This window comes from Poromitra crassiceps (assembly GCF_964638095.1).
Source record: "Poromitra crassiceps genome assembly, chromosome: 3".
In the NCBI taxonomy this organism is placed as follows: Eukaryota; Metazoa; Chordata; class Actinopteri; order Beryciformes; family Melamphaidae; genus Poromitra; species Poromitra crassiceps.
The window spans coordinates 14,808,106-14,880,194 of NC_139625.1; the positions used below are offsets into that span (position 1 = coordinate 14,808,106).

General features: G+C 46.4%; 1 protein-coding gene across 1 annotated transcript; it reads right to left on the minus strand.

Moving 5' to 3' along the window:
- Nucleotides 1-23,197: 23,197 nt before the first annotated feature.
- On the minus strand, nucleotides 23,198-58,475 carry raph1b (Ras association (RalGDS/AF-6) and pleckstrin homology domains 1b; the record flags this gene model as incomplete). The annotated part of the gene is made up of 17 exons (XM_083632934.1): nucleotides 23,198-26,236; nucleotides 26,613-26,749; nucleotides 26,905-27,025; nucleotides 27,158-27,256; nucleotides 29,023-29,133; nucleotides 30,735-30,878; nucleotides 31,027-31,092; nucleotides 32,252-32,373; nucleotides 34,181-34,340; nucleotides 38,565-38,642; nucleotides 46,579-46,653; nucleotides 47,993-48,079; nucleotides 52,470-52,628; nucleotides 54,085-54,383; nucleotides 54,530-54,724; nucleotides 56,616-56,727; nucleotides 58,356-58,475. The coding sequence occupies 17 exons, from the start codon at nucleotides 58,473-58,475 to the stop codon at nucleotides 23,198-23,200; spliced, it is 5,124 nt and encodes a 1,707-aa protein (XP_083489060.1).
- Between the last annotated feature and the right edge of the window lie 13,614 nt (nucleotides 58,476-72,089).

The window sequence follows — 72,089 nt, forward strand, 5'->3', positions numbered from 1 at the left end:
GACCAATTCAATTAAGACCAAGATGACACTGGTCACTGAGTTGTTTATTCTTGTAAACGGGCAATGATGAGATGTGATGAGCTTCCACCTCACATGCCTTTTTTTAATAAATGAAGAGTAACCAACTGCATAAGGCAAAGAGAACTCTGTACCATGCATAAGTATTATTGCTTTGACTAAAACCAACCACACACATCATTCATTATTATTACTATTATCATTATTGTTACGTTAATAATAATTGTTATAACAATAATAATCATAACAAATAATGATGCCAATCATAATAAATCAATGGCCCCAAAACTGGTTGATCATTCTAGTCAAAGCTGAAATGAGAGTTGAATAAAGGACAGTATGCTAGCTTTACCATCTACAATTGTAAGTTTTTGATGATCCAGAGAGAAAGGTTGGTGACCGTTCATGTTGGTTTATTCATGTCAATATAGAGATGCATTTTATTAGTTCATCATGTTCATGTGTGGAGTTTGCATGTTCTCTCCGTGTTCGTGACGTGTGGGTTTTCTCCGGGTGCTCCGGTTTCCTCTCACCGCCTAAAGACATGTATGTTAGGGTTAACATTCCTGTCAATGATCAAGGCAATGGCAAAAGAACTGGAGTTGGTCCCCGGGCGCTGCACGACGGCTGCTCACTGCTCCTAGTTCTAGGAAGGTTCCTAGTAGAGGATGGGTCAAATGCAGAGGATGCATTTCCCCATGGGGATAAATAAAGGATAACTTAACGTCAACTGCGGTAGAATTTCAAAGGATGGGGTCACACTCCTGTCTGTGATTGAGGCTCCCTGAAATTTCCTCCACAGAGCGCAGAAGGTACATTTCAGTGAGCCTTGACCCCATTGACCTTGTATTGGTTTGTGGCTCACTATCTGGAGCTGAGGAATAGCATGGATTGTGCTGAAAAAGGACTACCAATCATCATTGGTCAGTAGCAAATACAACTACGAGGTGGTTCGGGCACCTGGTAAGGATGTCACCTTGGCACCTCCCTAGGGAGGTGTTCCAGGCACGTCCAGCTGGGAGGAGACCACGGGACAGACCGAGGGCTAGGTGGAGAGGTATCTCCACGCTGGCCTGGGAACGCCTCGGGATCACCCAGTCAGAGCTGGCTAATGTGGCCAGGCAAAGGGAAGTTTGGGGTCCCCTGCTGGAACTGCTACCTCCGCGACCTGATCCCGGATAAGTGGTTGAAGATGGATGGACTCACTGTCAATCAACTATGATTGACTAACATTTGGTATTCCTCCCTGCACATATCATGTCAATCAAATATACTGTTATATGACATGATACAGTTATACTGTAAGCCAGTGTGTTTACCACTGCTGAGTTTGAACAATAACATTTCCCTCCCATCATCAGGGACTGAACCAGGCTATATCCAGCTAGGAATCAGCTGCTACAGGGCAGCAGATGTGGTGGAGAGGAGAAAGCCAGAGCAGTCAGGTTAAAGACATTGCATTTGAGCCAGAACACTCACCCCTGATCGGGGATTGAACCAATACTCAGACTGTCAGGTAATGGAGGACAAACCAGATTCTGCTGAGCCACTTCTGACTTGACCTTCATCATCTTATTTCTACAAGTGTTCACACTGCTGAAAACGAATGAGAGGGCTGAGAGTCAAACCAACAAGCTTCTACATGACGAGCAGTAGCAAACATCCCGTAGAGGACAATGATTTTCAGTTATATGAAAAGGTACACTGCCTTCAAGTGGCCACCAGGAGGCAGGTCTGGATAAGACGACAATACAAAGACATAAAGTATGACTCCACACACATCAAACTGTCAAATGGTAGTAATTGAGGTTGTCAATTGTATCGATAACGATAAGTATTGATACTACAAATTTGAAACAGACACAATACTCATTTGCAAGAGTATCGATACCAGCAGTGCTTTCTCTTAATGAAAATATTTAACATCAGATTTTTCCCTCCTTATTGTGCATCTGCTGGTCCATCTGTCTTTGTTTATTCTTATGCCTCTTGATGTGTTGTGGCTATCCAAGTTAGAAATGCGACTATCGGGACAACCCTTACCCTAGTAGTAATCAGTATAATTGTGGTTTAAATGCAATGGCCAGTGCACTCACCCGATGCCATATATGGATAATCCGGCCCAGGTTAGGGTTTATGGAGGGTGGGCGGGGGGCGGGGGGCGGGGGTGTGTTAGGACAAAGGTTGGACATATTTAGAAGGGGGGAGCTGAATGAAGAGCTAAGGTTCAGTTTGGTGCTAGATGAAGTGGAGCATCCTTCTCTTGGCCTTGCTGCAGGCTCTGGGCTGCTCAGGTGAGTTCCTCTATCCATCGCCTCATGAGGAGGGAAGTCACCCTATCCTGACTTTTTGACCTTTGACCAATTGGCGGCTATACTAGAAGAAATCTTAAAATTAAGATAGTTTTAATGTGTTTAAATTTGTTGGGTCACTGCATAATTCCATTTGTGTTATTTCCAGTGTTGGGCAAGTTACTTTCAAAATATAATATGCTACATATTACTAGTTACTTTCATTTGAAAGTAATAAGTTACTTTACAATATTACTGTCTGTGTAGAGTAACTTGTTACTTACACTACTTTTGCATTACTTTCACCAAAATAACAGCAGTAGCAGAATGACATCGCCGCTCTGGAGCCATCCCGAAAAATAATTTCAACCGGGAAGTCAGTGTATACCCGCCCAAAATTCGAAATGTTATCCTTTTCATTAGTTATTGTCATCTGTATTGGTTATTAGCATAAAAACACACCATTTGATTGGAAGATTATTTAAATATGTGCTTTAAAAAAAGGTAACTCAATTTGTAACTTGTGTTACTTGACAAAGTAACTGGTAGCCTATATAATATTACTGAAATCCTATTCATAAGAAGTTATATTACTGAGTTACTGCCAAAAGTAATATATTACATGTAATATGTTACTTTCATAATGCGTTACCCCAACACTGAGCTATACAGACACAGCAGAGCTAGAAATATGCTTTTTATCCACATTTTCTAGGGTGACAGTTTGCTAGTTTGCATCACTGAGGAAGCTACAATCAGCATTACTGTACAGGCGACAACAACTATAATAATAATAATAATAATACTTATTATTATTATAAGAATAAGAATACTTATTATTATTATTATTATTATAAGAATAAGATAGAAATATGCACAGACATGATATCAGAGACATTACAAACAGCACCGTCTGCTAAGTGCTACTGTTACTTCAGACAGACTGCATAACAGCTAACGTTATATCAGAGCTAGAACTGCATGTTTTTGAATGGAGTTTGGCTACATGTTAAGTTAATTCAGACTGATGCACGTTATTTCACAATCACGGACACGGGGCCAGACAGTAACACGGGTTGACATGACTTCATGCTTTAGCTGAGGTTAGTTTGAAATGGCATCAAAGCATTAAGGGGAGCTGGCGTAGCATAACGTTAGCTTATGCTAACGCTAGCTAACGTGTACGCTGTACAGCAATCAATGCCACAAAACAAAACATTACGACAGAGTGAGATATCGCGATATCATGGCTCGCTCTCTTTCGCGGTCTTTCAAAGCAGTGTCTTGACGGAGAGGCTAAAGGGGGCGGGGCAGGTTTGAACTTTGAGAGATCAGAGACAGACGCGTCCTTCATATCTTCAAGCCTTCAACATGAAGAAGATGTCCGGATTTAGTCGAGCCATGTTTTTTTCCAAACGAGCACAGACCACTAAGGAGGATACAGCGACAGGTGAGCTTGAAAAATCTTTATTGGGACAAAATGCACTCAAATAAGCTGGCTAACGAGAGGTACGCGCACTGGCGCTAGAAACAAATATGGCGCTAGCTGTTTTAGCCTGTTTTAGCTAGCAAGTTGAAACAGCAATCAGCTAGCTTTAACTGTGTCCGTGAGTAACTGCTTCAATCAGCACAGGTGTTCTACATCCCAACCGAGAATTGCGAAGTTTCCATTCCCACCATATTTTGGTACTGTTTTAACTTAAAACGGCTGGTTGCACCTGCCGAGATTCCCCTCCCCCCCCGGCCTCCATGAGCTAGTCATATACCTAATGTTAAACTTGATTGGAATCGATGTGTGGATGCCGCTATTTGCTTGAAAACACGACGAACGATCTGTCTAAACACGTATATTAGCAAACGTGAAGTGAAACAACAAAATTGAGACACTAAAAATGGCGCTAGCTGTTAAACCGTTAGGTTAACCAAACGTTATTCTTGCTGTAATTATTACTGTATCAGGGACAGTGCCGTGTGCATCCTCCCTCCCTCTCTCTCTCTCTCTCTCTCTCTGTGCTGCTGCGCGGTATCTATCGTTAACGTCACTTGGTCAACTCATTTAACCCTTGTGTGGTGTTCATGTTTTTGTTACTCAGCCAATGTTTGCGGGTCTGGTGGACCCGCCGCATTATTGGGTTTTTAAATCAATACAGCCATAACAATTTATGTAAAGATACTTACCAGATGTTTAATTTATCCCAATTACTAGCAATGAAGAGAGCATATGGTTAATATTGATCATTTACCTCTGTTAGATCACATTTATCAAAGTGCTATCCGTTTTTTATGATAAAATGGGAAAAAAGGAAAAAAGCTTCTCTCTCTTCAAAAATGATCTCTAAGGCCCTCTGAGCAGAGAATCTTTCCGCCATCTTGAGATGCAGAGCCACACAAAGCAATGAAGGCAGCGCAAGAAAATACAGAATGGTTAATTCATACATATAAGATGTCCGGGTCCAGTGGACCCGGACATCTTATATGTAATAGAAATGTGTAGGGGGGGTGTATGGTGTGTGGTCATTAAATATGTATTCTGATATATGTTCTTCACAGAAAATGAGCCAAAGTCAGTGAGTCTCAGTTTGAAAAATTAATTAATTGTATCATTTTTCTTTTAATAAAAAATGAAAACGGGTCCCACAGACCCGAACACCACACAAGGGTTAAACGATCAATATAATCCGGTGTAGTGAAGGGTAAACAACGCAAGTAAATGCAGTTTAGCCACCCAAGTGCGGCCTCCATGAGCTAGTAGATAGACGTAACGTTAAACTTGAAAGTGAATGTGAAGTGAAACAAAAAATATAGACAGGGAAGTGCAGTTTTCGACTGCCTCACTCAACACATCAGGTAACGTTAGGTTAACCAAACGTTATTCTCGCTGGAATCATTACTGGACAGTGCCGTGTGCATCCTCCCTCCCTCTCTCGATCTCTCTGTGCTGCGCGCTATATATCGTTAAAGTGTATTACTTTCAGGTGAATGTCAGACTCAAAGTATGTCTTCTGTCTACTGTTGTTGATGGCAACTGTTTTGTCACAGCCAGAGGAAATGACTAAAGGACATTTACTGCCACCTGCAGGGCAGTTGGCAGTTGATCTGTACGCAATCATATTCTCCATGTCTGCATTCACACAACAGAGCAGTGACCTACAAATTAATACATTTGTTAGTGCAAAATCACATGGCAAATAGCCTGTGTTTACAAATACCGTATTAAATCTTCTGATTATAAAGCAGGCCAGTGACTCAAAAGGTGTTGGATGTTTTGGCATTATGTCAATAAAGGTCTATAAGCTCTTTGAAAAAATGTGATCCAAACAATACGCCAACATGTCTATTGCCTTTACTTCTCTGGTTTTCTTTCATTTATTATCCAAATGTTTTATGAATCATCTCCACACCTGTAGGCTATCTCTATGTGTATTAACTTGATAATGGTCTTGTTTGTATTGCCAATATCAATTTATTTAGAAGACCTGCACTAGTGGTGGATATATCAGTGGTGTATAAAGCAGTGGTTCTCAAATGGGGGTCCTTGAGGGGGTTCCAGGGTGTCCCCAGCCAAAAGGGGTAATTTATTTTTGCTCTAATTTCATTCATAAGTAGGTAACACAATTACTATTTTGGTCGTGGGTTTTATACACGTTCTGTAATAAAACATCTAAAAGCATCAAGCTTATTATCATATGGGGGCCCGTGGTACAAAATCCTATCAAATGGGGGTCTGTGGTCTAATTTTTGTCAGTTTAGGGGTCTTTCATGTGAAAGAATTGGAGAACCACTGGTATAAAGTGCTCGAAAGCCATATTTGAGTAAAAGTACAGATATATTCACAGAAAAAGACTTTGGTAAAAGTCAAAGTTACTCATTAGAATATTACTTGAGTAAAAGTCTTAAAGTAGCTGATAATTTCTGTAGGTTACTTAAGTATCAAAAGGCATTTTCTGATATTAAATGTACTTAAGTATTGAAAGTAAAAGTACAAGTAAATGTAGTGGAGTAAAAGTGAAAGTTGACAGAACTATAGGCTAAATACTCAAGTAAAGTACAGATACTCAGAGAAAAAATACTTAAGTACTGTACTCAAGTATTAGTACTTTGTTACATTACACCACTGGCGGATATTAATTCATTCCAAGTGTCATGATGTGAGGAATCAGTTTGGTCTTACCCATAACTGTTGTAGTAGACGTTTTATATAGTCTCAGACCTCCACAACACTGCCCATGACCCAATTCCTGTAAATATCACAATTGTTCCACATGTACAAAGTCAATGTTAAACATGGCCCATGCTGCTAGTTCAGTGGGGGGGATGATTTGTGCCTGCAGTGAGGCAAATGTTATGGTGTTATTACATATTATATGTAGGGACAAACATTGCAAATTAGCTTAGCCTATAGATGTTATGTGACATCAGACTGTTTCTTGTTTACATGTTCTACAGCAGTGGTTCTCAAATGGGGGTCCGGGGACCTCCAGGGGTCCATGGCACTTTGCCAGGGGGTCCGTGAAAAGTTTTCAGGAAAAAAAAACTTTTTTGTGTGCAAAAGCTTCATAGTTCAACAAAAATATGCTATGCTCTAAATCTAAAATGGTTCATGGATTACATTCTAATCTGACAAACCTATCAATTTAAATGTCAAGCACGTTACCGTGGAAACAAGCTGAGCCCAAAATCAGAATGAGGGCGTCCCCGGTAGTTTCTATCTTATAAGGGGTCCTTGGCTGAAAAACATTTGAGAACCTCTGTTCTACAGTACCATTCTAACTGTCCGGCTGGTAGCAAAACAAGGCAGCCAGCACCGGACTGGAGCCCGAGCAAAGCATACACAGCTGGAGGAGGATGATCGGGTCTATTCAGGGCTGCAAAGTCCCGACTGACGCCCCGAGTAGAGCGCGGTGTTGTCCTTAAGGATGAAAGCAAACCACAACCAGTCCACCGTCTTGTCAATCCCCACTGTTTGTGCTGAATGGAAACACAGACCACTTCCCTGGAGTCCTGCAAGCTTAGTAGTACATGGTGGTGTTTGTCAGCATGCTCCTGCACCACCACCATCATCATCATCATCATCATGGACATTTCAACAACACAATGTTCAGCAGAGAGAAAACAAATTCATCCTCCTCAAACTGACACAATGTTGAAGTGTAGATTGTGGTGGGGGTTCGTTGTTCCAAGGAGCAGCCTCTAACAGAGACAATTTGGCAGGCACAAATCTGACTTCATAATCTGGGTGTTGTTTACGTGACCTTGTTGGCAAGATCATGGTGTGTAGGTGTCTGTGATTTGGATGTTATGGCTCAGGTTTTTGTCAAGGTATTTCTTTGATAGAAAGGTGTTGGAGTGGTCCACTCTTTTTTCTTTTTCTTTCTTTTGAATCACTTCTTATTAAGGTGGTTTAGACTTAAGAGTTCAATCTATTCTGGTAGCATGGAGCTTCCCGGGCCATTTGGCAGGCAAAAGAATAATAGCTTCCAGTGTAAAACTAAATACCACATACAGTAAATACCTACTCCTCCAGACAAATGATACAGTATGTAAATGACAGAATGCATCCTGTTGGCCTGGAAAAAGTACTAATAAACCACGTGTGTGTTACAGATATGTCAGGGCGGCCAGTAGAGCCCAGAGAGGTTTTGAAGACGATGGGCGGAGTCCCAAAGTTGTACAGGTAAGAGGGGCAGATGATTGTACATCATCACACACTGCTCAACTAAATGTTATCTTACTCCAGGCAGTAACTACATACCATTGATTTCTTTCTGTCCAGCTTGACGAATTCTTCCACCAAGATGGTCAGTAGATGCAACTACCTGGACACCAGCACCCCCGGCCCTGACCCGCCTAAGAAGCGCCCTACCGCCCCGCAGCGGAGGGGGAAGGAAAATGTCATGCCTGCTGTCCTGAAGAGACCGAGGTACAGTCCCATATTCACTTTCCCTCGTGATCTCTGTGCCACCTTGTGTCCACATTTAAAACACCAGGCATGGGTGTCTGCAAGGGGCTTGCATGCTGCCCTCAGGTGGTTGAAGAAAGTACTAAAATGTTTTCCTTTTTTCTGTGTTTTCCCCAGCAACTCCAGCCTGTCAGACGCTCCACCACCGAAGAATAAGGTGACCAGACATCCCCGATTTTCGGGGACAGTCCCCGGTTTTAGGAACCTGTCCCCGGTTTTAGGAACCTGTCCCCGGCTGGAGCTGTCCCCGAAAATGTTTCTACTGGCGTCTGCAGCCGAAATAACTCTAGCTCTAGCGGGCTCATTCTTAAATCTAGTGAAGATACTTATGGCCAACCACTCAAGCAAAAAGGTTGTGGGAGGCTTACGGGCGGGTTAAAAGCATATCAAAGCATCACATGTCTATGCAGCCTATTGATCCAGGCATCCAACAAGTGTTTACATGCTGCTTCCTGCTGGTCCAGGACATCTTGAACAATGAAAAAGCACTTATGACGACACTGAAAAGACTTTTTGAGATCTGAGGCTATTCATAAAACATTCAGCGATGTAGGTTTGGACGGCCAGGCCTAATGCTGCTGGAGAACACCTTGGCATTTGCACAAAGGGGCACAGTGAATTAAGTTTGTGTGTGTGTGTGTGTGTGTGTGTGTGTGTGTGTGTGTGTGTGTGTGAGTGAGTGAAACTGGAATCCCTTTTTTTTTTCTTCATAACATAGACATTACCATTATTACAGACCTCTGCCTCCTCTCCTTTGTCACAAGTTTGCAATTCCAGAGTATTACGATGTTTATTCTGAATGAATCTCAATACTCAATTTGAAAGAGATTACTAACGAACTCTGATTTGTCTGTTTTTAGCGTGTTGTCCTTAAAAATGCTGAGGCTTGGGGGAGGCTGAAAAGGACGAGGCCAGAGTCCGCCTCCGCTCCGCCGGCCATTGTTCCACGGGTAAGGAAGATGATTGGGCTCATTATGCCTTTTGAATTTCTCTAAATATTACAAATTGATCAATCAATTTAGGGAAAATTAAGGTCCCTTAAAAAGTATTAAAAAATCTTAATTGCCATGTGAGAGGTATTACTTACTAATGAACTCTGATTTGTCTGTTTTTAGGATGTTGTCCTTAAAAATGCTGACGGTTGTGCGAGGCTGATTCCGTATTATAAAAGCAGTAAGAAGCCAGAGTCTGTCTCCTCCTCCTCATCCTCGTCTCACCCCCGGCCGTCACACCCCTCCTTGTCCCGTCCCACCTGCACCCCTCCGCCCGCCGCCTCCTCTTCCTCCAAGGCGAGCAAGGCCAGTGCTAGGCCAGTGAAAAGGACCAGGCCAGAGTCCGCTTCTGCTCCGCCGGCCGTTGCGTCACCACCGGAGAAACGAATGCGGGTAAGGAAGATGATTTGGGCTCATTATGCCTTTTGAATATCTCTAAATAAACTTTTTTTCTATTAGTTGACAGAGACAAAAAAGCAAGGAACAAAGAAAACAAATCGTACACAGTTATAAATGGGGCCGGCCGATAATTATTCAATATTATCATTTCTCATCTTTCAGTGGAATTATATGGTGAAGAAAGATATGCTCATTTGGGGAGATTGTAACAACATTTGACTGTCTCTAACTTGACAGGGTATCCGCGGCGTCTTGAAAAGTATTACAAGTTGATCAATCAATTTATGGTAAATGGTAAATGGTCTGCATTTATATAGCGCTTTTATCCAAAGCGCTTTACAATGAGTAGATAGTCTACATTCACCCATTCATACACCGATGGCGGCAGGCTGCCACGCAGGGTGCCTACACACCATTGGGAGCAAGGAGGGTTAAGTGTCTTGCCCAAGGACACAGCGACAGCAGCTGGGAGGGAGCGGGGATCGAACCGCCAACCCTTGCGTCATTGGCCGACCCGCTCTACCTCCTGAGCTAAAGCCGCCAGAATTTAGGAAAAATTAAGGTCCCTTAAAAAGTATTGAAAAGTCTTAATTGCCATGTCAGAGGTATTACATTTTGTAGCTATTGGGCTAAATGAGCATAATGACACCGTCCCATATCGATCGCAGACACCTGAATTGAATCGATATCGTATGGTGGCAGACTTTGTGATATCAGCAAATATCGTATTGTTGTCCAAATAATCAATAATATTGTATCATGATGTAACTTGTGATTTACACGCCTGATCGCTGATGTGACGAAAGTGGCGTTGAGGTCTTGAAAAAGTCTTAAAAGTCCTATTTCTAAACACATGTGCAAAGTGCAAGTATACAGAAATATACAATCAGATACTAAAACCTGAGTTTGGGATCTACATACAGCTAAAATGTAAGATCTACATAGAAGACTTACTCAACAGATATGAGAAAAGAAAAGAAATACAAAGAACACACATATCCATACAGTATAAGCGTACTGTTCTATACCCTTAGTGATGTGTACAGAGTTGAGTGGACTTCAGCCATCTCTTCATTTGACCTTTAAACATGCCTAAGTAGGCTATTAATGCAATGATGGCTCTCTTCCTATTTTCCAGGACAGCCATAAATCTACTGTAACGAGAGAGAGAAATGGAAAACAATATGACAAATGAAACATTACCAATTACCATTACCAACGTACCAAACAAATGACATGAGTGTTGCATGAGACTTGATCATTTTTTAATTGCTTTGTGTAAATGCAAATTAAGCTTATTGTTGTAAATATGTCTCTCTGTGCAGGTGGTTGAGGCGGTGCCCATTTCCAGCTATTTCCCATGCCTGAGCGACACAGAGGACGAGGACAGCAGCAGCAGCAGCAGCAGCAGCAGCAGCAGCAGCAGCAGCAGCAGCAGCAGCAGCAGTAGCTCTGACAGCAGCAGCAGCAGCGACTCCGAATCAGGTTAGCTGCTCTCCTCAGCACTCTGCCCTAGAGGTGTCACGATACCCTCAGTTCACGATACGATACGATACACGATATTGGGTTCACGATACGATACGATACACGATATTGGGTTCACGATAACGATACGATATTTATTAATTATTTACAAAACTTGAATAACGAAATTATATGACTGGAAAAATAGTCTTATTTGAAATACACAAAATGCAAAACAAATGCTGTTGTTGGAAATTGTTATAATAACTAGAAAACAACACTGTCACACTGTCACAAACTAAACGTTTGTTGCATGGTAGGCCTAAAAGAAAAATAAACTATACAATCTATATCTTAAAGAACTTATGCAGGCAACGAGCTGTGTATTGTGTAGGCTACTATCTTCATATTTAATTGTCATCCTCTTAAGAGGATGATTCCTCTTCAATTAATTCTCTGACTGCACTGTATGTTGAGCGCTGCGGAGCGTTAATTGACGATTGAAACGTATAAAGTTGAAGTTACTCGTACAATTAGACATGGCAATCGTAACGTACAATTAGAAATTGTTTCGGGAGTACAGAGCTGCATCCCCTAATGACAGATAGCCTATTATGCCCACATTAAACGCATTCAGAGCGAGATTAATTTGTAGGCTATACTATTAATTGCTTACCCGACATGTTGTGCCCGTGGAAACAATGGCACAAACTAGTTCATTTCAGACTACTGTAGGTCTAGTCTTTATATATAGTTATATAGTTTTTCATCTCCACGATATCGTCACGTTTTGATATCGCGCAATTTCGTGGGACTTTGATATCGCGAAATTTCGTGGGATGAAATATCGTGACATCCCTACTCTGCCCTCACCTACCTCCACTCTTAAAATAAGACAGAGATAAGCTATCTAGCTAAAATTCACCTGGACCAAATTCACCTTATGTTCCAACGCAGGGGTCAGCCTATTACTTCCTGTTGTTTTTGTTGTTGTTTTTTATACTCTTTATTTTCCTTTTTTCCACACACATACATAACAATTCACACAACAGACAAATATAACAACAAAAACATATTTCGAAAACCTAACAGTGTTGAACATTAAAGGACAGACATGAAACAAACAAATAAACAAGAGCGCACTAGGGGGGGGGGGGATCTCTGTTAACTCTCCTCTTCTTCGACCTACTTAGATGGTTCAATTAGGGCCTTCAGTCATTTTGTGTCCAGTAAACTACCCACTTCAACCAACGGTAGTCGTGGGTTCTAGCCTTCGTTCTCAGGCGACAAGTCAGTTCTTCCATGGAGTGGATCTCCTCCACAATGTTCTTCCATATCTCTACCCCCGGGGGGTCTTCCTTTAACCAGCTTCTTCCTGTTGTGTTTACACTTCCTGTGACAGCACAGTACTTATTGTTTTCATTGTGTTACCTGAGGCCAACACTGCTGAGGGGCTATAAGGTGTGTGCAGACCCTAGTCTCACGTGGTCAGACCCGACGGCGAGACTATGCAGACCCCCAAGAGCCAGAGTCAGACTAGGTTTGAAACAGACGGCGTTTTGAACAGGAAGTCGTAACACAACTGGGTCAAGTGGGCGGGGTTACATAAGGTTACATAAGGTTACATAAGGTTACTTGGTTATTAAACTTTTTTTTATTTTTTTATTTAGCCTTTATTTAAACAGGTAAATCACATTGAGCAGCAGGTACAACAGTTACAATTGACAGACATGAGCCACTTCTTAACATGCAGTGGAATCCGTATTATAACCTGCACCTAGCCGGTTGGCCTGCATGTTAAACAACAATTAGCCAGCCTACGCGCACTCCCGCGACTCCGTATCTTATCTACCTCGACCGCCGGTATAAGATCCGCTTCCACGCAAGCGCTGGTCATGTTAAACAGTGGAACGATATGATCCGCATATGTCTGAGTGGGCGGGTGTGGCTCTTCGTGACTCACTTCACGTTCGCTAGTTTATTAATTAATGAATCGTTCGGGCAATCGCTTATATCAACGAGCAAACTCACGGTTTCCTCAAGTGCTGCAAAAAGGGCTTGATTTGTTAAGTGGGGGCTAGAATGACCGTGCTTTCCGAGGTGAGGGCTGGCTTGACTGCAATTGCAGGCAGCCAGGTCCAGTGCATCAGGAGGGACGCTGCCTACTAGCATATTGCTGGAGATTCAAGTTGTCGCACTTATTACTTTTAGCTAACGCTACGTTGTTTTTTCATCAAGGCAATGTCCAGAAGATATGGGTTCATGAGTTTCTGCAAATGCAGATAGATAGGCTACAGTAGGAGCATGCATGCATGTTGTCTGTTTCAATAACGAAAGCGTCCTTTACCGAGAACGACGTGCCGACCAATTAAATATTCTTGCTGCGAAATCGGCCTCTTAATGACAACACTGGAATAAATAAGATCGACTACGACTATAGAGGCTATAAAGAATGGACTATAGAGAAATAAATGGATTCAAAACGTTTATTTAGGAAACATAGGCTATCAAACTTTTGTGGGGAGAAATACATTTAAAACTAGTCAGATATGACTAGTTGCCACTTGTAAAATAAATCACCCACAGTGATTGACGACGGTGCGACCACTATTTTGACTGCCTCATAGCTAAAGCTGTTTCCTTTTAAAAACAAACAAAAAACAAGGTTTGTTAACGTGTATTTCAGGGTTGTTTAACGTTAACATGACAGCTTTCCCTCTTTGTGTAACAGATGAAGCCATGGCGCCGTCAACACAGCTAGGCTACGTGGGGCGCCTGAGCGACACCAGCAGCTCTGATGAGGATGACAGCGATTCAGGAACAGGTTAGCTGCTCTCCTCAGTGTGTGTGTGTGTGTGTGTGTGTGTGTGTGTGTGTGTGTGTGTGTGTGTGTGTGCGACTGTGCATGTGGTTTATAAATATTTTGACAATCTACATTTATCTGTAACTGTTTTACCGATGTACTCCTCACATACCGGTATTGTGTTAAAGGTAATTTACTTTACTTTATTTCTTCAACAGACTGGTCTGCGCTTCTAGCGCCCCTGACCGCTCCGTGGCCTGCGCCTGCCCTGACAGCGCCTTCAATGGACCGCTTGACCAACAGCCTTGAGGTACTTCTGATCACACAGCAACACTTTTAGACCACTGTTGTCTGTGACATTCAAATGTGAATGACACCATTAAATTGGACAAATTGGGGACTGAAAGTATTAGACAGAAGCATCACTAGGGTCATTTTCTCATCTAGAATTTTAATTGGTCTGAATCAAAAGTGAAGTTGTGGCAGTTCTTCATTAGTGTCTCTTTACAAATGCTAAAATATTTAGAGGCATGTATTGCGAGAGTCTCGTCCCTCAAGTTTATCATTTGCTCACAAACACTTTAAAAAGTGTCCTTCGCGCGGCCGGCGGGTTGGGATCTGGCCCGGTGTCTTTCTCCCCAGCTTTCCTGTCTGCCTGCTTCCTGTCTGCCTGCTTCCTGTCTGCCTGCTTCCTGTCTAAATAAAGACAAATGTGAATACCCTGCTGCCCATTTAGTCATGCAGCCTCTCCTCTCTCCCCCCAGAGGGTTGTCATAGTCCACTTCACTGGCCCATTCAAACTCTGCGTACCTGTTTGCTGCTCCAGAGTTCACTGGCTGATTCAAACTCTGCTCACCTGCTCCACTCTGGAGCTCTCCGTGGTGCTGAACATGTGCTGAACACTAGTATTTTTTTTCTCTCCTTTCAGCCACTGTTGCTGTCGTTCGAGGCGTTCACACGCAGCCCTCCGCCCGCCGCCTCCTCTGCCTCTTCCTGCACCAAGAGGCCGCCGTCCGCCTCCGCGCCGCCGTTAGCGCGGAAACGCAGACGGGTAAGGAAGATGAATTTCTCTAAATCCATTTTTTTCCATTAGTTTTCTCATCGTCTTCTAATTTAATTGTTTTACGTTTGAAAAGTTCAAATGAGGCTTAGTGATGTAAAATGTGTAAATATGTCGCTCTGTGCAGGTAGTGGTATGCGACGAGGAGGAGGCCGTCTTCGTAAGGAAACCATGCCATCCGAAGATGGTCTACTCAGGTCCAAGGAGAGCATTGCAGTACAATCAGGTAACACACACACACACACACACACACACACACACACACACACACACACACACACACACACACACACACACACACACACACACACACACACACACACACACACACACACACACACAGACACACACACACACACACACACACACACACACACACACACACACAGTCACACACACACACACACACACACACACACACACCTCAAAGCTTCCACACAGGCTACTTGAGAGAATAAAGCAGCGTCTTGGTTTGTTATGCTGGATCAGCTCCAAATGACGGCAGGTTTTTCTGTGTTGAGTTCCATCTGAAGTGTTTTCCCAGAGGTCAAATGATGACCTCATTTACCCCCCAGCATCAAATAACACAACTAAATGAAAGTGTCTGTTGTTCTCTGCATCACAGCTGGCTCCCATGGACAGCAGCTCCTCCATCAAACCTGCTCAGAGCTCCTCCCAGCCCCGCCCCACAGCACCCACAAGATACACACGCAAGCCACAGGGGGGCAAAAGTAAGTGTTGGGAGTCTGTGTGTGTGTGTGTGTGTGTGTGTGTGTGTGTGTGTGTGTGTGTGTGTGTGTGTGTGTGTGTGTGTGTGTGTGTGTGTGTGTGTGTGTGTGTGTGTGTGTGTGTGTGTGTGTGTGTGTGTGTGTGTGTGTGTGTGTGTGTGTGTGTGTGTGTGTGTGTGTGTGTGTGTGTGTGTGTGTGTGTGTGTGTCGTATACTAGAGGTTTTCAAAGTGGCAACACAGGGAACACTCTTGGTACATTGGTACAGTCCACTTATGGCTCAAAATGCTCATAAACAGCTTAGATTTGGGAACAGGGAGAAATCAGCTTGGTCAGTCCCTGCCTCTGCCAATGCTCATGTACACTTTCACATTGATACATCAAGCCATTGAGGAGAAGAATGTGTGCAGGGAGTTGTCCTTCTTTTAAAGTAGGAGAACATCAACCCAAATGTTTTGTCAATGATAACCAGAGATGGGGACTTGGACTTGACTTGACTTGACTCACACATTTGACTTGGGACTTCTCCTCAAAGACTTGAGACTTGACTTGGACTTGAGATTTGAGACTTTACACCCTTTATTTGTGTGTGTATTAACATTAAGGAAAGGTCTACTAATAATAATCTACTAATAATCAAATCAAGTCAACTAATCAATGCTGATGCTGTATGCTAATAGAGTGAGGATAATACAGTAGCCTACATGCTTTGAATCTCTTAGTTTTAGATCTGCACTGTTCTAAGCAAACTGGATGGCATCCAGCAGATGATAGAACGCTCATCCGTAAGAGACTTGAGACTTGACTTGGACTCTAGCTCAAAGACTTGAGACTTGACAAAGACTTGAGACTTGACTTGGACTCTAGTTCAAAGACTTGAGACTTGACTTGGACTATACAGTAGCTCAAAGACTTTTGAATGCAGTGTTAGAAAACATTCACATAAGTTTCTATTTGTTATTGATGAGTAACATTACAAGCAGACATTAGAACAGAGTGAAAAGGTCATCGCCAGGTGACGTTCCCCTGGATTCTGGAAACACATGTAACAAATGCTCTGAATTGTGTTTTGAGACTGTCTGTTTGACTGTTTCCTTCCAGTCATCTCTTTAATCATCTCTCTCTCTCTCTCTCTCTCGCTCTCTCTCTCTCTCTCTCTCTCTCTCTCTCTCTCTCTCTCTCTCTCACTCTCTCTCAGAAATCAGCCCCCTGATGGCCAAATGTATCAGGGACTTCAAAAAACAACACTGACCAATACAGGCTGGCTAGGGACATGTTTGGCAGGGCAGTAAAGGAGGCCAAACAACTGTTGCCGGAACACCACCAGAGAGGTCTCCACCAACGACTCTGCCTCTGTCTGGCAGGGCTTGAGCACAGACTACAAAGCCAGAACCCAGAGCCGGTCGGCTCTGTACGCACAAAACAAAGAACATCTCAACAAGACTCATCTCCAAAGAGGGCATCAAGGAGGAGACTGTTCCACTGAGGAAGGACTGAGCAGGGAAAGACTTATTCCCTCCCTGGTTTCCTCCTCCCATACAGTACGTCTTCCCATTTCCCCCATCGCTTCTGCCCCCTATACATCAAGCCTCAGAATAGTGTTGACCTTAGGCTTCTGCCCCCTATACATCAAGCCTCAGAATAGTGTTGATCTGAGGCTTCTGCCCCCTATACATCAAGCCTCAGAATAGTGTTGATCTGAGGCTTCTGCCCCCTATACTGTACATCAAGCTGCCCCCTATACATCAAGCTGCCCCCTATCCACCTTATTTTTGGCGGCCATTTTTGCCTGATCTGGATGATGGGTGCTTCTTCCGGTGTAATAGACTATTTTAACTTGACAAAAAACGTCTATGAGGATTTTACAGCCGTTTGGGTGCTGGGATAATGTAATGCATTATGGGTAGTCGGCTAGTGTAGCTAATGCTAGCGGCTAGCGTTAGTTACTTTACATGGCAGTAAAACGCAACTGAATGACCAAATTGATTTAACTTTTAACCATTTCGAGTAACACTGTTTCCATACGGACCCCCAGCGTCGGTTAGTTGTTTATAACGTGACTATATTTATAACTTTTATAACGTGCTCCAGCTTCCGGTTTATAATTCGGTATTGCAGCATAGGTCTGCAGCCGAGTATAACAAAGGAAATGGCAAGCTGCAACAATAAGTCACGTTAAACCAGACCTTGTACCCACAATTATTTTTTACAGTAGGGCATTCAAAAATAAGGTGGATACATCAAGCCTCAGAATAGTGTTGATCTGAGGCTAGTTTTCTGGTGAAGACAGGTTTTCATTTGCTTTGTGATTCTTTTCTTTATGTATTCATTCACAAGTGTGATGGCAAGTTTACTCTCAGCTGTCAGGTGACCATGAACAATGTCTTGCCTCCTGAGAGAACACAAATATTTTATTGTAGAAAAATGTTGATCTATTGAGTTATTTGTTCTTTTTTATGCATTTTAAGTATTTTAAGTACTTCTGCATTTTAAGTACTTCTCTCCTTATGTTTTTTATTCAGTTTATCCTATATTTCTTATGTCTTATATATCTCATGTACAGCACTTCCATGTTCCATGTTTTATACAAACTAAAAAAAATGTAAATATTTTTGTATATATTTATGTCATTAAATGAAGTTTGTGAAAGGAAGGCCTTATATCAATGTCTTCTTTTAATGATCTGGAACTCTTCCCTGAAAAACGTCATGTAAGAAGTCTACCAAATACCCATTCCACCTTTATTCAATGTGATGAAATATGTATGCTACAGTATGAGGAGCAGAGGGAGTTGTTTCAAGGCTGTTTTATTATTTCCCCTCATGCTTGTGCTTGATATACTCGTATCTATATAATATGATATATATATATAATGACAAAGGTTTAAATCAGAGGTTCTCAACGTGGGAGGTGGACCTCCCCAGGGGGCCTCCAAACTGTTTCAGGGGAGGCTCAGTGTTCAGAAAGAAATTGCAGTGTTGAGTTTTGTGGAATTCCACCAATAAGATCAGGGCTTTCATGCATCTCCGTGATTGTCCGTCCAATAAGATCAGGGCTTTCATGCATCTCCGTGATTGTCCGTCCAATAAGATCAGGGCTTTCATGCATCTCCGTCCAATTGACTTGGAACTGGGGAAAGGAGCACGGCACTAGTTATTATAAATGACTGATCAAACCCAAAAACGTTCACTTCTGTGGGAATACAAACTGCCTTCCCCCCCAGTTCAGAAAACTGAATGGGATGGTTCTGTTTTAGATGAGCTTTACATGGATTGCCACTTATCATTATTGCCATGTTTTTAAACAAAGTCCACATACCAGCTTGTTCAGGTTAATAGACCCATTTCACGGGGGCCATTTTGTGTCAAAAAGGCAGGGTAAACACAGGTGCAAGCAAAACACTAATGAGGGTTTCCAACTTCCATGATTGGAATTTGGAAACCCTCATTAGTGTGTTGCTTGCACCTGTTTACCCTGCCTTTTCGACACAAAATGGCCCCCGTGAAATGGGTCTTTTGGCTCTCCTCTCTCATTCGGCTTAAAGCCTAAATATTGCCACTCGAGCTGTGGAGTTTGGTTGATTCCATTCACCTGGCTGTGTCACGGCTTCCTTCAGCTGCCTGCTGCTGCTCAACACGCACATGTGTGTAACAATGGGGAGTGAGTGAGTCACTCAGTCCCTGAGACTCTTCTAGGCCGGCCCCACCGGGTCCGGCAAAGAGGAGAGAGAGGAAACCTTGTGAGGGCCGATGTAACTGGGGACCAGTGGTGTGATGTAACAAAGTAGAAATACTGAAGTACAGGACTTTAAGTATATTTTTCAGAGTATCTGTACTTTACTTGAGTATTTATATTTCTGTCAACTTTCACTTTTGCTCCACTACATTTCCCCTAAGCATCTTACTGTAGTTACAAATGTGGTTGCCTGCAAGCAAGCAGGTTTGGCGAATCAGTGCTCCTAATTTGCAAGTTACATTAACCCATTGATACCTGATGCAGCATTTGTGTGTGTATCCCTTTAATACCGCGAACCGCGTCACGTGGTTCGCGGTCTTAAAGGGATACACACACAAATGAGGGATATACACGCAAAGGCTGCATCAGGTATCAATGGGTTAATCACAATCCACACTCCATCCCAGGTGGTGGCAGTAATGCACCATAATGTTGTTTCCGCTCAAGCCCAGGCATGCGTTTTGCTTGCTTTTTTATTAACATTTACTTGTACTTTCAATAGATTTAATATCTATCTACTTTTGATACTTAAGTACAGAAAATATCAGCCACTTTCAGACTTGTACTGAAGTAATACTATTGTAATTGAGGACTTTTGACTTTTTCCAGTCTTTTTCTCAGAAGATATCTGTACTTTAACTCAAGTATGGCTTTCGAGGGGGTCAGCTCAATTTAGGGTTTCAGGGTTTATATAATGGCACCTAACAGGAACGTGACAAAGGGGTCAACGTTCCCAGGCTGAAATATCTGCTCTCCCAGGGTTCAATGTTCCCAAAGCTCAATGTTCCCACGCATGGGCAGTAGTGAAAAGGTGGGCTTTGATTTGAAAGATGATATGAGTATGAAAGACAATGGGACACAGCTATAGAGTGTTGGTCCTGTCACATGTGAGTGGGGAGAGCATTCCAGAGAGAGGGGGCGGCTGCAGCAAGGCCCTGTCAGAGACCCCCCCCCCCCCCCCCCCCCGTCACAGCTTTAGCAAAGATATCCCTGTGATGCATGTCAAGGTGGCTATACATCTGATGCTCATATAGGACATGGACATGTATAATTGTGAGCACTGTGGGCAAAATCTGCCCATGGGTGCGCCGCTGTTGAACGCATACAGAGGAAACACTTTCTTTGTGCAGGGCCATGTGAAACCACAAGAGGGAGACAGAGGTCCATTCAATTGGCCAAATGCTGTTCCCACTGTCCACGGTGCTCAAATACTGTACACATTAAGTGGATTAAATGTTCTCAGCCTATGTATTTCCAGCTACTCGCCAATATATTATAATTATAATTAAAAAAAAAAAGCAAATGAAACAAGAGGACTCGGAGACATCTTGAGGTCTGGTTTGGACATTTATATTGTGATTTTCCGTTTATATGCAAGAGGACACAACTCCGTATCTCCACACGTTTTTCTTCATTTCATTTTGTCCCCCCCCCCACACACATGTTCACAATCAGCACATCAAATAACTTACATACTGTACTGTAAGCAAACATCCCGTAGAGGACAATGATATTCAGTTATATGAAAAGGTACAAAGCACTGTGGGTAAGTAGTAGGTTAAGAGGATATAGCATGTTATACAGGCCTTTTACAGAAGCGCCCATTTACAACTGAGGCGTCTCTCTTCATGAGAAGATCGCTCTACCTGTTGCTATGACGACGGCCTCTTCTGAACTCCATCATGTAAACCGCTTCCAAAGGGCGCGTCCAGAACTGCCGGCGCAACTTGGAACTTTTTGCCCCCCCCGACGCTACCATTGACGGCCATCTCGACGCCAGACGGAACGGCGCGCAATATTTCTAAGTAGTAAATGTAAATGATGATCCTGACACATGAGGCCATGGTGAGAATGAGAGAGATCACAGTTCAGGACACTTAGCACCCTAAAAATGAAGGCATTGCTGCAAGAAACCAAACCAAACCCATGATCCACTCTGTAGGTGCAAAACGAAGACTTGACCGTAGGCCCCTCTGCGCCAAGGGCTGAAGCACCATGAAAAACAAACGAGATACGATAGACGCACATTTGAAAGCAACATTCAGTCTAATGCCAGTCAAGAAGACAGATTGGGGCTTTTCGCTAGTTAACTCCCAACCCTTTCTGTTCTCTCGACGACATCGTTTAATGGGTACATCATTGCACACGGGCGTATCCGATCTGTACATTCTACTTCCTGGATTGTGACACCGTGTGACATCAGAAGGCGGCGGGGGACCGACAAGGAGGGAGCAGCAGCAGCTGGAACTGTACAGATAACAAACCAAAAAGGTCAGGTCCAAAAGATCAAACGAACACACGAGGAACACACACACACACACACACACACACGCCAACAAACTCACACGGCCCACTAAGACACACCAGAGGCCTCCCCGCCATCTCTACAAGTCCATTATAGGCCACATTTATTTTCTTTGCATTAAATAAAAATAAGAATAAAAAAATAACTCAAAAGTCTAGACCCCTCCCCCCCCCACGCTTCAGTTGCACAGTCCGGACTCTGTTGAGCCTTTGGGAGAATCTCCTTTTTGCTTTGACGTCTGTGCAAGTCTTTGTGAAATAAGGCTTCCTTTCTGATTTGCATTTGCGATGTAACCGAGTGGAGAGACAGTCTAGGAATGCTTGAGAAGCAATAAGTAACGCATTTAAAAGTTTGAACTTTTTTTTCCCCCTGCTCTTTTTTTTTTTTTTTTTTTTTAAGTTGTGTGTTAATTCCAAATGTTTTCAAACTCGTACATTCCACCGTGCCCAAACATGTTCCTCTCTAGCCGTTGATGACCAGCTATTAAAAGACAGAATTATATATATAAAAAAAAAAAAATCCTTTCATTGATCGATCATTAAATAATTTCATATAAAAGCAAAACTAACAATCCCTGTTCAACGAAGGCCTTCCTAAACGTTTACTACTTCACGCCTAAATCATACAACATACACACGCACGCGCGCACACACACACACACACACAGCATGTATGCATAGTCTCTCTCTCATGCACACAACAGAAGAGCATAGTCTCTCTCTCTCTCTCTTTCTCATGCACACAACAGAAGAGCTTCATGTTTTACAGCTTGTTTTGACAGGAGGTTCATGCAGTACCAAAGCAGAAAGATCCCCAGGACTTCTTCTCTTTTTCTTTTTCCTCTCCAATACGTGGCAACAAACACACTTATGGCAAAGAAGGGGATACGTGCTTTGGCTCAGATCCGGATCCAGTTAATATTTGCACAATTTTTTGACTAGAGTTGCTTTTAACCCATTGATACCTGATGCAGCATTTGTGCGTGTATCCCTTTAAGACTTCTTAAAGGGATACACACACAAATGTGGGATATACACACAAATGCTGCATCAGGTATCAATGGGTTAATCTGCTTGAATGAGCAGACGGGTGAGGTTTACCCCCGCAGAAAATGACAACGACAGTATTTTTGAAGTCAATTCGGGATCGTCTTCTGTGACCGATCGATGCTGTAAACCCCACAGATCCGCCAACTCCAAATAGGTTCAAACAAATGCAATAATTATTTGCAAACACTATGTGACGCCGGTCATGGCTTTCAGTATATACACAGTCATTTTGTTTCTCATTATTGTGATCCCAGGAGGAGAGAAGGGTTCGATGAGAGAAGTGAACGTCCATTACAGAGATGGGAGAGAAGCTGAATCAGCTTCTCTCCCATCTCTCCTAATATACGTTCAATTCAGTATCCATCCGTTCCAACATCACCTTCTCTGTCCTGATCTCAACACTCTCCGGTAAGTTTGGTGGTGTCCCCGCGTTTGGGTGGAGCGGGTGGGGGTCCTCGCCGTAGCGTTGCATAGCCTGAGATGTTCCCGGACATGTAGCCCCCGTTGCCCTGCTGGTCCAGAAGCAGCTCGGGGGGCGGCGGCGGCAGCGCCATGTCGTCCATGGTGCCCACCGGGTCCAGCTTGCCCGACAGGCGAGAGGAGTTGAGCGAACCCTGGCGGCCCACCGACTTGCGCTTCAGAGTCCGACTGAGGTCGTCCAGGAAGTTGGGCTGGCCTGAGCTGCCCTTCGGGGAGGTGGGCGGCGGCGAGAGCGGCGGGGGCTCCGGCGTGGCGTTGTTACGCCGGAGGATCGTGGGGGGCGCAGTCTTGAGCATGGGGGGCGCAGTCTTCTGGAGGAGCGTGGGGGGCGCCGTCTTGTGGAGGAGCGTGGGGGGCGCAGTCTTGAGCATGGGGGGCGCAGTCTTCTGGAGGAGCGTGGGGGGCGCCGTCTTGTGGAGGAGCGTGGGGGGCGCAGTCTTCTTCAGCGAGCTCTTTCCCCAGGAGGAGTTGCTAACCAGGGAGGCGGGCGGGGGAGGGGGGGGAGCCTGGGGCTGGGGGTTGACCACGGCCACCTTGGGCGCCCCGCAGTGGGCGTCACTGCCGGGGGGCGGGGGAGGGGGGAAGAGCTCGGAGGCCGGGGGCGGAGGGGGGAAGTAGGAGCACTCGGGCGGCGGGGAAGGGAAGTCGCCCGCGGACTGCTTCACCTGGCCTACTTTGGCCTGGAGAGCCAGGGGCAGGCTGGCCAGGTTGAGCTTGCCTGGTTTGGGCGGGGCAGGGGGGCCAGCTGGGGGCTCCTTGGAAGGGGACCCATTGGAGGCGGAGGCAGGAGAGGAGGAGGAAGGGGGCGTGCCGGTCTGGGGAGCGAACTTGCTGAGCAGGTTCCTCCTGGACTCCTGGTAGGAGGCCGAGGAGTCGGCCTTGATGCTCGAGTTCCTTTGGGGGGTGGGCGGTGGTTTCTTACCTCCCGGACCGGAGGAGGAGCAGCCAGAGGGCGACCTCCTCAAGGGGGAGCCCAGGTTCCCAGGGGGCAGAGGGGGAGGAGGGGGAGTGGGACCCGTGACAGGGGCGGGAGGAGGTGGGGGAGGTGGAGGAGGGGCAGGGAAGCCTGCGTTACTGTCTGGAGGAGGGGGGAACTCCGGAGACTGCAGCTGCTGGCCGCTGCTGCCGCCGGGCTGCCATTTTGGTTTGGCCTTCACCGCAGGTGGGGAGAGGGGGGCTTTGGGGCTCTCTGTGTGATTGGCCGCAGGGGCCGAGGCACCGGGGAACTGACTGGCTATCTGTCTCACCAGGGAAGTGGTAGGAGGGGCCCCGGTGGAAATGGGCGGTGGCTTGGACAGGCTGTGCTGCTTGGGCAGAGTGGGAGGAGGCTGGCTGTAGGCGTGGCCCGCCTGGAGGCTGAACTGCTTCTTCAGGGGAGCGGGTGGAGGAGGGGGCGGCGGTGGGGGTGGGGTGGGGCCGCCCAGGGCAGCAGGAGGTGGTGCGGGAGGGAACGGGGAGACGGGCGACACAGGTTTGGGCGCAGTCTGAGGGAGGAAGCCCGGGGTGAAGGTTTTCGGTGGGGCCGGCGGGGGCGCGGGAGGAGGCGGGAACTGAGCCGGCACCGCAAACTGCTGGGGGGGAGGTGGAGGCAGCGGGGGCGGCGGAGGGGGAGGAGGCGGGGGCGGCGGAGCAGGAGCAGGCGGCGGGGACTCCTCCAGGTCTCCGTCGGGAGAGAGGAGGTCCCGTGGCGGGCTGGGAAACCTTTCCTTCAGCGTGTGCCTCAGCCCATTGGACTGACCCGGACCGGGCATGGGAGCTGGTGGTGGGGAAGGAGGTGGAGGAAACGCCGCTCCGTTGGTCTGTGGAGGAGGAGGCGGCGGCGGAGGTGGAGGGATGAAGGCGGTGGGGGCGGCCGGGCTGGGAGGGCCCAGCTTCAGCACGGCCATAGCCGACCCGGGGGCGGGCATGGAGGGGGGCGGGGGAGGAGGAGGCGGAGGAGGAGGCGGGACGTTAGCCTGGATGCGATGGGCCTGCTGGGGTTTGACGGACGCCAGAGCCATGGACGGCGTGGGCAGGACCTGCTGGGCCGTCGGGTGCAGGTGACTGATAGGCTTGTGGTGATTGGCGGCCTGGGAGGTGTTCTGGTTCTGGAGCCGGGTGATGGTGCTGTACTTGTACATGGTAGGAGCTGGAGAGTGGTGCGACACACTCTGGAGCGGGGGCAGAGGTGGGGGAGGGGGAGGCGGGGGAGGAGGGGAGGGCTGCTGTTGTGGTGGTGGTGGTGGTGGTGGTGGGGGCATGTGGGCGTAGCTGCTGACGGGCTGTGGGGGCATGTGGGCGTAGCTGCTGACAGGCTGTGGGGGCAGGTGGGCGTAGCTGCTGACAGGCTGTGGGGGCATGTGGGCGTAGCTGCTGACGGGCTGTGGGGGCATGTGGGCGTAGCTGCTGACAGGCTGTGGGGGCAGGTGGGCGTAGCTGCTGACAGGCTGTGGGGGCAGGTGGGCGTAGCTGCTGACAGGCTGTGGGGGCATGTGGGCGTAGCTACTGACGGACTGTGGGGGCAGGTGGGCGTAGCTGCTGACAGGCTGTGGGGGCAGGTGGGCGTAGCTGCTGACGGGCTGTGGGGGCAGGTGGGCGTAGCTGCTGACAGGCTGTGGGGGCATGTGGGCGTAGCTGCTGAGGGGCTGCTGCGGTGGTTGTTGTTGAGGAGCTGGGGGTGGCGGCTGGGTGGCCGGCTGAGGAGGGGGAGGTTGGGGAGGAAGGTGCTGGTGCTGCAGCGGTGGTGGAGGCTGGGGCTGGGGTGGGTGATGATGCTGCGGTGAGTGGTGATGATGCTGGGGTGGGTGGTGGGGCTGCGGTGGCTGGTGATGCTGGGCTGGGTGGTGATGATGCTGGGGCTGAGGCTGGGGAGAGGGCGTTGCGGGCGCGTGATCGGCCGAATGCTGGCTGTGATGCCGGTGGCTGTGAGCGGCGTGGGGGAGCGTGGCCCCTCTGGACGCCTCCATCCTCATCTGCTGGAAGGGATTCAAAGAAGAGACACCTCAAACACTTGAAGAATGAGACCAAACAAAGGAGCAACCTATGAAGAACCCAATGTGGATTGGAATGCCTTAAACCTGCATTCTTTCTAATGGCCAGCAGGGGGCGACTCCACTGGCTGAAAAAAGAATAATGGTAAAATGACCCTTCTTCTCACTCGATTTATTACCAGGGAAAGCCCTGGTCTTACACTAGCTATTTCTGGCTGCAAAAAAACAAGATGGCAGAGGTCAAAATGCCAAACTGGAGCTTCAAAATGAGAGTCCATAAACCAATCAACAAATAAGCTAGTTTAAAATGAATCTAGGTGGTGTTGTAAGAAAGTAAATGTGTACTAAAAAGAAGCCGTACCTTGGTGTTTTCCTCCATCTGGGTGCCTCTCTTCCAGGCCTCGGAGAAGATGGAGCTGACCACACTCTGGGACCGGCCATGAGAGGAGCCTGTGTCCACCCCACTGTCTGACTGGCCTGAATGGTTAGACTGGGACTCTGGAAGCACACACACACACACAATGACAGGACACAGGTGTCCATTTTGAGTCAACTGTCCACACACAAACATGTCTCACACTAGTTGTGAACTTAATTCTTTATATGAAGTCCGTTACACTAGCAGGCCAGGTGTGACGAGCCAGTGTACTGACCAGGGATGCTGGCGGAGCTGGAGCCTGATCGGATGCTGGCGGTGGAGAGGGAGGACCAGTCGTAGGCCGCCTCCGTCCTCTTCATGGCTTCCTGGTAGTTCACGTATAGCTGCTTCACATACTACAAACGCACAATGGAATAGCGTTAGCATAACCGTTTCCGGTAGTCGGCAGCGTTTCATAATACAGATCCTTTTCATTTGTCTCTTCAATGGCTAACCAAAGCACAGAAGGAGCTGAGCTTTAGAGTTACCTTAGCGATGCGAATCCCATTCACCCATTGGTGCAGGGTCCGGACGTCATCACAGCACAGGTACTTGATGTACTGCGACTTCTTCTGGATTTGTGGGTGCTGCAAGGTAGAAAACAGAGGATATATTCCCATTACAAGTCCACATAAACTTCACACATCCAGTCAAAATGACCCAGTCTCTTTCATGCTGAAGATTACACAGGATATTTAATGGACTGAAACTCCATTGACAGTAAAACATCCCCTAGTCCTGGTCATTACATGAGAGCATTTTTGTTCACACCACCGACACACAAGGACATTTGGATCTACTACCTACACGTAGGATCATTCAAATGTGAATCACATCAAATCAAGAAATAAATCAATAAAATAAAAAATATTTTTTGCATGACTGTCAGAGGGCTGTGGAGAGAAGAAGCTGTTGTGTTTGTAATGGAAAGCTGGTGTGTGTGGGTGGGGAATGGTTGATACCAATGTGCCATAATGTTCACACCTCTATCTTGAATCCTTTCACACCTTCATTATCGGTGTTTCTGTGTTGACACGCGACATTTCTGCTGCTCACTATCGATTTGAATATCCCAACTCTTGTTCTGGATAAATTGTTTGCATCTTTTGTAATAAGCACATTTGTCATTTGGATTATTACTCCTGAGAAGACTACTGTACATCAACTAACAGACAAACTTGACATCAAACACTTGACTGGATAAAAATAATACATTTACAACGTAATTTCCAGAATAGTAAAAGTGTCCAGACCTGGGAAAGACAATTTTGAAATTCCCATAGAGACAGTCCGCATGTCTGGGAATGCCCATACAGAACGCCCACAATAGACGCTGGGTTAGCCTGGGGGGCGTGGTCAGGGTGGGGTAAATTCCCCCATCCTATCCATTCTGCAAAGTTAAAATTTAGCTGATAGCCAAGCCCAGGCAGACACGATCGGGGATTTAACCACCGCAGTAAACGCACATCTGAGCAGACGTCTTGTGTTCTGCTCTAGAACCCCCAAACATGTAGTTTAGAGCCGCAGCACCGTCTTTTGGTGAGTCAGCCCATGAGATATATCGGCAGTTTTACCCCACGCCAGCCGTTTAACATTTTGTGGGCGTTCCCAGACATGCAGACTGTCTCTATTGTGTGCATCTTCCTGGTGGACAAAAACCTGTTTTGATGCATTATCTCTCTGCATCTCTCTTCCTTTTTCATTTTTTATCCCAGATTTTTTTTTATCCCCCGTTAGTGCTAATTTTAATGTATTTATCCTGGTTGCTGCTCCACCCTCTGCCGATCTGGGGAGAGCCCAAACTGGCTCCATGCTTCCTCCGAGACATGGGCAGTAGTCAGCCGCTTCTTTTCACCTGACAGGGGAAGCTTCACCGGTAGGACATAGCATGTGGGAGGTTCACGCTATTCCAACAAGTTCCCCTCCCTCCGAACAGGCACCCCGAACGACCAGAGGAGGCACCACATCAGCAACCAGGATATTGCATGTATTTGGTGTGGGGTTCCTATATGAAGGAAACCCCCAGGGGGCACGGGGAGAACATGCAAACTCCACACAGAAAGACCCTTTTTGACAACCCCACCCGGGCGGTGGGCACTCGAGGACATGCGGACGGGCACGCACTCCTTCAGCGCTCACAGCATCCCAGGTGGGAATCGAACCCAGGACCTTCTAGCTGTGAGGCGACAGCTCTACCACTGAGCCACCGTGCATCTCTCTTCCAACAATTTTGGCAGGATCGTACCATTGTGCAGAGGAAGGGGTGATCACGGGGTATTATATTCTAACACTTTATATTACTTTCAGGTCATTTGAAAAAGAAGAAAACAGTATTGTGATAGCGGGGCGTCACCTTTAGGGCCAGGCAGTAGTCGGTAGGGGACTTGTATTTGCTGCGGTAGTCCTGGCCGTAATACACGTTGACATGGTCCAACTGCAGGAAGCACACCAGATCTCTGGAGGCCTGCCGAGAGGGAGACAGAGCAGAGGACAGGATGCTGTTGTCACACATGGTTGACTTATGAAGACACCGGGGCAGCGCTGTGGAGAGTGCTGAAGACACATGCTGTCCGTAGTGCCAGAATAACTGTAAAGACCCCCTAAAGTCATGTTTCAAGATGTATATAAAATACTCTACTTTGAATAATAATTTGTGTCTGATGGTTTTCCCCCAGAAAAAAAGTTAAATTATCTTGTTAAAATCTTCCCCTCCTTCTCCCTCATTTAAAAATCCAAGGCAACCAATCAGAGTTATCTAGAACCTAGCCAATCACAGCATACAACACAGGCTTTCAACACATTTCAAGGTGATGATAAGGGTTGCTGACAGATGTGCAGTATATGATAAGTTGGGAGTGAGAATGCTGCTGCAAACGGTACAGATACATTTAGAAACGGGAGAGATCGCATAACATTTCACTGGGACCAAAACGTTAAAAAAAAAGCGGGTTTAAAGAAAATATTTTTTCGATGGTTTTTTAAGTTTTGGTCCGAGTGAAATGTTCTATGGTCTCTCCCGATTATAGCGTTAGCTGAACCGTTTGGTTCAACGAAGTACAACTATTTTATAAGCATTTTACGAAATGTCTATGGGAAAATAAATGGCGGATGAAAATCTCTGGTAGAGAGCTGAAGCAGGAAGTGACGTTCCACTTTGCCTCTCTACAACTGACAGGGCATGAGCTAGGTTCCAAACTGATCCCTAGCAACACAATCCCATGAAAAACATATATAAATGAGCTTTAAATACGACTCAACTCCCACTGTAGTCCAATAAACTTTTTGCCTTTGAACTTGTGATTTAATGGGGGACATGCAAAAACCCAAAATAGTGAACCCTAGCTGGTGCTGTATGTAATCTACTGCTCATATCATATTCCCAGGATGAAAATAACGCAAAGCAATGATTGAATGATTATTTTGTTGCCCAATTTTATTGCCCAATTCCCCCTGCTGTCCTGGTGGTGGCTCCACCCCCTCTGCCGATCTGGGAAGAGATGTAGACTAGCACACGCTTCCTCCGATAAATGTGCAGTCGCCAGCCGCTTCTTTTCACCCGACAGTGAGGAGTTTCACCGGCAGGATGTAGCAGCAGCATGTGGGAGGATCACACTACTCCCCCAGTTCCCCTCCCCCGTGATGAACAGCCGCCCCGACCGCCCCGAGGCGGCGCTAGTGCAGCGACCAGGACCTCATACGCCACCGGCTTCCCACCCGCAGACACGGCCAAGTGTGATAAAGAATATTGGTGTGTAGGGGTACAGCGACTGGATCCTGATGACATCATGACAGCCGAGACTGTAGATTACGATGTGAAGCAGGAAGATGTGCTCAGCAAATCTTCCCTAGATAAATAAAGCTTTAAAAAAAAAAAGGGCACATGCCGTTTCTGTCACGTTCCAGAGTTATCAGATCCCTAAACAGGAAATACCAGAGCAGATTGCTTGGATCTGGTTCTCATAACTTTGCTGAGTGGAGTAGCGATGTGCCATACATAACAGACACACACACACACACACACACACACCTCTGAGCAATGTCTATCTAAACTAAAGTCTCACTTACCTTGGCTTTGCCTTTGGGGACATAGTAGATCCCTGAAGCCCTGAGGAGGAAATAGCGTTTCTTCCATGACTTCTTCCCGTCCTCCTTCAGCCAGAGCACACCCTCGATCTCTGGCACCGACACCGAGCTGCCACAGAAACACTCCTGAGGAACGAACACACGAACACACGCACACACACACACACACACACACACGACACACCAATGTGATCACATCCACCTTGTGAATAATCGTGCTCACTGTTAAGCGAACAGAAACGACTACGCAAGTTTATGCTTGTACGTCTCTCACCTCTAATAAAGCCTCTTTATTCCTGTCGGCCATTTCCGACGTCTCCTTCCGCCCCAACAAGTAGTTCTGGAAATGAACAAGAAGAACAAGAAGTTTTGCTTAGAGCAAGTGGTTCTCAAACGTTTTCACATCAAGGACCGCTAAAATGACACAAATTACACCACGGACCCTCAATATTTTGTCCGAGGGTCCCCCATCTCATAATAAATGTTTTTTGCTTTTTACATGTTTCATTACAGAAAGTGATATGAAACCCATGACCAGAACAGCCATACATTCTGTCATTGTGTTACCTATGATGGAATTCTAGTGAAAATAAATTGTTCCCCTTTTTGCTGGAGAACCCCTGGAACCCCCTCAAGGAACAGGGGAGGAACAGGAGAGGAGAGGAGAGGGGCGAGAGGGGGGATGGAGGCAGCGGGACAAGGCGAGTTGGCTCACCTCGTCTTCTCATGTTCAATCAATTATTCACCTTTACTCTTTAGGGCTTTGACCTACTTCCAACCCTCACTAACGCCCCCCCCCTCCCCACCACACACACACACACACACACACACACACACACACACACACACACACACTCCCTAGTTCACTCTCACCAGCTCTCTACGCACTGAGCATGCATAAACTATGTGTACTTTGTGTACATAGCATAGGCTTTCTTTAAAGCCCCAATCAGTAAATTTTTCACCTTAATATAACAGCTTTTTAGTCATTGAAGATGGTACAGTGACTTGTAACAGAGAGAATGTCACCTCTATTGGTCACACAGCGCCCTCCAAAGGCCTCTCCTGGGACTAAGCAGTTTGGTACCTGCGTCCCGGAGGTACAGCAGAAGCGTTGTGTTCAGTAAAACAAGGACGTAACTCGGTGCGGATTTGCTACCAAAATGATGTTTCACGTAACTATGGATTATTATTTCATCATGTGGTGAGTACCCGATGTCACAACATGTACATAGAGCTTTCTGCCGCTGTGTTTTGTTGACTTTGAACGGCGATATCGATACCGATGCTATTGCACCCAGAGGGCGCTGTTTCTCCAATAGCAAAACTTGGAAAAGTTGCTGAATGGGGCTTTAAGTATTTGCATATTCATGCAGAGTGGCCACAGAATGTATTGAGAAGATGGGGCATCCTCCTTGCCGCGTGTGTGTGTGTGAGAGAGAGAGAGAGAGAGAGAGTGAGAGAGTGAGAGAGTGAGAGAGAGAGAGATGGAGAGTCACCTGAGGGTTCTTGAACAGGGCGTACTTCTCGATGCGTTCGATGAACATGAGCTTGTTGTGGCTGTCCCTGGTCCAGTTTAACAGATTCTCCACCAGGTTCTCATGGTCCTCAAAGATACGCTCTGAGGAGAAAGAAGACAGAGGAATGAAGATAGGATGTGAGACGCGCAGTGTTTTATTATTGCTGACTTTCCAAATGTGCACCTAACGTCCTCCCTCCCTCCGGGGGTTTCTGTCTTTTGGGTGGGGGGCCGGAGCTTTTTAACTGTGAGCTTGACAAGCAGCCTCAAGGCACAGACATGGCCTCCTCAGAGAAGACACATAATTACAGTGTGTGTCCGTCACCATGTGTTAGTCAAGGCTGTAGCTTGTGTGTGTGTGTGTGTTAACCCATTGATACCTGATGCAGCATTTGTGTGTGTATCCCTTTAAGACCGCGAACCACGCGCTTCGCGGTCTTAAAGGGATACGCACACGCACACAAATGAGGGATATACACGCAAATGCTGCATCAGGTATCAATGGGTTAAACTAGATTTGGGTCAAAGGATAATTCAGCATCACCTGGCAAGTTTTAAAATCAGAGAAAAAGACACTAAACTGATATGAATACAGCTGCAATGATGAATCGATTAGTTGTCAATAGCTGTCAACTAATAAATTAATCAGCCACTATTTGGATAATCAATTAAACCGTTTGTTGACTAAAGAAAAGTCTAAATGGTCTGATTCCAGCTTCTTAACACATTGACTGCCAGCCGTTTTTTTTTTGCTGTAGGTAGCTTTTGCCAAGCCGTTTTTTTGAGGATTCTGGCTCATTTTACAAGAGCCGAGGATTCTTTTCTGCTTGGAGTTTGTCAACACAAAGTTCACAAAAGTACTAATAGAATGTGTGCTTTCTCTGTCTAAAAGAGTTAGTTTGTAGAGTTAGTAGTTATGTAGATATTAGCCGTTGAGTACAGCATGGTTTTAGCGTCTGAGAGTGAAAGCTGAGATAATCGCAGTTTTGTGAAATTCAATCAAACAGGCAGAACAGTCACTTTAACCATTTATTTTTGGCATCAGTGAGAGATCAGACAGCCAAACAATATAGTTCCGAACGCCCTCTCCTTCAACTCCTCCCTCCGTGGGCGTGTCTAGTGGCTTTCAGCCTGCGTTTGTCACAAGCGAGTGCTCTGCTGCTGGGAGTTTGAGCAGCCTCCGTCCCTGGCAGCGAGTTTGAGCAGCCTCCCTCCCTGGCAGCGAGTGTGGATAGGTCTCACTCGTCTCTTGGGTTTGAGAGCCCCGATGAAGCCCCGTGCGACTCTAGGCTTTATGCTGCCCACACAGTCCATTTCTGGAACCCCCCACCGCAGCAGCGCGAAAGCGTCCCCGCCTACAGTATGAGAATGAGGCTCGTTCGTTTCTGACTGTAAAATCGCCAAGCCATTTCCTTGAGAATGGAGGAAGCAGCCGCCCGCGGCTGCTTTTGGTTGACTTTATCTCTGTCGGGAGAGGACCGTCGCCACCTAGCTGGTCGGTAAAATAGATTATACACATTCAATACTTCCAATATCTCCATAGGAGACGCGGGGGGCATTGATCCACGTAGCACCGTCAAAAAAAAAAAAATCGACTGCCACTGACGTATATATACGTCAGTGGCAGTCAACGTGTTAAATGTGAATATTTTCAGGCTTCTTCACTCGTCTACGACAGTAATCTTGGGCTTGAGGAAAAAGTGATCGACATTTTTCACCATTTTACAGACCAAACAACTAATCGATTAATCGAGAAAATAATCGACAATGCAAATAATCTTCAGTTATAGCCTTTCTACTTTTGCTTCTTTACTTTCCACTACTTAGCATAATCGTGTGTGTTGAGCCCCACCCCTCTAAAGCCGAGCGTAAACAACCTTTATGTGACTCAGGTGCAGTGTAAACTTACCCATCTGCAGCTCGCTGATGGTCTCCACCAGAGACCAGTCGGGGCTGTAGCCGCAGTGCGACTTGTCCAGCAGGCTGTCCAGCACCTGCCTGACCGTCTGCCTCTCGTCCACCATCATGGTCTTGGAGCTCTCGTCTGACATGTGCACCCTGATCACCAGCTGAGGAAGAGGAAGCACAGGTGAAGCAGAACACAGACACCAAAATCATCCCTATCATGCTAACGCTTTAGCATGGTAACGGGCTGGGATCCCAACAACACCCCCCCCCCCCCCACCAAACACTAACACCCAGTAATCAGGTCAATGTGTTTGTGGGGTCACTGGAGTCACAGTGTAGCAGCCACCAAACACTAACACCCAGTAATCAGGTCAATACTTTGCGTCATAGGTGCCCAAATGCCCTCCGTACCAAGCAAGCTCAAACTAAGCTGAACGTGACAAACGCACACGTGGCAAATCCAGACTCACACCACTCACTAAGACCAAAACTTAACACATTCACTGCCAACAGTTTTTTTTTACTGTAGGTAGCTTCTGCCAAGTTTTTTTTTTGAGGATTCTGGCTCATCTTTCAAGAGCCGAGGATTCTTTTCTGTTAGGATTTTGTGAACACAAAATATCTCAAAAGAACTACGGTAATAGAATGTTTGCTTTCTCTGTCTAAAAGAGTTAGTTTGTAGAGTTAGTAGTTATGTAGGCATTAGCAGTTGAATACAGCATGGTTTCAGCGTCTGAAAATGAAAGGTGAGAAAAATGCCTTTTTGTGAAATTCGATAGAAAAGTCACTTTAACCATTTATTTTTGGCATCAGTAAGACGTCAGACATCTAAACAATAGTTTTGAACAGTAATTTCCTCCATAACAGCAGGAAACCCCCCTCTCCTTCAAACTCCTCCCTCCGTGTGTGTTCTCCTCCTCCCTCCGTGGCTGCAGCGGGCGTGTCACAAGCGAGTTTCTGTTGTCTGTGCTGCCTGGCTGCCCCTCGTCGGGCGAGTCTGGATGGGCTCGCTCGTTTCTTGGGGTTTCGGTTGAGAGCTTTGATGAAGCTTTTGCGATTCTGGGCTTTATGCTGCGTGTTTCAAAGTGTGTTCCACCCAGTCTATTTTTGGAACCCCCTACCGTTGTGCGCCCCCCGTTGTGCTCCAGCGCGAAAGCGTTTTCGCCTACAGTATGAGAATGGCTTCCTCACGCTTTTCCCTGCAGTTTTGGCTCGGCTTTCAATAGTCTGGAGAGCACTGTCGCCACTTAGTGGGTCGGTGGAATGGGTTAACTCGCCAACGGCAGTCAACCGTTGGATTTTTTTTGACGAGTCAACTCGTTGACGGCAGTGAACGTGTTAAAACATTTGCGGATTAAAAAGTGAATAATAAACAGACGTTTTGTTTTTGAAGTGTTTGTCTGAGTGAAAATGTTCTATGATTCAAATATAGCTGAATCACTTGGTTTGACCAAGTAAGACAATTTTTTTTATAAGCATTTGACTAAATATAGATGGAAAAAAGAATGGCGGACGAATGGCTCGGGTGCGTATGGCTAAACCTGAAGTGGGTGTGACTTTGGCTCTCTATGCTACATGTTCCGCGGCTGAACTCAACCCTGGTGTGAAGCCAAGTAAAGCCCCCAATTCCATGGCCTCCTGTTAATGCCCTCCCACTGGGACCGGGGGGACAGCCAATCAGCACGTCACTACAGTTGACAGAGTGGTGCCTGGGCCAATGAGAAGAATACAGGGAGGGTCAGCGAGTACCGGGACACGGGGGAGTCTGACCTACATTTCTCACAGGAGAGCCCCCCAAAATCCCCCTAGTCTGCAAAAAAGAAAAGAAAAGTGGAATCAAACTCAAATCTTGCTGCTCGACGATGCAAAAATGGAAAAGAGTCTGGCCCAAACATAAGGAACCTGCATGTATCATTTCAACATGAATGTCAAATACACTGAGTCATAAAGCTGCTCGTCTAAAACGCTGACAACCACAACATCTCCAGCAGTGTTCTGCTGTGCTGCTGGATCAATCGTTTTCTCTGTGGCAGCTACACCACTTCTCTCTCTGTCTCTCTCTCTCTGTCTCTCTCTCTCTCTCTCTCTGTCTCTCTCTCTCTCTGTCTCTCTCTCTCTCTCTGTCTCTCTGTCTCTCTCTCTCTCTGTCTCTCTCTCTCTCTGTCTCTGTCTCTGTCTCTCTCTCTCTCTCAAATTCAAATTGAATTTGATTTGATTTAAATTTTTCAAATTGAATTTCTCTCTCTCTCTCTCTCTGTCTCTCTTTCTCCCTGTCTCTCTCTCTCTCTCTCTCTCTCTGTCTCTCTGTCTGTCTCTCTCTCTCTCTCTCTCTGTCTCTCTGTCTGTCTCTCTCTCTCTCTCTCTCTCTCTCTCTCTCTCTCTCTCTCTCTCTCTGTCTCTATATGTCTGTCTGTCTGTCTGTCTGTCTGTCTCTCTCTCTCTCTCTCCGTCTCTCCCTCTGTCTCTCTCTCTCTCAGTCTCTCTCTCTGGTCATATTGTATCTAGCTGGCAGTGCTGTTCCTCCAAACACCATCGGGGGTCTCAGCTATTCAGTGCGGATAAAAGAACACCATTCTGCGAAACGCCGTTGTGCTCGGTCACAGAGACGGTTCATTCACTGGCGGAAAGACTGGTGAGAATAGCCTGCCTGTAGAGTCGTACATTGACTTCCCAATGCCAATGCAATCCCTGTTGTTTTCAATGGAGCCAGGCGTCCCAGTCGCTCAACAGAAATCAGCACTTGTTTGCTCGGATGTGAGGGGGGTGGGGGGGGTAATAAGCTGTGTCACGTGGGACTGGACGAAATCAAATATCACATCATTCTTGACCAAATACTTACATTACAGTACATTGCCACAGTATTGTAGGGCTGTCAGTATTGGCGCTTTCACTAAATATTCACACAATGAGATTTTGGATAAATAATCATCGGTGATGTGGATATAATGACTAAGTGGGTGAAGGCAAATAATAGAACAGCTTAGAACAGTCTGGTAAGTACAGAAAATGACATCACTTTACTGTAATGCACTCAAACCATATCACCGATATCCAAAATCTAAGACGATATGGAATATGTAATATGGATATATTGCCCAGCCTCACACAGAATGTGTCTGGATCTCGCTCACTCTTTTTATGGAGCCCCCCTTTTGATTCCTCGCTGCCTCCCCGGCAGTAGACTCAGCCCTCAGTCTTAATCCGTTTCACTCCTGTAAGACTGAGAATATTACTATTTAAATCTTTGCATAACGTTAGGTGGCGCTGTTGGAAGCCTTGCATCGGAGAACCAACCATGAGTTTTGTGGGCGGGCCTGCTTTCTGGGGGCAGTTCTCATGCAGAACCGGTGTCTCGCAAAACATCGTCGCATTTGCGGAGAAACATATTAATCACTTAGAAAGTTTAACCTGTTAATAGGACGTGTTTCATCCGGCCCCGGCGGCTAGAGGTGTTTCCCCCAGCGATAAACCCGACTCCCGTTACAGAGCCTGCTGATGACTTCAGCTTCACACAGTAGCAAGCGGACCACTTCCGGGTAGGAAAAATGATTGTAAAATAAACCACAGCTATAAATTTTGTTTGGAGCATATCAGCTTCATGCTCTGTGTTAGGACTATGATAAATGGCATTGACGCTACCAAATAAAATTCTAATAATAAATGTAGGCGTGTCTGCTGCCGGCGGTTCTCGCCGGGCTCGGACAGACAGTTTCTGACAGTGAAATTCCCAGATGTTTGGTGGCGCAGCTCACCAAACGTCTGGGAGCCGAGACTACCCCGGCAGACACGCACACACGCAGACACGCACACACGCGTACACACAGACACACACACACACGCACACACACACACACACACACACACACACACAGACACACACGGGTACACACACACACACACACACGCGTACACACACACACACGCGTACACACACACACACGCGTACACACACACACACACGCGTACACACAGACACACACACACACACACACAGGCGCACGCACACACACAGACGCGCACACACACACACGCGCGTACACACACACACACACACACGTGCGTACACACACACACACACACACACACCGCGTACACACACACACACACACACACACGCCGCGTGTACACACACACACAGACACACACACACACACACACACACACAGACACACAGACACACACACACACTAAATGAAACACTGCAATGACCCATTTTCTGTGCGCTTCATCGCCGTGCTGTGAATGAAGTTCACAACGAAATGCAGCCTGCTGTGAACATGACATGACAGCCATGATGGTGAGGATATAATATAAGAGAAATCGTGTGTGTGTGTGTGTGTGTGTGTGTGTGTGTGTGTGTGTACATAAGGAAGAGGTGGTCGTACCTTTTTGACCTGCGCCTCCTTGATTTTCTCCAGGGCGACTCGGATCTTCTCCGCCTTCAATTTGGCAGCCTGCTCCTCCTGGATACACACACACAGCAGCACGGTCAATATACACAGTTACACAGTTACACACACACACACACACACACACACACACACACACACACACACACACACACACACACACACAACCCCATAAAAACCCAACGAACAGCCTTTCCGTTACACCCGCTTTCCTCATCTCCTCCCCCCACATCTTTCACTATTCCTCTGGCTGGAGTAAGACATCAGGCGCACCACCTCATCAAACAGCTGGCACCCGTCACAGCGCGTTGAAATGCGGGTCAAAGCTAAACCCGTCTGCACCGTTCCCAATGCTTACCTGCCCCCTCCAACATGGCTTACCTGCCCCCTCCAACATGGCTTACCTGCCCCCTCCAACATGATGCCATCACCTCCATTCCGCAGGTATGTGACCGCTCGCGCGCGTGCGTGGGCTCCTGCGTGCGTGCGTGCGAGATCACACGTGTGTGAATGTTCCGTCAAGACACAAATCAACCAAAGCACCGTGCTCCTAAATCAGCAGCACTACCATGACGTCTGTCCGCCCCACTGTTCAATCAAACATGGCGCTCCCTTAATCGTCTATGGCTCCATATTGTATTTGTATGGAGCGACGGCAGCGATTTCCTTTGATCTCTCTATACAGCGGAAGGGAAACGATAGTGTGGAGGAGGAGCGCATCCCCTAAAGGGCGACAACAAGCATGAGCTCAGTTCATAAAGCCTCCGTCTGTGCGCTCCACTCAGAGACACCACGCCACTGCTACATACATCCTATTCAAAAGTCGGGGGAAGGGGCAAAAATTCAGAAAAATCCAGATGTGTCCATAATCCGTTGGAAAGAAAACAGCTGTTTTCCTCGCTTGCTTTTTACACCATAGACCATACCAGAACATCCCAAGGAGAAAGAAATCTGCAAAAGTCTGTTGCCACCTTTAAGAGTAAAAGCTGTCGGCGTAGACGGGAGTTATTCCACACAACCATCCCCAAAGTGTGGACGCAAGAATCAAGCGGCGCACGTCTCTCCGGTCACTCAAAAGAGGAGTGTGTGTGTGTGTGAGTGTGTGTGAGTGTGTGTGTGTGTGTGTGTGAGACTGTGCCGAGCGGAGAGGCTGTGTGACGGCGCAGCTTCACTGACATGCACACACGAGCGCAACTTGACTAAAAAGCCCCAAGTGAGCTGATGAGGGAGGGAGGGAGCGAGTGAAGCCCCTCCCCTCCCCCTCCTCACTTCTCTCTCTCTCTGTAACAGATGCAGGAGTTTGGGAGCGTGCCCAATCAATGGAGCATAATCCCCACAAAAATAGCGGAACCACGGGTTCGGGCCAACCAGCGACCCCTCTTCACCATCATCCCCTCTTCCCACAGGCCGATCGGGACGAGGGACGAGGGGGGGGGGGGGGGGGGGGACCGTGACGACCCGGTCCCTCGACCCGAACTACAGTGACAATTTGGGTCAATTGGGTGAATGAGAAGCCAAGGTTCTGAGTATTGAAACGATGTGTTTAAAGAGAGAGAGAGAGAGAGAGAGGGGGGGGGGGGTCAGGGGATAAGCAGGGTTCAAGCCTCTTATCTTGTGCACCCACCTGCCCCTCCCCCCTCCTTGACCCAGACTACCTTTCCGCATGACCAGCTCCAGGGCAAACAAACACTCTAATGCAATATAGCAAACGGCCTGTTTGCAGCCAGGGCTCCAGGCAGACAAACACTCTGAGTCTGACATGTTCCCAACTGACCAGTCCAATAAGAACAACAACAAAACAAGAACCAAAACAACTGGCACATTCTGTGCTGAATGAATGGATATTCAACAACATACAGCATTATTCATCTATAAAGATAGGGCAATGAGGATAGCTGTGGCGCCCCCCAGGGGTCACCTGCCACACACATAAATGATGTGGGAATTAGGGGTGCGTATCTCACACGATACCAGTGTAGGAAATTAAAAAAATATTTTGGGGGCAACTTTTGCCCCCCACTGTCTAAAAACTGGAGGCATTTACAAAATTTGTAAAAAAAAATAGTAATTACCGGTAGTGCATAAAGTTGCTAAAATGTAGTGTGAACAACAGCGCTGTTTGTGTGAGTGTATTTTCTTCGTCATCGTCTTCTGGCAACCAGCTTGCAGGTGCTGAGTGTGTGTTAGACATGGAAATTAAATTAATTGAATGAAAATAAAATTACCGTAAATTCCGGACTATAAGCCGCGGCTTTTTTCCCGTTTTTTGGCCTTTTTTGGCCCCTGCGGCTTATATAACGGTGCGGCTTATCTATGGATTTTTTCAGAAAAAAAAAAAAAAAAAACGGAATTATCTCTTCTTTAGCACTCTTTCTAACTATAAATGCACTTCTGTTTTAATTTCCTCTCTTGCCCTCTTTTCACCACACTGTATGACACTGTATGACACTGTGTGCACTGTAAAAAAGAAACACAGGTGGTGTTGTGTTATGTTGTTTTGTTGAAATGTTAATAAATGGGAGCTTCCTCAAACAGCCATCTCTTTCCCGACAATCCCCTCTGTGCATGAACCCTTACATATGGTAATTAAACATTAAAACACAAAAAAAAAAAAAAAAAAAAAAAAAAAAAAAAAACATTAAAACACCCGCGGCTTATAGTCCGGTGCGGCTTATATATGTAAAAAACAGTCAACTTTGCAGGTGCGGCTTATACTCCGGTGCGGCTTATAGTCCGGAATTTACGGTATCTAAATATTGGGGGCAATCTTTGCCCCTGGATGATGGTGTTTAGGGGCATTCTGGGATTTCTTGGGGGCATTTTTGCCCTCGCCCCTGGCTCAATTCCTACACTGCACGATACGATCACGATACTTGGCCCTCAGTATCACGATACAGCGATTCTGCGATAACCGATACATTGCAGGAAATGTCATCTACGATGCATCACGATATAGTGCCTCTTTAACACACACTGAGTGATATAGTGCCTCTTTAACACACACTGAGTGATATAGTGCCTCTTTAACACACACTGAGTGCAGTGAGTTAAATGTTTAAAGGGAGGATACCAAATGGCTCACTCAAATCTTTTCAATCTGTGTAGATTACCAGCAAAAAAAACAAAGGCGGCAAAAAAGACACATTTCAGGATAAATGTCACGATATGGTATCACGATATGGCTCCAGTCATACCAATGTATCGCGAGAGGAAGTATCACGATATATCGATATTCTGTAATATCTACGTTGATAAGATCAAAGAGGCACTTTTAGGCCTACATACAGTGAGCCAGAGCCATTACACACAGCCTGGCAGCTTTAATAGCCATTAGGCACCTAGACCATATTATGTGAAACCATAACCATTGATTAATCACATCAGCACGTGTAATTTATGATCCAATGTGTGTTTTGGCGACAACATGAAACCTATTTACTCCCGATGCATGATGCTCGGAGAAAAAGTGAATTACATTTGATATGCGACTCGGAGGCCCGCTGTGATGTCCCTGTTTGATGTGATCAATATACAGTACATGGTATTAATCCGTGAGCACACCGGTCTACAAATCCTCGGTCACCGATGACTAATTCCGACGCCACTAATCCAATCCGTGTGCACCCGTGCGCGGTTCACCAATCAGTGGTGGATTTCACCAACCCGCATGGACTTCTACATCAATTATTATCTTCTTAGCAGGTGACCCCTGGGGAGCTCTGTGGAGAACAGCCATAGCAGTGCCACATTCTATATGCCGAATGACTTAACTGTCGCTCCCGGCCGTGTGGTCAGATATGGTAGTGCGGCATAGCGGGTTCCCCGTCTCCACCAATTTATTTGATCCATACTTTGTTTTTTTACTAGGCTCAGTGATGCATGTACAGTATCTTCACCAGCTTTCATAAACTTAATTTCCTCCATAATTTCAGCATAACTTGAGCTGTTCATTGGACGGAAAAATTTAATAGGTTGTGAATCTAAAAATTCCATATGCCGTTTCAGGAATCCGGCACCTGGCTGGAGGTCATTTAGCCCTGTGTTTGGCCAACACGGTGGCAGGCTTTTAGGCCATGTTCACATTACAGGCAAATCCGACTTGCTGCTAAAGTCATTAATCAGCATTATCCTGATTGGTTTCCCAAATCTGATTTGGGAGTGTGTCCACACTGCCACAAATCTCTTTTGGGCAAGTGTTCAAGTCAGATCTGTGTGTCTAGACTTCCATATGTGGTTTGGGACAAGTGACACAAATCAGACTTGGAGCGTCCAGACTCATAAAACCAATCTGGATAGAATCATTAATAGGTCACTAAAGGCCATGTTCACATTACAGGCAAATCCGATTTGCTCCTAAAGTCATTAATCATCATTATCTTGATTGGTTTCCCAAATCTGATTTGGGAGTGTGTCCGCACTGCCACAAATCTGATTTGGGCAAGTGTTCAAGTCGGATCTGTGTGTCCAGAGCTCCAGATGTGGTTTGGGACAAGTGACACAAATCAGACTTGGAGCGTCCAGACTCATAAAACCAATCTGGATAGAATCATTAATAGGTCATTAAAGTTCACAAATCAGATTTGGCCTCCTAGTCTGAACATGGCCTATAGTTCACAAATCAGATTTGGCCTCCTAGTCTGAACATGGCCATAGTCACCCATGTGTGTGTGTGTGTGTGTGTGGGAAGGGGGGGTTCGAAGAGGTCACGGGGGTCGTGCAGAATCAATCTGAGTCACACTGCTTGCTTTAGCCCCAAGGTCAGTGGAAGCCCTCTGCATCTCTCTCTCTCTCTCCATGACCCTACACACCCAGCACTTCACTACTAGACAATCATCTGTTTCCTATTCCACAGGCGTTTTCCCATTCCACTTTCACACTCACCCACACCGCTCCATTTTAAAAGGCTTTTCTGCCGAGCCTAGAACAAAAAGGCCAGGCATCGCATCATCCTCTCCCTTTGAAGTCTTCCCACTCGCTCTCTTCTCGCTCGCAAACCGTCCTCGCGCTCACGCAGTATTCTGACCATTTTGCGAGCGAGGAGAGGGAGAGAGAGCTAGCGAGTCAGAGCGATCTCTCTCTCTCTCTCTCCATTTTCTGTGTGTAAGACTATTAGAAGTGCTTCCCCAGCCTGTACGCCGCAGGCAATCTACCCTCTCTGCTGCTTTCAAAACCATTTAAATGGCGTCTGCACACGGACAGACTGAGAGCTTAAGCCAAACACAGAAACCAATAGCCTTGAGCTCCATTGGATTCAATCCATGGTTTTAACACCACCACCACACACACAAAAAGACAGATACTGTAACGGCCCCCGAGATCTTGGCCCGAAAATCAAAGGGAGGATAAATTGTATGATTACCGAGAGAGTCAGCCAGGCGCACAGATCGTACAGATGCACCGATTACCGATACCACTGTTGGCATCCATGTTGTATTTTCTAATAAAGGACGATAGTCGGGAGGGGTTGTGGAAAATAACTGTGCCATTTCAAGTCGCCTTTAGCTGTTAATGACGACGCTGGTTCAGAGTTGGCTGTCACGTGTGTATATAATATGGCTGTCTTTGTTTTGAGAGTTCGTTTTCAAGACCCGAAAACCGATCAAAATCGTTTTCCAGAGCCGCCCCGCGTTGGAAAGCCAGCTAAGAAACGGGGTTCGCCTGGTATTCGGCGCTCTCCTCCAGGGTCTGAATCTCAACAAGTTGTCATTGAGCCTACCGCCGCCGAGATGGCTTGCTCTGCACTCGGCCGGGCGCCCTGCAGTGACGGCGGGAGGAGGAATACTGTAAATCACAACAGACGGCAGCCAACTTCAAAACCACACATCTGATCAGGCCAACAGAGCTGCGGGCAATATATTCACTGAGAAACCTCCCCGCTGCCAACAGCTTGACTGTAAAACACAGAGTTGGGGAAAGACATGGTGCAGAGAGAGAGAGGGGGGAGGGGGAGAGAGAGGGGGCAGGGAGAGAAAGAGAGAGACAGGGAGGGAGAGAGAGAGGGAGGAGAGAAAGAGAGAGACAGGGAGGGAGAGAAAGAGACAGGGAGGGAGAGAGAGGGAGAGAGAAAGAGAGAGGGGGTAGAGAGAGAGGGAGGAGAGAAAGAGAGGGAGAGAGAGGGGGGGAGGGAGAGAGAGAAAGAGAGAGACAGGGAGGGAGAGAGAAAGAGAGAGGGGGTAGAGAGAGAGGAAAAGAGAAAGAGGGAGGAGAGAAAGAGAGGGAGAGAGGGGGTGGAGGGAGAAGAGAGACAGGGAGGGAGAGAAAGAGAGACAGGGAGGGAGAGAGAGGGAGAGAGGGAGAGAGAGGGGGTAGAGAGAGAGGGAAAGAGAGAGAGGGAGGAGAGAAAGAGAGGGAGAGAGGGGGGGGAGGGAGAGAGAGAGTGAGGGAGAGAAAGAAAGAAAGAGAAAGAGAGAGAGAGAAACAGGGGTGAAAGGTGAAGTCTGTATTGAATAGCAGGGCACAGAGCTAAAGAGGATTACTCTGTTATACTGACTCAGTCATTATTTCAACCACAACAGCAAAGCGCTCCCTCACATCATCACATCCACTCAACACACACTGACATTCCTCACTGCTGACCAGGCACATGTGTCTCTGACACACACTTCATTAGCCTGTGTCTGGTGTGTGTGTGTGTGTGTGTGTGTGTGTGTGTGTGTGTGTGTGATTGCATTAAATTCACCTTTTAATGGAAACCATACCGATGAGATCACATGGTCACATACAGTACACACACATACAGTAATAACTATGCCATAACATCACATACAAACATAACTATGCCATATCACATACACACACATACTATGCCATAACATCACATACACACACATACTATGCTATAAGAAAACTGTATCCTGACTCCTCCCATACGTTTCACTAGCCTGGTAAAAAGCATCCTGATAAGGTGACCTCACATCCTGTTTGGCTCTATGTATCAGTCTGTCTTCCAGCCCGCCCACAGTGATTTCAGTGGGTGGGAGTACTTGTCTTGACAGACAACTCCTCCAGCCAATCGGCGTCATCAAATCCAATCCAATCTTGTTTAATTGTTATTGAGTCTATTTCTGCGATACAGTAACTGCACTTACGGCTGTGTTTACTCTACTAACGTTAAGTTAGCGTTACAGATCGTCGCTTCGGGAGCCGCCATACTGTTGTTTAGCCAGCGGCATCCCTGATTGGCCGGTTTAAGTTGTCAACTACGAGGCAGGTCCCCGATTGGTCCGTGCACTTTGTAATTTCTGGAAATCACTGGCGGCGGGAGGGCAGGAGACCAGACTGATCTGAGTTCACGTGATCTGGATGGTTTAGCAGGCTAACTTTCCACTGGAGATGATCAGAGTACAAATCAACAGACACAGTTAGATGGAGAAAGGCATGACCAGCAAGGAAAGATCAATCTCAAACAAAAGTCCCAGGGGGCACAAAGACCAAAGCAGTTGAAAGAAGCAAGAAGGGAAAAGCAATGGAGTCTAACCTATCTAAATGTGCAGTAAGAGCTGAAATGAGGATTTGAAGGAAAAATCCACCCTCCTATATCAATGTGTGATGTTCAAGGCATTCCAGGAGACATTTTGTGATCATTGTAGTAATTTATCCAATTTCCCGCAACCTGCCTCGTCTACTTCTACTTCAGTTAGTGATTTCTTACATTTCTTCTTCTTTGATTCTGAGGGGCTGACACCAAAAAGCTGGTGTTTACCACTGACGTATGTTTTAGATTGCTGAAAACGTCCTGCTGTCAAACTGGGGCCGAGGGACATCTCAAATAGCTGTGTTTCAAGTAACTCAAGTGTTTTCGGGTGGGTTTTTGCTTGTAAATACATGCAGAGGTGGGAAAGAGGAGCAGTTACATGTGAGGAAAACCACAGAAGAAGCAGTTACACGTGAGGAAAACCATAGAAGAAGCAGTTACATGTGAGGAAAACCATAGAAGAAGCAGTTACACGTGAGGAAAACCATAGAAGAAGCGAGTGATGGAGGAAGTCACCTTGGTCAGGAGGTGAGAGGGCTTCCCAGCTATGCTTTTCAGAATGAGCGAGGTTTCTCGGTCCAGATAGGAGTGCTTGGGTGAAGAGGGGGGAGAAAAGGAGAAATATAGAGAAGTCAGTGCCAGATGATTGTCGGTGGCTTGTTATTAATGGCAGGTTTTTGATCGGTTTGTGTAAAGCAGGCGTGGAAGCGGGAGAAGATTCCCGGAGCTGGAGCGTGGTGGAGGTGGAGCACTTGTGGTTGTCATTGGCTGCAGCTGTGGGTGGAGAAGCAATGATTATGAAGAATGGATTATGTACACAACAAACCTGGTCGCCGTAGATCGATCGGAGTGACTGTGGACATACTGCACACATCTATTGTGTAGTGTGGCTAGCTGCTAAAACCTACAGTCTACAGCTATTTTCACAAACACACAATCTCTCTTACACACCACCACACACACTTTCATGCTCGTGGTTCTAGGTTAGGGGTGTCACAATATATCGTCCCACGAAATTTCGCGATAGTAAAACGTCACGATATGTATCGTTGAGATGAAATCTCATATCGTGAAAAAAAAAAAAAACGTCTTTGTTTGTTGAAGTTCAATGTGTGGAAAGTAGTTCAGTTGAACAAGTCTCTGAAGAGACACATGAGAAGTTATACAGGAGAGAAACCATTCAATTGAGTTTCTGGCAAAACTGTTTACTTGACAGGAAAAATTGAAGATGCATAAAAAATAGACTAAGAAAAGTCTTGTTGTTTGAGTTTGAAGAAAAACTGAAGATGCATAATGAGAATTTATACTGCTGAGAAACCTTTTAGTTCAAAGTAAATCTAAGTGACGGTGTAACTCATTCTATTTCAAGATAAGCCTTATCTCCAATCTCATGTTTTTTCTAGTTGTTATTGTAATAACAATTTCCCACAACAGCATGTTTTGTATTTGTGCATTTCAAATAAAATACTACTTTTCGAGTCATATATTGTCATTATTCAAGTTTAAAAAAAGATTGTTAAAATCGTATCGTATCGTATCGTTATCGTGAACCCAGTATCGTGATACGTATCGTATCGTGAACTGAGTGTATCGTGACACCCCTATTCTAGGTGCGTGCATAACACACAGACGCAGGGCTGCACGATTATGGTTAAAATGCCAATCCAGATTATTTCACAAGATATTCGTTTATTATAAGCAGGGTTCCCACACCTCCAAATTCACAAACCTTCAAGGACTTCAAGGACCTTATCGGAACCCCCCGATAGTAGAAGTCTTGATGATTTGATCAAAAGTCCTTTTATCGCACCTTTTGCATCTTTTAACATCTTGTTGTTATTTCTAAGCTAAACGTGTGCAGCCCTACGTGGGTTTATGCAAACACACGTACATTTGCAAACACACACACACACAAACATAGCACACTTACAGTGCCCAGATCCACTTCCCCCTCTGGTGAGGCAAAGTCAAGCTGCCGTCTGGCCGTCTTACCATTGGCCCGTCGCAGTGAGGCATGCTGGGAAATCAGGAAGTGCAGGGTGCGCGTGGGACAGAGGCCGCAGATAAGGGAAAGGATGCAAACACACACACAGGGTAAAGACATGCGGAGGGACAGGGGGCGTGCAGGATACTGTGCTTAAGTTCCATGTCAACTTGAGCTACTCAACTTGAGCTATGTCACCTCAATCTAGTTTTTATAAGCACTTCCTTAGGCTTAGGGTGTATTCACGCCTGTCTCGTTTGGCGCCGTTGTTCTGAAACAGGGTTCTCCCCCCTTGGTGCGGTTCGTTTGGGGGAGTGTGAGCACAGCAATCGTACTCTGATGCGGGACAAAACAAGGGGGCCGAGATCGCCAAGAAAGGGTGGTCTCGGTCCGCTTTAAACGAACTCTGGTGCGGTTCCATTTGTGGTGGGAACGTGATCCGACACAACTGCAGGAAACAGTGCACATTTTTGCATTGCATGATTGCATCAGCAGTTTGAACTCGACCAACTTACTTCTGGTCTCCAATATGGTCAATGAAAACAAGTCATGGTCATCAGAGCAAGCCTTCTTTGTGATAAGATTGTCTGATTAAATGTGATAAGATTGTCTGATTAAATCAGACAGACTGATTGCATGTCTTCCTCGAAATGTCCGCAGGCATTTATTAAATTATTTATTAATATTTTATTCCTGACAGGACAGGTAATTAAACTCTTTCTCCCTCTCTCTCTCACCCTCCCTCTCTCCCTCCCTCCGTCCTCACGTACCTGACGTAAAATGTAGACCTACCCAACACACACACATTCTTATAATTATAGAAAATCTCTGGGAATTATTTTTTCCCATTCCGGGAGGCTATTAGCCGGAGTGTCTCCTGGCCAAGGAGGCTTGATAATACTATTTGGACCGTTTGATTTGTGGCCGTGTGTGAACACAAACGAACCAAGGCACAAAATGCAACAATTGTATGAATTAAGCCCCTGAATCAGAACAAAGCAGACGAGCTACACGTGTGAATACACCCCTTACACTCTCTCTAGTCTAAACACACAATTCATCTCAAGTGAAATTTAGGGAGGATTTTGCTGTAGTTAGAGAGCCAAGAACAACGGAGCTCAGAGAAAGTAGGTGTTAACATTGTAATCCAAGTCACACATGGGAGCGTAAGAGATTACAATGTATTCACAAATGCCTCATTAACCCACTGTGTAATGCACAATACACAACCAGCTGTATTAACCCACTGTCCAATGCACAATACACCAGCTGTATTAACCCACTGTGTAATGCACAATACACAACCAGCTGTATTAACCCACTGTCCAATGCACAATACACCAGCTGTATTAACCCACTGTCCAATGCACAATACACCAGCTGTATTAACCCACTGTGCAATGCACAATACACCAGCTGTATTAACCCACTGTCCAATGCACAATACACCAGCTGTATTAACCCACTGTGCAATGCACAATACACCAGCTGTATTAACCCACTGTGCAATGCACAATACACCAGCTGTATTAACCCACTGTGCAATGCACAATACACAACCAGCTGTATTAACCCACTGTGTAATGCACAATACACCAGCTGTATTAACCCACTGTGCAATGCACAATACACAACCAGCTGTATTAACCCACTGTGCAATGCACAATACACCAGCTGTATTAACCCACTGTCCAATGCACAATACACCAGCTGTATTAACCCACTGTGCAATGCACAATACACAACCAGCTGTATTAACCCACTGTGCAATGCACAATACACCAGCTGTATTAACCCACTGTCCAATGCACAATACACCAGCTGTATTAACCCACTGTGCAATGCACAATACACCAGCTGTATTAACCCACTGTCCAATGCACAATACACCAGCTGTATTAACCCACTGTGCAATGCACAATACACAACCAGCTGTATTAACCCACTGTGTAATGCACAATACACAACCAGCTGTATTAACCCACTGTCCAATGCACAATACACCAGCTGTATTAACCCACTGTGCAATGCACAATACACCAGCTGTATTAACCCACTGTCCAATGCACAATACACCAGCTGTATTAACCCACTGTTCAATGCACAATACACCAGCTGTATTAACCCACTGTTCAATGCACAATACACCAGCTGTATTAACCCACTGTCCAATGCACAATACACAACCAGCTGTATTAACCCACTGTCCAATGCACAATACACCAGCTGTATTAACCCACTGTTCAATGCACAATACACCAGCTGTATTAACCCACTGTCCAATACACAATACACCAGCTGTATTAACCCACTGTCCAATACACAATACACAACCAGCTGTATTAACCCACTGTCCAATACACAATACACCAGCTGTATTAACCCACTGTGCAATGCACAATACACCAGCTGTATTAACCCACTGTCCAATACACAATACACCAGCTGTATTAACCCACTGTCCAATACACAATACACCAGCTGTATTAACCCACTGTCCAATACACAATACACAAGCTGTATTAACCCACTGTCCAATGCACAATACACCAGCTGTATTAACCCACTGTCCAATACACAATACACCAGCTGTATTAACCCACTGTCCAATGCACAATACACCAGCTGTATTAACCCACTGTCCAATGCACAATACACCAGCTGTATTAACCCACTGTTCAATGCACAATACACCAGCTGTATTAACCCACTGTGCAATGCACAATACACCAGCTGTATTAACCCACTGTGCAATGCACAATACACAGCTGTATTAACCCACTGTTCAATGCACAATACACCAGCTGTATTAACCCACTGTCCAATGCACAATACACCAGCTGTATTAACCCACTGTGCAATGCACAATACACCAGCTGTATTAACCCACTGTTCAATGCACAATACACCAGCTGTATTAACCCACTGTGCAATGCACAATACACCAGCTGTATTAACCCACTGTCCAATGCACAATACACCAGCTGTATTAACCCACTGTTCAATGCACAATACACCAGCTGTATTAACCCACTGTGCAATGCACAATACACCAGCTGTATTAACCCACTGTTCAATGCACACCAGCTGTATTAACCCACTGTGCAATGCACAATACACTAGCTGTATTAACCCACTGTGCAATGTACAATACACCAGCTGTATTAACCCACTGTCCAATGCACAATACACAGCTGTATTAACCCACTGTTCAATGCACAATACACCAGCTGTATTAACCCACTGTCCAATGCACAATACACAGCTGTATTAACCCACTGTACAATGCACAATACACAGCTGTATTAACCCACTGTACAATGCACAATACACCAGCTGTATTAACCCACTGTCCAATGCACAATACACCAGCTGTATTAACCCACTGTCCAATGCACAATACACCAGCTGTATTAACCCACTGTCCAATGCACCAGCAGCTGTATTGTGGATTGACTCTGAACACACGTGAGGCATGCGGTTTCTTCCAGACGTCATGCTGTGTGGTTGTTACACATGCAGGGAAATGGTTAGCCAAGTCACAGCAGGATTAAGGTTACTTTCAGTTGTTCAGCCCATTTGGGTTTTGAGTTTTCTTTCAAATCCCCCCAAAAAGGTGGACAAGAGTTAAAGTTAATCAGTTCCACTTTGCATTTTCATTGACTATGTTTTACATGGACTGCAATAATCCAACTATTGACCTTATTCTAAATAAGACGATAATATTTCGATGAAGGTGTTTAAATGAGTTTCTTCTAGAACACCCCAGGGGTACTCACAGTTACATTGGAGGCATGCCAAAACAAATCTGCAGTACCTTCTGGAGGTAGAGGGGGTAACACAGCTGAGGTTGAATGTTTGAGGGGGTACAGGACCGTTATAGGACATTCCATTCATATTCCGATTTACATGCTATAGAGCAGCAGATTCCGATCAATGACTGAAGCCGCACAGACACACGACGTCCTACGACCGAGTTTCCCCCCTGAATTTAACCTGAAACCCTTTCTGTCATGTTTATACCATGTTAGGGACAACATAGTATGCGTCGTCCAGCAGTTTACTCCAAGCGAAATACTCCACATCTTAATTTGACTATTGCAATATGCTATTGCCGGTTAAGGGCATCAGACCATGCTGTCTACATGGCAGTGTTCAGAGTATTGTCTCAATCGGCTTAATATCGGAATATTGCAGGCAGCCCATGTAAACATAGTCACAGACTGAACGGGAAACTGAATTAACCTCAAACTGGGTTAGCACACTGTTCAATCACTTACCGACATATTTGGAAGTTTGCACAAATCTTTCTATCTCTCTCACACACTCACTCACTCACACACACCCTCACTAGGTGATAATATAGTGGCCGTCACAGTGCTGGTAACCTTGCTGAGTGTTTGTTTCAGGGTGTCAGTCGTACCTCTGTGCTGGTCTGGCTCTGCGTCTGTGTGCTCGGGGGGCTGTGGCCCTGTGTGTTGGGGGGGCTCTGGCCCTCTGCCTCTCCTCCCCTCAGCACCTTGTCGATGTCCAGGGAGTCCATGCTGGACGCCGAGGCACACGCCGAATTCACACTGGAGCGCTGGGACGGAGCCAAGGTTATATTATGGTTAATGAAAATGAACGAAATCACAAAAACTAGGTGTCAAAAAAACATTTTCGTTAACCGAAACGAAAATAAAAAAACAAGGCTTTTACAAAACAAGGACAACTTCGGCCCAGGACCACGTGCGTCATGTAGCAACCCCAAGACTCATTCTCCCTACTCGTACTATGACATCATCACTGATGACATCATCAACTGATGACATCACTGATGACAGTATCACTGAACTGACTCAGCCAGGAAGCCGTTATGCATTCCTGACTGAATTAATGCATCACGCACCCCAAAAAGCCTTCTCTTGACCACGCGCTGCGCACGTGATAAAAACGATAACTGTAAAGCTGTGTTCACACCGAGATATTTATTTTCCGCTCTGTCGCTTGATTCAACCCTTTGGAATCGCTCGGTCGCTCTGTTTAAATCGCTCATCAACAGGCACACGAATTGACGGACATCTGGGGGCTATAACGTTACGCAATGTCATGATGTTTGTCCACTACGAGCCACCGTGGATTTTACAAGCTAAAGCCTATCAGCGTGCTCCTAACGCGAGGTCCATACTGGTAGTACAGACTTCACTTCATGTCAGCTGTCAGCCTGTCAATGCGGTTTGTTGCCACACAATAAACCAGCGGTTTGTTCCAAGCCAGTGTGATCCTTGACTCGCTCTCACACGGCAGCCAATCAGCGTTGAACAGCGAGCGACTGATGCCAGCGTATTTTCGCTCGAGTTGGGATATTTCATCTGGGGCGACGAGCGTATTTTCTCCCTATCGCTCTGTCTCTGTCGCTCGGACGCCCAGCGATTTTTCTCCCGGGCGAATATACGCTCAATCACTCGTTTGCATTGACTTTGTATGTAAACTCGATGCCAGCGAAAAACTTTAATAGGTCGGTGTGAACGCAGCTTAACTAAAATAAACTAAAATTGTGGAGAAAATGTCTTTAGTTTTGTTGTGTTTTTATTACACTTTTTCTGACCTTTGTGAATCTCACCCCTAACAAATACCCCATATCACAAAACAATTACTAAAACTAACTGCAATTAATAACTAAACTAAAACTAAGCATTCTCAAAACATAAAAACTAAACTAAAATAGCAAACTGCGGTAACCACAAATTGACCACTAGAGAACGCTAGTGGATACGGACATAAACCACAAATGCAGGTTTGGACTGAGTCACGTGACTTGCAAGGAAGTGAGTATACGCTACGTTACTGGCCTGTTCAGTTAGCCTCGTCTCCCCTCTGGGGACGGGAGCACACAGCTACTGCTCTACCAGCTAAGTACAGTAACCATGAGATCTGACTCGCTCTCCTTTCCTCTCACATCTACAAAGCCTGCTTTAAAAGCGAACTAAAATAAACTGAAATTGACAACAAAATGTCAAAACCGAAATCGAAAAGGAAAAATGCCAAACTATAAGAACCTGGGACGGAGCCTCCTGCTCGCTGACCGTGCCCACAGAGCCCGTCCTGCGGTGCTGGCCGCCCCCTCCGGACGAGCCCGAGGACGGGCGCCGCAGCGTGGTCGAGGAGAAGGAGGAAGAGGAGGAGGAGGAGGAAGAGGAGGAGGTCTGCCGGGCAGCTTCGTCCATGCTGAGCGACGCCTTCTCCAGCTGGGCCGTGATGTCGTCCAGGGAGAAGTTGGAGGCGGCCGGGCGAGCGTTCACGCTGCCGCCTCGCACCGTGTTGGCCGGGGACGCCCGCGTGCTGCTACTGGTGCTCCCTGAGGCCGAGGTCAAAGGTCAGAGTTTAATCGCACAGCTCACACACATCAACATTGGGATGATGATATTTAAATGAGTGGAAGAGTGTGTGTGTGTGTGTGTGTATGTGTGTGTTTTTTTTTATGACATCATCCAGCAGGACTACCTCCACTGCTCCCCCCTCCACTGGTGCCTGTGTGCTTGGCGCTGGCACTGCGGCCCCCGGGGGCTCTCTGCTGGCCCTTGGCCTGGCCGCGAGACGAGGAGTTGGGCTTGCCGATGGTGTTGAGCTCCTGTTCGATGGAGCACAGGTCGGCCATCAGGGCGTCCAGGTCCACTGTGTCTCCCTGGTTCAACGCCTCTGGAGAACAGAGGAGAGCGGGGAGGAGAGGGTGAGAAACGCCTTCACCTTTACGCATTATGCTTTTCCATATATACAGTATATACTGTGACAATGTTGGATGGTCATATTAAACATGGCCAAAATTCCAAATAATAAGGGAAACCTACGTGAAAGTTATCCCCATTAGAAAGTGGGATTTAGACTGCTCTGAACTAGAGGTTACGAGTTGAACGAGAACACGGTCTAGGGTCAGAATCAGATAGACCCCGATTGCTTTATAATAGATGAGATTTCACTTTATTGTTGGACAAAGTCAGAAATTTGTCTTGCGTCCCAAGACTGTTTCTCATAAGTACCAAACATTTAAGCCAACAACAGTACAAACAAAATGCTACATCATGTATGACATCACACATTATATGGATACATTACATTACAGGAAGAGGAATACAAAGTAGCTGCAGTGCCTCAAAAATACAGTATAATCCCTACCTAGAACCCAGACTGGTTTCGCAGTTTGACAGACTGGTTAAGCGGTTTGACAGACTGGTTAAGCGGTTTGACAGACTGATTTAGCGGTTTGACAGACTGGTTAAGCGGTTTGACAGACTGATTTAGCGGTTTGACAGACTGGTTAAGCGGTTTGACAGACTGGTTAAGCGGTTTGACAGACTGATTCAGTAGTTTGACAGACTGATTCAGTAGTTTGACAGACTGATTTAGCAGTTTGACAGACTGATTTAGCAGTTTGACAGACTGGTTAAGCGGTTTGACAGACTGATTCAGCGGTTTGACAGACTGGTTAAGCGGTTTGACAGACTGATTCAGCAGTTTGACAGACTGGTTAAGCGGTTTGACAGACTGGTTAAGCGGTTTGACAGACTGATTCAGCAGTTTGACAGACTGGTTAAGCGGTTTGACAGACTGGTTAAGCGGTTTGACAGACTGATTCAGCAGTTTGACAGACTGATTCAGCAGTTTGACAGACTGGTTAAGCGGTTTGACAGACTGATTCAGCAGTTTGACAGACTGGTTAAGCGGTTTGACAGACTGATTCAGCAGTTTGACAGACTGGGGAACAAAAGCGTTTCGCAGTCTGTTCAGCCCAACCTGTGGGACTCTAAATCTTCTGTTTGATGGCAAAAGCTGATATTCTCCAAATAAAATATGGGCTGGGTCGGACGTAATATTGTCTGCCAAAGACAACATTCTTCTAGTGTAGGTCGCTTGAAAATTTGACTCAAGCGTTTGACCCACGTTTTTTTTTAGCAAATACATATCAGCCTACCTAGTGGAGACAACTATACCATGCACTACTTCCATTATGGTCATTGCTCCAGCCCTCTGCACTGTTCAAACCATAACCCAACCAATGGGATCCTATGGAGCCAGCCTTGAGTGCGTGATGTCACAATTGGCTCACTTTTACCAAATTCACACATTTTAAAACTGCGACAGTAGTTTTTGAGCTATTAACGTTAGCTTGATGCTAGTTTTCTACTCCTTTTCACAGTAGTTTCCACTGACAGCTAAAGAGACAGGAGCTAAAACGGAGTGTTTCAGACAGAGGCTGAACTGAAGGGCTGCAAAGCTACTCTTGTGGATTCCCAGAATAAAACAATAACAAAATATAGAACTGGAAATGAGCATAATAGGCCCCCTTTAACATTTATTTATCTATCCTGGGAGGTTTTTCTTGCTGAGCCTTGCTTTTTTTTGGCAATACCCTCCTACCCCTGAGATCCCACACATCTCAGACAGGTCTTTAAGGTTTCTGCTTGTATTTGGACAGTTCCTATTTGTTCTTCTGCAGATGTGGACAGTATGTGAATGTCTCAGTTCCTATTTGTTCTTCTGCAGATGTGGACAGTATGTGAACGACTCAATTGTGTGACTTTGGGGCTCTCACCGTTGATGTTGTACATGGAGAAACGGTAGGAGAAGTTGGCCATGTTGCTCTCCTGGTCCTGCCTGAGAGGGGGCTTCTGCAAAGTCTTCTGGGGCCTGCCATCATCCAGACTCTACAGCATGCGCGCGCACACACACACACACGCACGCACACACACACACACACACACACACACACACACACACACAAATGAAGGTGCACACAAGTGAAAACAAAGACACACTCTTCCAGTACACAGTCAAAACACAGGATCTAAGCATCCATTATGCATGACAGCTAGATTCCCAAGTCTCCCTCCCACACAAGCGCGCGCACGCACGCACACACACACACACACAGGTGCACGCACACACACACACACACACACACACACACAGGTGCACGCACACACACCCACACACACACACACAGGTGCACGCACACACGCACATACACATACAGGCGCGCGCACATACACAGGCACGCACATGCGCGCACACGCACACACGATACAAGGTGGTAGTGGGAAGGGAGTTGCTAGGATACAGTAGAGGGAGACAGGATTAGCACAGTGTTAAGGTTGCTATGGATACAGCCTCTTCCTGTCTTTCTCTTCTACCTGTGTTAAGTGTTGGTTTTAACTCATTGAGTGCCGAGGACGTCGATCGACGTCAAAGTAAATAGTGACGTAGAGTGCCAAGGACGTCGATCGACGTCAAATGCGTTTTTTGACGGTGGGACGTGGATCAAAGCCTTCTGCATCTCCTGTACAAATATTGTAGCTATTGGATGTGTATAACCTATTTTACAGACCCATTAGGTGGCGACATTTCTCTCCAGATTAGAGGAAGGTCAGGAAAACAGCAGGAAAAAGCCCCATGATGAAAAAGAAACCGCTCATGCTGCAGCCAGAGCCATATAGATTGCTCTGGCTGCAATCTGACGTTGGCTGCGAACAGCAGTCAATCCGCGCCCACAACTCAGCCCCTCTGCCTCTGTCTGTCTGTCTGCATAGTTTCTCCACACGATTAGCTGCCAGAAAGGCAGCACCCGACGCCGAAGGGCCAAACCTTTCCCTGCAGTGCGGTTTGGCATTTCCGTGTCGCGCTGGGAACCGCCGCACAAAAACGGAGCGCTCCGAAAATAGACTGGGTGTGTGAGGCTGTGTGTTAGTGTGGGGAGGAGTTTGCAGCTGAGGGGGGGAGAGGGGGGTGGGGCACGCAGTGCACCACACAACTACACCACGTCACTACATCAGAAAATATTATCTTCAGAGTCAGTGAATGTGCTTGAAATGCTGCATTTCACAAAAGGCGGAATAACTCAGCTTCTAATTTGAAATGTGTCTTTTTGCTCAAAACAGCCTATCTTCTCCGGCTCATAACTAAAGAACGGAAAATGGGATCAATAAACTTTTTTTGCAGATAATAGAAGAGAGTCTCATCGTTCTTTGTGCGTGTTCGGTGTTTACATAGTAATATCACACAATATTCTGTGGGCCTCGAGAAATCACTGAAAAACGTTCTGAAACTCTGGCACTGGGAGCGTCCGTTCTCCAAAAGTGGCTGGCACTCAATGAGTTAAGGGTTAGGTTAGAATTGGGTCTAGGTTAGGCATTTAGTTGTGATGGTTAAGGTTAGGCATTTAGTTGTGATGGTTAAAGTTTAGGGGCTAGGGAATATGTCAACGAATGTCCTCGCTAAGATAGCGGTTACTGGGCTGTCTTTGTGTGTCTGTGTGTGTGTGTGTGTGTGTGTTTACCTGTGTCAGCTTGTCCAGCTCTCCCAGCCAGGCTCCAAACATCTTGTCCAGGTCCTGGTCCTCCTTATCGCTGTCCTCTTCCGCCCCATGGTCCAACTCATCATCTGACCCCTGATCCATCTACAACACACACACACAACACAACACACACAGGAACAAAGAAGAAAAAATGTCAGTCGAGTGCACACATGTACACAAACCATCAGATCACACCCACACAGCAGGGATGACACAAAAAGACCCCTTCTGCTCAGGCAGCGCATGCCAACCTCACTGCCTGTTACCATGGCAACCCCTCGCGGACCCCCCTGACGGGCACGCTATGCATTCCAGCGGTGGAATGCCCGGTGGGGTGTCTCGTCTGCAGTCGACCACTGACACACCCACTACTGCTACTGACACGCCCACTACTGCTACTGACACACCCACTACTGCTACTGACACGCCCACTACTGCTACTGACACGCCCACTACTGCTACTGACACACCCACTACTGCTACTGACACGCCCACTACTGCTACTGACACGCCCACTACTGCTACTGACACACCCACTACTGCTACTGCTATGCTAACAGCCCTGGAATGAATGTCATCTTCAGGACAAGGCCACTTTGACCTTTGATAAAGAGAAACTTATTGGGGCATCGCAGCCCAAATGTGGAGCACCAAGGCCAAAACCAATGGTTATTAAACTCGTTTTCACTCCTTTTTTTCCTCAACAAAATAAAGATCCTAAAATTAAGTGCTACAGTGTGATACATATACACATAAGATGGCTCTGACTGCAAAGTTAGTAGTCTCGACGCCAGACCCATGAGAGTTCTTACGCTGATACACTACGTTACTGCATGCTGCAGAGCTCTCTCTGGGTCTGATACACTACGTTACTGCATGCTGCAGAGCTCTCTCTGGGTCTGATACACTACGTTACTGCATGCTGCAGAGCTCTCTCTGGGTCTGATACACTTTCCCTCAGAGGGTTGGTTATGGGAGGGAACCGTTCACTTGGCCAGTCATATGCCAGTGATGGCTTCAGTCCTCTCCAATCAGTAACGACTTTGCGATCAGACAACACGGGAGGCGCAGCCCCATTTGCTCTCTCATCGGTGCTACGACCTGTCACTCAATTCAATTTCAACCCGCCTTCAAAAACCAGCAGTGGCTGTTAACTGGCACAGACTCACTTATGTAGTATGCGGAGCGCAGTGATTCAACGTGATATTTGAGTCTGGGGAGAGAGACTACAAAGTTAGTTACGTGTCCAGTAACAAACAACGCATAAGTCTAACACCAGGTTATTTGCTGAAGCTACAAATTACTGATGTCCCCTAAATGCCTCACAGCATTTGCCTGCTCCCCTGGAGCAGACGGCCAATCAGAAAGCAGCTGTCGTTTACATGTAGTGTCAATGGTTATGTGGGCCAGCAGTCAAGGCACAACCAGACAGCTGTGAAAGCCCAGCTGTTGTTCTGTCAAGGGCAACAGCGCCCTCTAGTGGAGCCATAGATAGGGTACTGGTGACTGGCAACATGCTGGCTCGGTGCAGGGAAAGTACAGCAGCAGCAGGGCAGGTTGGTTGACTCACTTCCCAGCAGACGTCCAGTAAGACCACAGAGCAAGATAACATCTCATCCTAGTGGTGGTGATTGAGGACCTTTAGTCAACACCATTCATATTCATAACATTGTGAAGGATTCACCGCTAGCAGATATACAAACATGACAAAGTAGACACAGGCTTCTGTCGACACATTTCAGTCTGTTGCTGTTAAGTTTTCACACTTATTTTGCCTTTGTCTGATTGAATACTGGTGGTGGTGACAGCAAGCTATACAGCCATTTTCAACATATTCAATCACAATTTACAGTAATTAACAAAAGACTAAATCCAAAGATGAGAGTCAAGGATACTAAGCATAAAACTGGAAGTGAAAGTGTCGTCAAGATGTAAGATGAAAAGCCATTGTACGAGAGTAGGTCGTACGTAGCAGAGTGTGTATTGTCAGTGTGGGCAGTGGGCCCGCCCAGTTTCTCCAGATCATGTCCAGGTCAGCTGAGGATGTTACCCAACCCGGGGGAAGGATAACACACTGATGCCAACCTGCATAGAAGAGGATAACTTGGCCATCTGATCTGGTGATTCATGTGTTGGGGGCGGGGCCATCTGATGTGGTGATTCATGTGTTGGGGGCGGGGTCGAGTGCAAGAGGAGCCATACGTGGGATGCCTGGCGAGATGCCAGAAGAAGAGCATACACACTCATAGAGACACTGCAAGAAATAGGCCACGCCCATCACGGGGGAAATCGGTCCGTTCACTCCCATTCACCAGCATCATTTTCCTTGAATTAAACATAGCTAAAAGCTGTTGTGTGGTGGGCTGTGCACACAACTAATGTAAAAAATCGGCAATTAAAGTTTTTTTTGTACTCCTGAGCAAAACAAGGAAGCCATTGAGAATTGGTGAGAAGAAAATGTGGATTTAGCTGTCAAGGAAGTAAGTTGGAGTGTTCATCTTCCGTATATACGATCTTTGTGTGCAACACGCAACCATGCACGCGACATAGGAGAACGCCAGGATTGGAGGGGGGCTTTCTGTTTTCCCCCGTCTTAGGCGTGGTTTCTGAATGATGACGCGTTACGCAGTGTCTCTATACGACTCGCTTAAGTCTATATACCCCTACCACCCAACACACACACACACACACCTTAGTAACAGTAACTGTAAGGTGTTTACATGAGTTGCTTATAGAATATTCCATTCATATTCCTGCTTACATTCTATATAGAGTATAGTCGGATTAATGACTGAAGACACACCCACACGATGTCCTACGCTGGAGTTTCCCTCCTGAAACCCTTTCTGTTATGTTCTACTTAGGTACACGATGTTAAGCCTTCTTTTTTTTATCGCTGGCAGCCATCTTTTCTTCTGTAAACAAGTTGCGCAACACTCTCTGGAAATATGAACATGCATCGTCACGCAGTTGGACTGCTGGATCTTATGTAGCCCCGCCCACTTGACCCATTGTATCACGACTTCCTGTTCAAAACGCCGGCTGTTTTACCTGCTCAACCTAGTCTGACTCACCTGGTCAAACTAGTCTGACTCACCTGCTCAAACTAGTCTGACTCACCTGGTCAAACTAGTCTGACTCACCTGCTCAAACTAGTCTGACTCACCTGGTCAAACCTACAGTTGACTCACATTATGAGTCAAGACTAGGTTCATGAGTCACAGGAAGTGTCAATACAATCGGAGCTTCCGATTGTATTTACACTTCCTGTTAGTCTCTCAAGCCAGACGGTCTCTTCTGCATAAGGTGAATACATGTCTACAATGCACTTCAGTAAGGTGTTTATTTCTACAATGAATGTCTACAACGTGATTAAGATCAAAATACTCCACGTTTTAATTTGACTTACTCGGACCATATTCCGGTGAAGGTAATCAGAAAATGCTGTTTACAACATGGCAGTTTCTTATTATATTATATTATTATTCTTATTATATATCATTCTTAGTATACTTTTAATCAGATTAATATTGGAATATTGCAGTCCATGACATGTCAACGTAGTCAATGATAGCCGACAAATAGACACAGTACAACCTGACACTGTACCCCGCCCGACCCCCCTACATCTCCTCCCCTTTAGATTGGCCGTAGCTTGGTATGGTATGGACTGGTGCCCCCCCCCCCCCCACACTGTGGTCCAGTCAGATGGAGCAGGCCTGGGTAATCCCATTGATGCTCTGCAGGGGTGTTGTTCTTGTTCCCTCCTGTTATCCCTGCTGTGTGGTGGTGTCAGCCACTGCTCGGGACTGTACCAAACCGGATTAACCCCTCTGACGACCCCTGTTCTTTTGATCCAGTAGGACTCCGTGCGTGTGCGTGTGTGTGTGTCAAAGGACATCATGCTTTCATGAACGCACGGAACACAATCCACAAGTCATGCTTTGGCCATTTCTTCTCGTTAGCAAAATGGTGCGATAAAAAGGGTAAACTGTGTTTGGCAAATAGGACAATAACAGCAGTCCTGTTGAAAATAATTTCATCGGAAGACACACACACACACACACACACACACGCACAGCAGCTGTGCGGAGCCTGCTTAAGATCAGACGTGCGGACAGCACACGTGCTCTTTGAACTCTTTGCTCCATGAACAAACCCAGCGTTGTCTGTGCCGTGGTTGTGTGTGTGTGTACGAACACACCCCCTCGTCCCCTTCAGTCTGTGTGTCTCTACTGCTGGTATACTAGCCAAGCCAGCCGCCGCAGCAGCCGTGTGTTTGTAAGGTGTCTGTTAGTCTTTATGATGGACAGCCCCCCCTGCTGGCTACTTAACACATGAGCAACACAGACTGCTCATCTTGTCGAGAAAGATGGACTTTAAATAGATTAAGTATGTAAACAAAAGCAAATAAGCCAGAGTGTGTGTGTGTGTGTGTGTGTGTGTGTGTGTGTGTGTGTGTGTGTGCGCGCGTGTGTGTGTGTGTTCATGAACATGCATGCGAGTCCGAAACAGGAAATGACCAGGATGCGCAGAATTCCTCGTTCCCTTCTTGGCCAGCTCCCCCAGCGGTCCTTCAACTGAACCTGATCAGTTATTGGAGATGGGGGTGATTTGTAACGCGACGCTGCCAGATGGGGGCAGCATTGTTTTCACGGCGCAACATCTTGTCAAGAGATCTCGTGAGAGAATCTAGCTGGCCCCCCAGGGGCCCTTTTAAAGTTTAGAGTAGTGGTTTTCCCCATGAGAAAAATGCCATGGCTACATTGGTTGTACCATCAAAGACCATTTTGTCTGTGGTTGTCCTCTGTAATAGTAATGTGTCTCCATTTGCGCCCTGTGGCCACATGCAGATGCATCTGGGGCTTCCCCGGTCTGAGAGTCCCTGCTGTTCTGTATGACATCATGGCTGGCCGGAGGCGGACAGGAAGAGGATATGGCCAGAATCTAAATGAGCCTGCGTTGTGTTTGCCAGCAGCCTCTGAGGTGCTTCCATGTGTAAACAGACAGACAGCAGCTGAGAGCTGCACTGCAGCACACGTTAACAGCTGTGTTTAAACTGCTATAAGCCTGCTGCTGTCCTTCACTGTACTTATGCAGTCATGGACACACAGTACACACAACACACACACACAGTACACACAACACACACACACACACACACGTCATGCCCATTGAAACTGTAAAAAAAAAAAAGCTAATTTCATGGTGGTCATTGGTAGAGCATCAATCCCCTTTTCAAACATGTGAAAATGAAAATGCTGCCTGTTACTAGTTGTTATCGGCATAGTTTGCATAGCAAGTTAGGCCACCAGGAAGCTAAAGTTAGCATTGTAATGTTAGCCATCCCTCAGTCATGTTATTTACGTGTCATGTAGAGCTGTCATGGCAGTGAGCTTGTTATTAGGTTATACTGTACTTAGCAAAACACTGAAATGCATTTGATGTCTCCAGGTCAAGATGCACTTCTGTCAAATAATTAGCATTGCGGATATTGTCTTTTTATGTGAATAACATTTTGCGTGAAGCAAGATTTCGCTATTTTTTCAAGAAAAGTGGCGGCAGTGTACAAGCTAGTGTAACATAATAATAACAGCACCAATAATTGACAAAAATCTCTAAATAAATATACAGTATTTAATGAGAAAAGGAGCAAATATTGATGGTTAAAACTGAATAATGACATGACAACAGTCTGATCCTAATGTTCATTTAAAATCTGGCTTCAAACGACCAACATTTTAGAAAAACAGCCAAAAAGCTGAATGTTGCCCCCTCAGGATTTTTGCTTGCATGACGCCCCTGCACACACGCACAAAATATGCATATAGGTGCAAGTGTAAGCCAACTGCAGTGAGGAATACAAACAAAACAAACACAAACTTCCAACCATACAAATAGAAACAGACAAAGACAGGCTGACAGGAAACGGAAACACACACACACACACACACACACACACACACACACACACACACACACACACACACACACACACACCTTTGAAAATAGCTGTGTTGCCTTCCTAATGGAATCATAGCCTCAACAGCAGCAGATGCTGCTGCAGGTTTAAGTGAATTACCACCTGGGGCCCTGCTTTTAAGCTTATGGAGCCTGACCTAAAAGAGACATAGGAGAAAGCTGTGTGTGTGTGTGTGTGTGTGTGTGTGTGTGTGTGTGTGTGTGTGTGTGTGTGTGTGTGTGTGTGCGTGCGTGTGTGCGTGTGCATGCGTGCGTGTGTGTGTGAGACAGATAGTGCTGTCCTCCAGCCTTCATCTCAGACCACACAGCCCTGGCCTTGCCCTCTCCTGACACCACTGTCTCCCTCCCTCTCGTCTGTCTCCTGTGCCTGCTGTGCTGGGTGGCTGTAGGGTCAGGGGGTCAGGGGTTAAAGGTCATCCCAGTGGGGTTTCACGTGCTTGTTTGGCCTCTCCGTGTCACGCAAACCCTCTGTAGCTCTTTTTACGCTCCACGGTCAACACTCCAGCCCAATGTCCAGCAGATGGTTCCGGCACGGAAGCACTTCCTCAAATGGCCACTTGAGGCTGGCTCCAAAAGGGAGTCAGTCCCATTCATCCCCATGTTAAAATGCCAGAGTTTACAGCATAACTACACACATTGACAGCCTGGTTCAAAAAACGCTTTTGGTCTATAGCTAATTTCACCTTTCATGACAACTGTACGGGGGGGGGGGGGGGTTTATAAAACTCACCCATTTAGAGTAAAATAGACGATAAAAAAAAGACTTTTGGGTGTGATTGACAGCTCGTGTGTCCAGTGATCTCGCAACTTGCTGATCACGGACCAATAGCGGGCGGCGCTGCCATGCTGTGGGAAACGCCCGGTGGTCTCACGCCATCTCGTGCAAGAACCAAGACGGCAGCGGCCAAAACGCCAAACTAAAGGCTTCTAAAGGGGAGTCCAGAACCCAATGGCTCTACACACGCCCTCTGTCCATCTGTCTTTACGGTCTATGGCAATCTCCACCAGATCCACACAGATTGCGTTGCGGTACCGAGGCCGTCCAGAACCCACACGGCAGTTTCTGATTTTTTTCCCACGTTTTTGCCGGATCCACTTTGTGTCTTGACAAGCCATGGAAATGCACTTCATTGACCTGCGGGTGATGCGTGCAGCTCACACACGTGTGGAGTACATCGCCTTTCGTTCCGGTCCCGTGCTGCATCTGGTGGACATCAGGGCTCCACGGCTCTGCAGCACCAGCAGGAGGAGGTGAGGAGGAGTGACATCAGGGCTCCACGGCTCTGCAGCACCAGCAGGAGGAGGTGAGGAGCGGTGACATCAGGGCTCCACGGCTCTGCAGCACCAGCAGGAGGAGGTGAGGAGGAGTGACATCAGGGCTCCACGGCTCTGCAGCACCAGCAGGAGGAGGTGAGGAGGAGTGACATCAGGGCTCCATGGCTCTGCAGCACCAGCAGGAGGAGGTGAGGAGGAGTGACATCAGGGCTCCATGGCTCTGCAGCACCAGCAGGAGGTGAGGAGGAGTGACATTAGGGCTCCACGGTTCTGCAGCACCAGCAGGAGGAGGTGAGGAGGAGTGACATCAGAGCTCCACGGCTCTGCAGCACCAGCAGGAGGAGGTGAGGAGGAGTGACATCAGGGCTCCATGGCTCTGCAGCACCAGCAGGAGGAGGTGAGGAGGAGTGACATCAGGGCTCCACGGCTCTGCAGCAGCAGCAGGAGGAGGTGAGGAGGAGTGACATCAGGGCTCCACAGCTCTGCAGCACCAGCAGGAGGAGGTGAGGAGGAGTGACATCAGAGCTCCATGGCTCTGCAGCACCAGCAGGAGGAGGTGAGGAGGAGTGACATCAGAGCTCCATGGCTCTGCAGCACCAGCAGGAGGAGGTGAGGAGGAGTGACATCAGGGCTCCATGGCTCTGCAGCACCAGCAGGAGGAGGTGAGGAGGAGTGACATCAGAGCTCCATGGCTCTGCAGCACCAGCAGGAGGAGGTGAGGAGGAGTGACATCAGAGCTCCATGGCTCTGCAGCACCAGCAGGAGGAGGTGAGGAGCGGTGACATCAGGGCTCCACAGCTCTGCAGCACCAGCAGGAGGAGGTGAGGAGCGGTGACATCAGGGCTCCACAGCTCTGCAGCACCAGCAGGAGGAGTGACGGGGAGAAGATGGAGAAGATGGAGAGCGCGCTCTGGGAAAGCCATTGCTCTAAATCTTACAGAAAGCAGAGCAAGCATCCGGTCTGTGCTGAGGAGGAGGAGGAGGAGGAGGACTTGTCTATCTTTAGACATATCAGAGAGAGTCCAGAAGGGGGTTGGAGGAGAGATATGAAGGCTAGATGTTACAGTTTCACCAAAGGTCAAGGAGAGTACAGCGACTAGAATGGTTTCCCCTGAAAGAGGTCTAGTTTCTATTGCCTAATCACCGGTTACAAACTGGCAACTTTGTGCTCACAAGCTTGTTTGATCTCATCTTCAGACGACCTGAAGGCTCGACAAATTCTGATACATCGGGCAAATGCCCTGCAAAATAATGTGTGGTTACAATACCGCCGGTTGTTGTTCAGTCACAGATATATTTCTATCCATTTGTCAAAGATGATAGTATTCAGAAAGATAATAATCATCAGTGAAAAGTAGGGTTATGACGAGACGTCTGGTCACTTTTCATGTCACACAACATTCAGTTATGGCTATAGCCCCTGATCACAAGCATGTCTCAAAGGCCTTACATAGCATCATCGTACACCACATCCTATATCTACACACGACATAGGTTACATACATCATACACACTTTACAGATTATATATACATTGCAATACTACACAAACACATGTTTTTAGACTGTGGGAGGAAACCGCAGCAGCACCCGGAGGAAGGAAGCCCACGCAAACAAACACGGGAAGAACATGCAAAACCGCACACAGAAAAGGACCGGGTTGGAGATTTCGAACCCACGGCCTTGGCTGTGAGGCGACCGTGCTAACCACTGAGCCACCGTGTCCCACCCACTCTGACAGCAGAATGTGCCAAACAAATGTAGCCACTCCAAAGTGCAGTGAAGCCTCGAGTAACAGAGTGACAGAGAGAGAAGACAGACAGACAGACAGACAGAAAGACACGTGACGTGAGTGAGCATGTAGGCGTGAGAGAAAGGGGGAAAAGGGAATACAACAATGACATCATAGGTCAGACTAGGTCGGCGCTGTTCGCTCAGACTTCTAAATTGGATTTGCATGATGTCGACACGGCAGGACTAGTTTGCATTTGGTTCACACTGAGCAGCGTCTGGGGCAGGAGAACACCACACATCGCCCTGTTGCACTTTGACACTTTAGCAGCAGGGGGCGCAGTGTTGTGTTTTGGGGAACTTCCTATAAATAGTCCACTTCAAAATGCTATACTTTCTTCATGGTTGTGTGTGATAGCAATCGATGATAGAGGAGTTATTCATATGAAAAGGATGCTGAATATGGTGTTTACTTTAAAGGTGCTTGAGCGATGTCACTAGGCTTTATTTGCTCTAGATTAGTGTTTCCCAAACGACGGGCCGGGACCCAATTTGGGTCTTGGACCCGTGGGGGCGGGGTCACCAACTGGTCGTCATGGCAACTCATTACTGTAGGTTTTTCTTTGTGTGAGTTTGGGTCGTAGGGAGACACAAAATGTATCTTTTGGGTCCCGAGATGAAAACGTTTGGGAACCAGTGGTTCTCAACCAGTGGTACGGGTACCAATCCCTCCCCCTCGTACCTTCATATGGTGGTAATTTCTGAGGTGGTACTTGGTGTAAAAAGGTTGAGAACCTAATGCTCTAGAGCAGAGGTTCTCCAATGTTTTTCAGCCAAGGACCCCTTACAAGATAGAAAATACTGTATACCAAGGACCCCATCATTCTGATTTGTGATTTTGGGCTAAGCTTAATTGTTTCCATGGTAACGTGCTTGACTTTTAAATTGATAGGTTTGTTGGATTAGAATGTAATCCATGAACCATTTTATTAGATTTGAAGCATACAATATTTCCGTTGAACTATGAAGCTTTTGCAAAAAAGAAATGTTTATTTTTATTTTCCTAAAAACTTTTCGCGGACCCCCTGGCAAAGTGCCACGGACCCCTGGGGGTTATTTCCCCAATGACTACTTCTGCAGTCAAATGTGTCTTGAGACTGAACTAAAAATGACTAAATTTTTTCTGTGTAATCTTCCAAACATTTTGCTAATTTATTTTATGTGTGTACTTTTCCAAAACTTTGCAGATCCATTTAGGACCCCTATTTATTGTTTTGTTTTGGTGAAAAGACATTAAAGTATATAGAGTATAGAGAAAAAAACCTAGGCAAACAAATCCATACAATCACAACTGGCCTCTGCAGCTATGCTAAAGCCATTCAAATGTCAACCCCGGTACCACCTGCCCTGCGCCCGGCTGACATTCATATGATGAGCTGGGCGCTAACCGCTAACGTCGGGAGTTACAAATGAATCCTTTCATATTTCAATGAAACAGGAAGTAGAAGGGCTGGGACGTGGAATATGACCTTTGCTGTGTAAACACTATTGTGGATGAATACATGTTTCCATCAAGCACTTCTAAATGGACTATTTCTGGACTCATACTCCACCTATCCATGGTGTGTGTGTGTGTCTGTCTGTCTGTCTGTCTGTCTGTCTGTCTGTCTGTGTGTGTGTGTGTGTGTGTGTGTGTGTGTGTGTGTTAACATAACAGGGCATCAGTCCATCGCTCTCACCATCTCCACCTTGGAAAATCGGACACACACACTTCCACAGCTACTTTGTCCTCGCAGCTCTTCTCCTCCCGTCTCGCAAACTCAAAATTACACTCGGAAAAACTTTATGCAAATAACCGTCACCTGCGGTCTAAAAATAACCGTCACCTGCAGTCTAAAAATAACCCTTATACCTGCAGTCTAAAAATAGGCTGGACGACATCATCACATGGCCGTGCCAAAACAGTGGAGAACAGAGAAGAAAGGGAGCGGAAGGGAGGGAGAGTGTGGGGCAGAAACAAAACAGTACAATTACAGAAACTCTATGAACTCGTAGGAGGCATGGCCATAGGGGCTTGACTGCAAATAGAGTGTAGGCATTCTTGGGAGTTTAGTGTGTGTGTGACACACACACACACACACACACACACACACACAAGAGTCTCTGGGGGCAGATGGAGACAAAGCTCCAACACAGGGGAACAAGTCAAAGGTTTAGCATGGCCGTGGCTAGGAATAGCTCCAGATGTAGTCATTCACCAGGCATGGGAATGGTAATGGGCCGACCCCGCTACAATGTGTCACCCTATGCTCTAAATCATACATGGGCAACATACGGCCCGCGGGCCGTATGCGGCCCGCGGGCGCCCCCTGTGTGGCCCGCGATGGAATTGCAAAAAAAAAAAAAAAAAAATTATTTTTTATTTTTTTTACAGTGCACCTGAACGCAACATGCAAGATACCCGCTGAATAAGTGTCCAAATGTTCATGTCATTCTGGCCAATACTCTTCTGTTATAGCATTTCAGTCTGGAATATGGAATATATTTCAATAATATTTATGACTAAAAGGCTAAAAGTAATCTCATGTGTAAGAAATGACTGTTCTACATTGAAGTAGAAATTTTAATAATTAACTTGTTGGTTTTGGATTTATTTAGCTTCAAGAGTGCATTTTTGTTCTTGTGTGACCCTCAACACAGGCTTTGAGAATCCCGGGCCACTTACTGATACTTAAGCTTAAAATAACCCACTCATATTCTGGTTTATTTCAAGAAAAACATTTCGGCTAGTGGAAATTCGAATTGGCTGGTAACTTTAAAATCTAGCAGCCATATTGGCAGGTGGTCAAAAAAGTTAATTTCAAGCACTGAAGAGGGAGAGACATAGGAGTGAGTGAGAAAAGGATCAAATATTGGTGGTTAAGACTGAATAATGACATCACAACTGTTAATTTAAAATGAGTTATTCCTCTAAACCTGGCTTCAAATGCCCAAAATGTTTCGCGCTGGCGCCGTTCAGCCCTCAGCAAAAACTGGTAGCGAGGACATTTTTTTGTGGCCCTCTCTATCATCAAAGTTGCCCATCCATGGGTTACGGCGTGACAATATTTGTTCGGCCCCCGGCAACAATCTGGGTTTCTCATGTGGCCCCCCATGAAAAACAGTTGCCCACCCCTGCTCTAAATGCTGCTGTGTGTGTGTGTGTGTGTGTGTGTGTGTGTGTGTGTGTGTGTGTGTGCGTGTGTGTGTGTGAGAAAACCAAGGGGGCAGGCTTTCTTGGTCGCATTGAGGCCAATGCGTGGAAGTAATAAAAGCCGAGAATGGCCACTTGAGGCTTGCTGCAAAAGTCCCCATTCAGCCCCTTGTTAAAATGTTTACTGACTGATTCAAAAAATCAGTTTTGGCCCCTGTAGCTAATTTCACCTTTCATGACAAGGGGATGATTTTTTATATAACTCGCGTAAAGTAGACGATAAAAAAACTGTTTTGGCTTTTGGGTGTGATTGACAGGTCGCCTGTCCAGTGGTCACGCAGCTTGCCGATCACTGACCAATAGCAGGCGGAGAAAACCGATGGGAGAGGTCACACTCACTCCATCCATCTCCGACAGTCTGTGTTTTGCAGAGTGTTTTGCATCAGGAAGCACAGAACGTCATAGCGGTCATACAAAGGTTGGGAATTGGACAAAAACGTCCAACACTGTCACCATAGCGGACTACCTAGCAAGCTAGTTAACTAACTTCCCAGCTGAATTCAAGCAGTCATTGTAGTTGTGATGATAACGGTTAGGTCCATTTGAAGTCCTCACTTACGTGTTGATGTAACAGCCGTTTTATACGCAAATATTCCCGATACTTTCCTCCCCTCAGTGAAGCCACTTCCCCGTGTCAACTTGATGGCGCTCATTGTGTTTCCCATAAAGCCACCCTTGCAAATTTGGACCGATTTGTTTTGCATCGTGTGAGAGATGTGTGACACAACTCGCTGTCTTCACAAACCAATATGGCTGCCTGCCATTCATCTTCCTCTCCTGCTCTCTCTCTCATGTCATCCTCACTGTACATCTGGCCTGACAGCACGCATACATGCACGCCATCGTCATCCTCACAGCCCACACGGCCCATAAACTCAATCCATAAAAACACACAGACACGCCGAGTGTCAGGATATCACCATGACGTCTTAGATCACTTTCAAGCCAATACACACGTCTGAGCGAGGCTTTATGAGTGTGTGTGTGTGTGTGTGTGTGTGTGTGTGTGTGTGTGTGTGTGTCCGTGTGTGTGCATGTGTGTGTGTGTGTGTGTGTGCGTGTGTGTGTCTGTGTGCGTGTGTGTGTGTGTGTGTCCGTGTGTGTGTGGCTATAGACACTACAAAGGAGGCATTCGTCACGAATGAAGAAAGCCTTTATTGTTACACTCAAGTGGTTTAATTGCCTCTGAGACATACAACAGATACAATCTGACTGTACGTGTTAACAGATACAAATCCGACTGTGCGCGTTTGCGTGCGATTATTTATTATAACGGTTATTTCCAGGCTGGTGTTTGCGGCGGTGTCCGCAACGGTCGTTGGCTCATTTCCCTTCTTTCTTCCACTCCCCGTCTTTTCCCCCGGGCGACACCCTTCACAAACAGACCTCCGAGACACCCCGGCCAATCGGAGGCCCTGTTATTAGTACGTGTGGGGAGGAGCCAGGCACATCAATTAAACGGGGTGACGTCAGTGG